This window comes from Castanea sativa, chromosome 4 (genome assembly GCF_040712315.1).
Source record: "Castanea sativa cultivar Marrone di Chiusa Pesio chromosome 4, ASM4071231v1".
Taxonomy (NCBI): Eukaryota; Viridiplantae; Streptophyta; class Magnoliopsida; order Fagales; family Fagaceae; genus Castanea; species Castanea sativa.
Genome location: NC_134016.1, coordinates 1,814,980 through 1,887,068, shown reverse-complemented (window position 1 = coordinate 1,887,068; position 72,089 = coordinate 1,814,980). Strand labels below are relative to the sequence as shown.

Here is a 72,089-nt window from a genome sequence, read left to right as displayed (position 1 = left end):
ATATATATGGACGTTATTAACAGGGGATGGCCGGCACCTATTAACAAATCAGCATTCGAGTCCCAGATATTGAGCAACCATGGAAAACCCCATTTGCATTTTGGATAACATATTGGAATGTTGCACATTACCTTTACATGTGGTACTTACTCAATGAATACTACTTGTGCATTCATTTTGAGCCACGATTCTACTCATACACTTTTCCTCATGAAAATAAATATTTTAACAAATTTTGGCATGAAATTTTGAAAAATGATGCTCATGATGATCAATGGTTCAAGTATCACAAAACAGATCACCCCCGGTTTGGTCACAAAATCAATTCAGCATGTCTAGTAGCTAAGCTGAACTCCAAAAATAATGTTCAAGCAGAAGGAATTGTCCACCCTCCAGAAGTACATTGGGTAACAAATGCCGACGGAGCTATTCACAGACATACGGATGTATCTTGGATATCCTGTCACTATTCACTCACAATGGCAGAATCCCTCAATCAAGGAATCCTTCCAGACATTGTGCCAGCAGACCCAAATGTTTGCCGACAGCAATGGCCCCATCAACACCATTGGGAAATGCCCAGTCCTTTCGACTTTGATGATCCTTATTATCATAACCATGATCCAGATGTAGACATTGATGAAGAATGGTTCCAAGGAAGAGATGATTAAAGTAAGATATGTACAAAAGATATATGCAAAAAAAAATAAAAAAATAAAAAAAAATTGTGGGACCCACTTTTGGACCCACTTTTGTCTTGGCTTTCCTTTCTCACTTGCCGTCACACCTTCAAGATAGAAACTATTGAACTCCATGATGCCTAGTCCTTTGCTCAGTCCCATAATGCCTATTGTCAGAAAAGAATCCACAGACGAATATTTTCTGAAGATTAAGAAGACAACTGGCACTGATCCCTCACAAATTTTGGACATCTGTAAAGAAAAAAAATCAACATTCACATTGTAGAATATTTTGTCTTGTTGTAAAATATTTGCCTATAAATAGACCGTTTGTATCCTTAGTTCAGCAGAATGAAAGTTTAAGAGTTTTCAGAATAGAAGTAGAGAGAAAAATTAGAGAGTTAGCCAGTTTGTATAATATTTCTCAGTCTATGTCTTCCAGTCCTATAAAAAACTTGCTCAATCTAATAATATCCCTCAGTTTGTTGTATCTTGTTCTATGTTCTATTCCATATTTTGCTGTTATTTTCTATAGTATTTTAGCAATATACGCTATTAATAAGCTTCCATGATCTTCTTACACTCCCATTATCCAGTCAGCGTGTTCGTCTTGTAGTTGTAAGTCGTCCTTATTCTCCTTCACCAATTCTACTTTCCCGTAGCTTCCTACTTCATGTTTTAAGTTTAGTTTTTGTATTTTAGTTGTCCTTTGTATCCTAGTTGTTCTTCGTCACTTTCTTCCTTTGTATTTTCCTTGGTTTTCGTCACTTTCTCTTAGTTCTTCGTCACTTTCTCCCGTAATTGGTATCAGAGCCATACAACTCATCATCCACACACATACAGTTCAAAACTGCTATGCAACACAAAACTGCTAAAGCCTTGCAACCAGTTTCACTCTCCTTTGATTAGTATACTTGAATTATTGTCCTGATTAGTATGCTCTGTGATTTACAGTTGCCACTTATTGTGGATCCTCTGTGATAATCACATCAGAACACTGGATTTGATAATCAAGTAGAACACTAAGGGGTTGTACTAAAAGTATCAAAGAATTATTTTTCCTGAGTCATCTAGTGGACGTGAGTCTAAGAGTGGCGTTTTAGTCCTGTCAGACCTTAGGAAAACAGTTCTTCATTTTAGAAACTATCATGGCTAGTTCATCATCCTCAGCAGTCACATCCTCAGCAGTCACTGATACCATTACCCCTTCTTGTGATCTTTCCCTTTGTAAATCTACTGCAAATAGATTAGACTACTTGTATGAAATATCCCATGTCCCTGAAGATAGTAAAATACCTATTAAAGATTTCCCTATTGTAAATCCCTATACTGTGTTTGATAAACCTCAATATATATATATATATATATATATATATATATATGGACGTTGTTAACAGGAGATGGCCGGTACCTGTTAACAAATTAGGCTTCGAGTCCCACCTGCATAGGAAATTGGCAAAGTTTACTTTTCAGCTATGGTTGATGTTAGATGTGTACTTTGGTTTCTCCAATAATTATAGGACAAAAATGCCCTTTTAACACACCTTTAACACATTTCCCTTCATTTCACTTTTTATTTTCCACCCAATTTCACCTTATCAATATTTTACTCTTCATCTTCTTTCACTTCAAGAATGAACTATTATTTTATTTTTTTTGTATCATTTTTTTTTTCATTTATCCTAAAATATGATATTGAATATTGATTGTTTTAATCTTGTTTTAATGTAGCACAAATGGATGACAATTTAGTTGCAAGTGAGACTCATCAACTTGTTTCAGTGAGTTACTTTGACTTAAATGAACTGCTTCAAAAATGTACTATTATTTTTTTATTTTATTTGTAATCCATATTTCATTTAAAGTATAATATGATGTTGATTTTTTTTTAAATTCTTGTTTTAATGTAGCACAAATTGATGATGATTTAATTGCAAGTGAGATTCATGGAAGTGTTTCAAGGAATTGTGTTGAGTTAAATGAGTTTCCGAATGATGGAAAAAATAATAACACATGTGGAGGGGAAATAATTGATTGGAATGGATGTCCAATAGATGAGACGGGGGTTATTGAAGAATATGAGGATATAAATTCAAAAGAAAATGAATTTTAGCCTTTTGTTGGTCAATGTTTTCTTAGTGAAGAAGAAGCTTTCATTTTCTATAAAAATTATGCAAATTGAAATTGTTTTACAATTTGAAAAAGTTGTTTGGAGAAAAAAAAAATGGAGAAATAGAAAGACATAATTTCTTTTGTCATCGGGAAGGTAGGCAACCACTAAAAATGGTGGATCCATCTAAGGAGCAATGAAATAGGAAGTCTTTAAAATGTGGATACAAACCTCATCTAACTATTGTAGTCTAACTTGTATTGCGAAAGTTAATAGACATTTTTCCGAAAGAATGGCATGTCACTATTTTTGTTGTAGATTACTATCATGAATTGTTGTCCCCTTCGAGTGTACGATATCTTCCGGCCAATTGTGTTATCATTGATAAAAATTGAATTCTCTTATTCAAAGAAGCTGGACTTTCAGTTAGAGAAATAATATGTGTCATGAAACTTAAGAAAAATGTGAAACATGGACATCTTCCATTTTTTCAACGGGATATTCGTAATCTTAATGTGAAAATGAGAAAGATGAATGCTATGAATGATGTTGTGGATCTCTTACAATTTTGTAAAGTTGCTAAAGAAAGGAATTTTAAGTTTCAATATGCATTCACAACCGATGAAGAGAAAAGGTTAGAGCATATTTTTGGGTCGCACCCTTATAGTTTTGATTTGTACCAAAAAAATGGAGATGTCTTTGTTTTTTATACTACTTACAAGGTAAATGCTTATGGTATTCCTTTTGGTATTTTTGTTGGTGTCAATAATCATGGAAAGTCGATTCTCTTTGGTTGTGCACTTCTTAAAAATGAAACAACTAGTGCTTTTCGATTGCTAATGAAGTTACTCTATTTATCTTATAAATTTGTACAACTATTTTTCCATTTTATTTAATTAGCGTTTTGTTTCTTGGGTGAAAATGGTTTGTTTGTGTTGGAATTCTTGGTGTTATTTTCTGCTTGTTTTGCGTGGAATTGAGAATGGAATTTTGGGTTTTGTATAAACTATTAGATGAGTGAGAATTGAGATTCTTCTTTTTGTTTGTATGTGAAAGAAGCAAAACCAATTAGAAATTTGTGAGTAAATGGGGATAAATACTGTTTGTTGTTTCCATAAAAGTTTACTTATTTATATTATAATAAAAAAAGGCTAATGGTGGTAGTTGTGTTTTTAATTGCTGCATGGGGTGAAGTTCACTTCAATTGAGATGCAATTATTCTTATTTATATTATTGTATTGTTTCCTCTGTTCATGAAAGTTGCAATTTATTGGGCTAATTTTTGTGTTGAAAAGTCTGAATCCCATGATTAGTAGCTAATATTAATACATATCATTTGAAATGTTTATATATTTTAATAATTTTTTTATTAGTAAAATTTTGCATATTTAATGAAGAAATAACCCCAGGCAATTTTGACAGATCAAGATCCATGGATTACAAAGGCAATATCAAAAGAATTACCACTCACAAAAACATGCATTTTGTATATGGCATATTACCGCTAAGTTTAGTGGTTGGTTTACATCTATTATTCGTAATCAATGTTCAAATTGCTACATAGAGTTCTACAAGTTATACAAGTTAGACACATGTGAAGAATTTGAGGATCAATGGACTCAAGTTATGGAAAAGTATGACATGCTTACTAACAAGCATGTAATTGGTTTATATCAAATCAAGCAATTTTTGATATCATGTTACCTTCGAGGACGTTTTTTTAGTGGAATGACAATAACCGAAAGATCAGAAAGTATAAATGTCTTTATTAAATGGTTTGTTAGTTCCTACATAAACTTGATGCAACTCATTAAACAAGTAAGTCAATAATTACCATTGATTTCTTTTGTTGTATAATGTGTTTTATTTGTTAATATTTGTAGACTTTATATGTCATATAAAATTTTTTAATTTATTTTATTTTTTACAATCTTAAGTTGATCTTGCCATTGAAGATATTGAGCAAACACAATCATATGATACAATGTTAGAGACATTTAGAGGTTCTTCTTTAAGAACATTGTCACCATTAGAAGACCAAACACACAACGTTTTGACACCTTATGCTTTCAAAAAATTTCAAAATGAGTTTGAGAAAGCAACACAATATTCAGTTCATCAAGAAAACTGTATTGAATTTGTGCTACAATATTATAAAGATGAAACTAGTCAAAAGTACAAGGTCTTATGGGATGGTGAGGTGACTAATTGTTAGGGCAAAAAAGTAATCGTAATGTTAGGTTCAAATTTGAATCAATAACAACTAACTACCTATGATTTGTTGTAAAAATATTATAAAAATATTGTTAACGTAACATTTCTCTTAATATATATTCAGCTTTTTCTATATCGAATAATTTATTATTAAATTTTATCACATTAATAATGGGTGCTAACGGCACCCAATAATAGCACCCATACTATAATATAATCCACTCACTCTTCACGTTCTCTCTCCCTCCAATACCACTCAAGTTCTCCTTTTTTATATAGATTATAGAAACAGACCTCAAAAAATAGAATAAAATAAACTCTAGAAAGTAAACATCATGTACAACTTTAAATTAACGAAAAACTAACAATTTTACTGTAAAATGGACCTCCAAAAATAGAATATAAAACAAAACTCTAGAAAGTACTGTAGTAGTGATTGATGATTATTTATTTATTTCGTGCCCAAGGTGTGGATAAGAATGTAAACATACCGCAAAAGATTCCGCATTTACTATGCTACTATCTGACGCAACATCAATTATTTTTTCCACTCAATAAATCGATCCCTGACGCATTCGCTCACATCACTAAATTTCTTTGAAAAAGTCCAAGTCCACCTAAAGCTCTACCAATTGAACCACAATTGTCTAGGTCAAAATTGTGAATAGTTAAAAAAATGATAATGAATGTGAAAATGACATATAATCATTTACAATCTAACATATAAAGCAGTCGGTAAAAGTTGCAAATTTTTTTTTTTTTATTAGAATTACACTCTTTTCTGCATTATAAGTAGTATGTGCGTTAAACAACCATTTTTATTTATTTTAAAAATATTTATATATAAAAAAATGTATAAAAATATGTATAATATTGTTTAAAAATAAAAAGCATGTTTCTAAAAACTGAAAATATGTATAATATTGTACCAAACGACCCTAAAACCTCCCAACTTTTTTTGCATCAATTATTTTTTCCATACCATCAAAGCAACCTCAGCTTTCTTGCAAACGCTTTATAAAGACACTTTTCTTGCAAGTTGCAAACACTTTATTTTTTTCCATATTATTAAAAAATAAATAAACTTCCTTGCTAACGCTTTATAAAGACAACCCAAGAGCCTTAAAACCAACCCGCATAATTTGATTGTATTGCTAATATACAGTAAGAGCTTTGTTATCAATGGCAAGTGGTGGTGGTAATAATGAGCTAGAAGTGAGCAACAAGCAAGTGATCTTCAAGGACTATGTGTCTGGTTTCCCTAAAGAATCAGACATGTACCTTAAAACCAATGGTACCATAAAGTTGAAGGTTCCAGAAGGTTCAAATGGGCTTTTAGTGAAGAATCTGTACCTGTCCTGTGATCCTTATATGCGTAATCGTATGAAGAAGTCAACCGATTCCTTGGTGCCCGGTTCGGTGAGTCAAAGCAGAGTCCCACTCTGTTTTTTTTTTTCCAAAGTTATAGCTATGATTCCTATGAATATTGATAATCTTATCTTGTTGAGTAATACCAAAGACACAAAAATCTAAAACCAATATTTTTATTGCATAAATATAATGATAGATTTGATTATCATAGATCTTTTGGCCAACTAAGAGCTTAAGGTTATATCTACTATGGTTAATGAGGGGGTATCAGATTGATCTTGTTTCAATTGTGTACTTTAATAATGAATTTGATGTTGAAATTATGCAGCCCATTGTTGGATTTGGTGTGGCAAAAGTTGTAGATTCTGGGAATCCAAAATTCAAGAAAGGTGACTTAGTTTGGGGAAGAACTGGATGGGAAGAATATAGTTTGATTACAGATTTACAGAATTTGTTTAAAATCGAACACACTGATGTGCCACTGTCCTACTATACTGGTATTCTTGGTAAGTCTATCCAAAATAGAACTTATTTTCTATTAACTCTTATATATGATGAGTTTGATTGTAGCAACTAAGTTGTAAGTGGGACAATTTTTTTAAACTGCCATTATTGGGTCACCTAGCTGATGTTATATCTTGAGATTGAGGTCATCCTGTAGTAATTAAAAACATTACAGATCACATATTGCAAGTAATTTGGCTAGGTTTTTTAGTATGCTGTGTTAACAATTGTCTTGCTTTTTGCCAAAAGCTCATTAAACATGTTCCTTATGTGTAGGTATGCCTGGTTTAACTGCTTATGGTGGTTTTTATGAGGTTTGCTCTCCTAAGAAAGGAGAGTATGTCTTCATTTCAGCAGCTTCTGGGGCAGTTGGTCAGCTTGTTGGGCAGTTTGCAAAGCTGTTAGGCTGCTATGTTGTTGGAAGTGCTGGAAGCAAAGAAAAGGTGACTTCTTGACTATGAGTGCTCAATGTTTCAATTCAATTAAAATTGATTTTTCCATTCTGTTTATAATTTGATGTGCTTGATTCAATTGGTTGTGTCCAACTAATCTGGGTTTGATCCAAATCAGTTCTACCGTTGAGATACTTCATCCTAATTCCTAAATGAGCAACTCTCTTCTCTACTGGTTACTGTATAGTTGCATTCATCTTAATACATATATAAATGTACAAAAAACTAGTGAACCATTGCAATCTAACTCGAAATTTTCCTCCCAATTTGCCATGTCCTTAGGGACCAAAAGATAACAGGAACAATTATAAACATTTGAAGAGTTAAGTATAAACTAGTGGACACTTTTGTGTAGTCATTTTTAAATCTTGCTTGAAGTGTAGATATTCTTTTTTCCTTACCTAAGATTAGTACAGAACTATTTGGTTGTTATGAATTTTTAAAAGTAAGTATTATGGTTATTAATTTGAAAATTGATTTCCTATTAATGGTTCATACGCATGCTAACAGACACTATAACAAGTATAAACATATATGTTCCCTGATATTAACGTATTTGTCCTATACCGTGTCTAAATATTTGCGAGTCACATGCCTAAGATAAAATTTCAGGTCAAAATATGCCACCCTTGTCCATTTTCACAAATCATAATAGATATTGATCACCCCTGCACACTTTGGCAACTTCAAATCTTATTTATGAGTTGGTCTGCCTGACCAGTGGGCAGCCTCACTAACCAGCATTTTTCTGTTTGCTTTTGTTTTTTTTCCTCTATCCTTTCTGCAACAAGGTTGATTTGCTGAAGAACAAATTGAAGTTCGATGAGGCATTCAACTATAAAGAAGAGTCTGACTTGGATGCAGCTTTGAAAAGGTTAGTAATAATATTTGTTCTAATCAGAATATAAAATATCATTTCAGTCTTTTACAGGGTCACTGATTTGATACTGAAGAAAACATTGGACATCCTTGTTCTCAAGGAAGAGGACATCCTTTCATATATATTTTATGCCTTGGAAAATTTTTATGGGAAAAAATGGTTATATTGTGGATTAATTTTTCTTTCAAGCCTTCATTAAAAAAGGCAAAGATAGATAAACAATACGGTAGGAGCATGATATATTAAGTTTTACTCTATTTACTAGGGAAAACATGAGTCTTTTGGACTTCTATATCATATTGCTGGTCTCAATCTAGTGTGAATGTTGTATTTATTTTTTTCAGGTACTTTCCTGAAGGTATTGATATTTACTTTGAGAATGTTGGGGGAAAAATGCTTGATGCAGTGCTACTCAACATGAGGACCCATGGTCGCATTGCTGTTTGTGGCATGATTTCACAGTACAACCTTGAGAAGCCAGAAGGTGTGTACAATTTAACGCACATGATTTACAAACGGGTTCATATGAAAGCATTTGTGGCTTTTGATTACTATCACCTTTACCCGAAGTTTCTGGATTTGGTTCTGCCTCACATTGCTGAAGGGAATATTGTATATTTGGAAGACATAGCTGAAGGCCTTGAGAGTGGTCCAGCAGCCCTTGTTGGGCTATTTTCTGGCCTCAATGTTGGTAAACAGGTAGTTTTAGTTGCTCAAGAATGATTGACTTCATGACCAAAAGCTCTAGGTCCCTTGGAGTTTACTACTGTAAATAAACCTCAAGTGTCTACTCGTTTGGTGGACGTTTCAGGTCTTGGTGTTCATGAAGAATTGAGTTTACTAAGTAGATGTAATGTCATTGATGTCAAGAATTTCAGAAATTGCAGATCTTATGATGCTACAAGCTCAAATTCACTTCAACATACTAACTTCATGCAATGCAATAATTCGGTAATCGTGGCTGTAATGAATGAGTGTCATCTAATATTTTCATGCTTGTAAAATCATTGTATCTACTCAACAATTTGGTGTTCCCCCTTACTATCTTGAAAAAATTTTCAAACAAAAGTTAAGCAACTTACAACTAAACTTGGCTAGAATTTATTAAATCAAGATTTTTCAATAAAATACTTGTTTGAAATCTGAAATCTTTCAGAATGTTAACGAATAAAGTTTGATCAACCAACCATTTACCATTCCCTATAACTGGCTGGGTTACCACTCTAAACACGTGAAGCCACCTCAATGTTTCTTTTGGAAATTCTAGAAAGTGTCAATTGAGCTACAATGCTCTTGAAACATCATGAATAATTTTTTTTTTTTAATTTTAATAATTCCATAATTATAAGGATGGGGGAGAGAATTTAAACTCTTAGCATTTGCATCAGCTCATGCAAAAAAAAAAAAAAATTCTCTATTTTATAAGAACCTACTTTTTTTATTTTATATACTTATTTTTCAAAAACACCACATATCAAATTATTTATTTTATACTAAATTTCATTAAAATATCAATTTTTCTTTATTTTTAAAAATTATTTCTCTTTTTTCACACACAATAGCCACTATATACTTTCTTCCTTCATTTTTGAGTTTTGTAAAGAAAGAAAAAAATAACTAAATACAAAATGAATGATATCAGTTAGTTATTTTAGCTAACTTGTAAATTTAAACAATTATATATAAACTGATGTAGATCATTTTTAGACAAAACTACGTAAATTACTAAATTTTACACATTTTATAGTTGAACCCACTAACTCAGTCCAATTTTTAAAACCATGACCTTTGACCAATTGCGTTCGCATATACCTAACATATGTTTTTTCTCCACCACAATAAAATAAACAATCCTGACGCATTGGCTGATCACACCACTATTATTTTCGACGATACTACTCTTGTCTAGTTATCTCATCGTTTTTTACTTTTCTTCTGTATTTAACACTCATTGATACTACTACTAGTAGGAGCTTCATTTATTCAAAAATGGCAAGTGATGGTGCTGATGAGCTACAAGCGAGCAACAAGCAAGTGATCTTAAAGAACTATGTGACTGGTTCTCCTAAAGAATCAGATATGTCTGTGAGTAGCAATGGTACCATAAACTTGAAAGTCCCAGAAGGTACTAATGGGGTTGTGGTGAAAAATCTCTACATGTCTTGCAATTCTTATGCTTGGTTTTTTAGATCTAGACTGTTCAAAGAACCGTAAAGGAAAAAATTTCAAGATTTTTTGGGTAAAGGTTAAAATAATTGGCTTTGAGCAATGAAATTTTTTCTCTTTCCTAAAAAGAAAAAAAAAATCCTATTAAAATTCTATATTACTAATTTTTTAATTTGTTTAGTCTTACATTGCAATCTAACTTATGTTAATTTTTTCTGTTTATTTTTATTCTATAATATTTATTATTTAATTTCTATGATATTAGTAAAATCTTTTATAAAACTTATATATGAATTTTAATTGACATGTGTGGTCACAAGCTATCACAAAATTCAAAAGTTTTGAAAATTAATTGACACTTCATAATATTTCTAATGAAAATGTTTAATATTCAAATGAATCAAATCTCTCCTCTTAGTTGTAACCAGTAAGTTTTCTGTACGATGCACGGATACTGTTGTAATGTTTTATGTAAATTTGTTTTTGAAAAATATTAGACATATTATAGCATATTTATTATAAAACTTTGTTAGTAATGAGTTCATCATAAAAAGTAACAATTATAAATTGCTCATATATATCTATTATAATTATTTTGTTCAAGTAATGAGCAATAATTAAAACCACTTGGAGTAATATTGTATAATAAAAGTTGATAAAAACATATTAATTCATTCTATATTATTGATTTTTATTATATGATGTAATAAAAAGCTTCATTACGAAATCTTTTTTTTTTCTTCAATCTTTGTTATTAAGATATGGTGATGCTTATTATCATCATCAGTTTTTCTATCTTTAACGTTTGAAGTTTAGTCTGTCCATATTTGTTTAATTTTTGAGCTTTCATCATTTTTTTCCTTTTGTTGCATCATTTGTGTTAATCACTAATGAATTGGCATCGAGAGATTCTTAATTGGATCTTACAAAGTTTGGACTTTGTCGCTAAGGCTGCGTTTGGTTGGGTGTAAAATATTTTTTGGGTGTAAAATATTTTTAGGTGAAAATATTTTCTGGAAATGAAAATATTTTTAGGTGTTTGGTGGCATTTTAAAAAATACTTTGGAAAATATTTTCAGGTGTTTGGTTGTAATTTTGAAAATATTATAAAAAATATATTTCTACTTGTTGCTCACATTTTCTCAACTTCCAAACAAATATATAACATCATTTCAAACAAATATATAACATATTTCTCAGCAGAGAAGCACAAAAGAAACAAAACTCAAAAAAAAAAAATCGTCGGTGCGAAGAAGGAAGAGAGAGAGGCGAGATCGAGATCGCAAAGGCGGCGCGATTCGGGAGAGAAGAAGGAAGAGAGAGGCGAGATCGAGATTGCGAAGGCGGCGCGATCCGGGAGAGAAGAAGGAAGAGAGCGATGAGATCGAGATCGCGCGATTGCGAAGGCAGCGCCGGTGCTGTGGCTCGAAGGACCGTGGGTCGTCGGACTGGTGTAAGGGAGGGGTGAACTGTGTCCGTTGCTGTCTTGCTCTGTGGAGCTCGGTCACAACTACTTGGAGAGTGTCTGTGAGGAGTGCGTGTGAGAGTGTGAGGAGTGTAAATGATTTGAAGATAAAATATTGGCTGAAACGGTTTTATGGGCCAAGAGGGGTATTTTGTGGTCAACGCAGAAAATGAAATCCGTTTGACGTAATTTTCAGTGCTTACTAAACACATAGAGGGGTGTAAAATGATTTCCTAAAACCCTTTTTAGCCAAAACAAACACAGCCTAAGATTTTTCATAGTATTTACATTTATATTAAATTTCAATGATGTTACAGTTTTTTGTAAATATTTTTATTTTTTATTTTTGTTAATTTTGGAATAGTGCAGCAAAAAGAATTAATATAGCATATTAAATTGTGTTTTTTTTTTCTTCCATATCTTTTTTTCATTTGAAGGTGCATCAAAAATCTTAGCAACTATGTAATTTTCAAAACCACCTTTCAAATTGAATTCATTCAAATGAAGTAGAGAAATCCATTTTTTCCTAATTTCTTTTTCAAATCATGTGGAATTCGTTCTCCAATATCAATATTTTTACAATAATTTAAATAAGTTGTACCTTAGTTTATTTTTCAGCAAAATATCTTGTAGATTCAATTAGGATTTTCTCGGCATCTCAATCAAATATCACAAAATTTGTTTTGATAGTTGCATCAAAAACTTCAATTTGAATCATGTATCTGAAGTAGTTTGCAATTGTATATATATAGTAGTTATAGTGAGATAAATATATTATAAATATTTGGAGGGTATGTAGTTAATATGAATGCCTCTAACTTTAGGATAGACAAATTTATTTTTGTTTCACATTTTGCATACCAAAATAATTTTGCTTCTGGTTTGACATTCCTTTCACAAAGTACGTGTAAAATGTAATACCAACCTATTGTTGTATCAATATTACTTATTATTGCAATACCCTAACAGTTTACATCTTGTAATGAACTTTGAAATTAATATGTATTATTTTTTTAATGTAAATAATATGATGTATGATTTTTTTTTTTTACGTATATGATGAGTATAAATTGAAATGATTAACAAATCTCTTTCGTATTATCTCATTCAATGCATTTTATCTTTACTATTATCTTCATAATATTTAAAGATAAATCCTCCTATGAATTTTTTTTTGCATGTATTTTTGGTATTTCTTGTATAGGATCATATTTTTTACCATTCCTATCATTGAATTTTTTTAAAGAAAATATTAAGTTAATGACATTTTGTGAGATAGTATATGATATTTATTAGACTTTTTTGTTATTATAAATTTTAGAAATATGCACTTGTCAATTATTTCAGCAGCCTCAAGTATCTTAAGATTTATATATACTTTTGTTGCACTGGTCGATGACAGGGAATTTGTCTGCATAAATTGCATAGAACATTATTAATAGACAAATGCATATTGAATTGAAATTGGGAAAAAATGAAGACATGATTTCATGAGGATGAGATTTTCTAGAAGTATCACCTATACGTGGGGGAGGTAGACGAGAGTTAGTAAGAGGGTAAAAGTTTTTGCTTTGATTTACACATGGGCAGGGTCAAACTTGGGTTATAATATGTAAGGTAAGAACTGGCTTGAGTTTTTCATAAGGTTTGGTTTACTTTTAAAAAGTAGTTTATTTTATAGTGAATTAATTTTGGTCTAATAGATCTAATTGCCAAGAACAACCTATATTTTATATAATAGTAAAAAGAAGTTACTATGATCTATTGGATAACAGTAAAAAAAATTAATAAAAAGAGGTAAAAAATGCTAAATTTATATAATAGTAAAAATAAGTTACTATGATCTATTTGGTAACGGTTAAAAAAACTTAATGAAATAAGGTAAAAAAGATTAAATGCAATATTAGAATGCCATGTGATAGGACAGTAAAAAGAAGTTACTATGATCTATTAGGTTACAGTAAAAAAAAAATAATAAAAAGAGGTAAAAAATGCTAAATTTATATAATAGTAAAAATGAGTTACTATGATTTATTGGGTAACGGTTAAGAAAACTTAATGAAAAAATGTAAAAAATGTTAAATGTAATATTAGAGTTCCACGTGGCAGGACCTCATGTACTCTCACATAAGAACTCTGCTTTAATATATATATATATATTGATTATTGAATTGATAAGAATAAAAAAGCATACTATCATTAAAGAATGAAATTAAAAAGTTAAATTTAGTTCATTGACTTTGACTTCATTTTTAGCTACATAACTTTTTACACATCATGTATAACTTTAAATGAATGAAAAACTGACATATGTTTACGATAAAATGGACCTCCAAAAATAGAATAAAATAAACTTTAGAAAGTACACATCATGTATTTTTTTTATTTATTTTTGGTTAATAGGCAGAGTATATTAAAAACAAACAGACTTACAAACTGGCCACAGAGGCCAAAGTAGTGGCTACCCACCTATAATAATACAACCCATTACAATCATAAATAAGCAGTCTATCTAATTCAGCAGAGGGGGAGGTTTCAAAAATAACAAAATCCTCCCTCATATAACAACCATTCATGGCCAGCAGATCAGCACATCTGTTCCCTTCTCTATACACATGAGCTAACCGAACCTACATGAATCTTGCTACGAGGGATCTGCAATCAAGAAGCAATGGAGAAACTTTAATATTAGTACTGTTAGAATTTTTCAACATCTCCACAATAGCCTTAGCATCAAGCTCCACTTCTAAACAGCCAATTCCCAATTGAATTGCAAGATTTAGCCCATCTCTCAAAGCCCATAATTCAGCCATAACACTTATCGTGTGTCCAATAGACCTCGAGTACCTCCTAATCCATCTCCCTTCACTGTCTCGGATCAACCCTCCACCACCAGCCTTACCTGGATTCCCCAAAGAAGCTCCATCAGTGTTGAGTTTATCCCAACCCGGAAGAGGTTTCGTCCATTTGATAGGGATAGCAATTTTTGGAGTAACTTGCTTAAACTTACTGACACAAAAATGATATTGCTTGGCTTGACTTAAGCACACCTTCTCAAGAGTTGGATTTGGAACAGAATTATCAAACACAATAGAGTTTCTATTCTTCCATAAGGACCAAACAGTATAAAGGAAAACAATTCACCAAGGAATGGATCCCTTATGCAGCGCTGAACTTAATGAATTGGTCTTTAACCAAACCTCAAGACCATCAGCAAAGGAAGTAACTTGAGTTGGAGGAACCTCCAGTTTCCGCCACACATCACGTGCAAAAACACAATCACGAAGCACATGAATAATGGACTCATCCTGGTTTCTACAAAGCGGGCACAACTTATCACAATTGACACCCCTATCTGCTAACACTTCCTTAACTGGAATGGTACCATGCAAACGCAACCAAAGAAAATTTATAATTTTTGGTAACATATCTAATTTCCAAATCCACTACCCACTAAACTGTATAGCATTCTCATCACCTTGATGTGCAAGTTTGTAAGCTGAAGTTGTAGTGAATTCTCCATTCTTGGAGAACTTCCACACCACCATATCTCTCCCACTCCCAATCATTTTAATTGGAATAGCCTTAATTTTTTCTTTGATGGAAAATGGTAAGTCAAAGGAGATAAGATCCCAATTCCAACCTTGACAACTATACAGATCTAAAACTCTCAAGTTTAGTTCTTCCTGCTTAAGAGGGCTTTCAATCATACCTCGTAGAGAGTCACCATTAATCCAATTATCCAGCCATACATCCACCCCGGCTCCATTACCAATCCCCCAAGCAATTCCGTTACGGAAGATAGGAAAGCCCAAACTTATGGCTTTCCAATTCGGAGAAAAGGGAAGTTTCTCAAGATCTCTCGACCTTACCCTTGAGTTAGCACAATATTTTTTTAATAAGACTTTTGCCCATAAGGCATCTTGCTCATGATACATCCTCCAATTCAGCTTTGATAACAATGCTATATTCTTAGCTCTAGCCTCTTGTATACCCAGTCCCCCTTCATCTTTGGATTTCACTATTTTACTCCAACCCACCATGTGCATCTTCTTCTCTCATTTGTGGACCCCCACAAAAAGTCCCGATTAATTTTATCTAGCTTTTCACAAACATGTACAGGTAACGCAGCCCCTTGCATAACATGATTTGGAATGGCTGACATAACTGACTTAATAAGCACAGCCCGCCCTGCAAAGGAAATGTATTTGGCCTTCCAACCCGCAAGCTTCTTCATAACCCTTTCCACAATAAAATTATAGGGAGTCCTAGGTACCCCACGATGTTTGATAGGAAACCCAAGATACTTCCCTATATTATTGGTCTCCCTAATGCCCAACCTGTCACTAATTTCCTCTTTCAAGTCATCACTTACATTTGGAGAAAAATAAATTCTAGATTTATCGGGACTGATCTTTTGGCCAGATTCTTTACAAAAATTCCCCAGCACATCTGAAATTGCTTCACAACCATGCACATCAGCTCTACTAAATAGGATTATGTCATCTGCAAAAAGGAGGTGAGAAACACCCACATTGTCCTTCGAAGCCTTTAGAGGTGCCTAGTCTCCTCTCGCACATTTTGCTCAATTAGATGCCCCAAATACTCCATGCAAAGAATAAAAAGGTATGGGGATAAAGGGTCCCCTTGCCTAATGCCCTAGATGGCTCAAACCGCTCTAAAGCACCGCCGTTGATCAAAATAGAGGTACTTGAGGTTGTAACACAGCTCATAATTAGCTTAGACATTTTTGGGGGAAAATGAAATGCTTGAAGGACTCTATGGATAAAACCCCACTCTAAACGATCATATGCCTTCTCCAAATCTAACTTTACTGCCATGAAGCCCATTTTTCCTTTCTTTTTATCCAAAGCATGGAACAATTCTTGGGCAATTAGGACATTATCCGTACCTTTTCTGCTAGGGACAAAGGCAGCTTGCACAGGTGATATCAAACTACTGAGCAATAGCCTAATCCGAGCCACCAAAATCTTTGACACAATCTTGTACACTGAGTTACATAAACTAATGGGCCTATAATTGTTCAGGGTTTCAGGATTTTGACATTTGGGAATCAAAGAAATCAAGGTCTCATTGAGGTAACTTGGCACACGACCTTTATCAAAGATTCCTTTCACCTCATTGTAGACAGAATTTTTTACCACCAACCAGAAACGTTGATAGAAACGTGCATGCAATCCGTCTGGCCCTAGAGCTTTAAAAGGCTTAAGGGACCATAAACCAGCACGGACCTCCTCTTCAGTTACACCTCCATCAATTCTAATTCTATCCTCTTCCTCCAAGAAGCAACAAGAGAAATTAAAAACATCCTGTTTAACTTTACTTAAAAAAGTTATACATGTATAACTTTAAATTAATGAAAAACTAAAATTTTTTTACTATAAAACGAACCTCCAAAAATTGTGGTATTTTACGTGGTTCTAGAACTGTTCCTATTTTGCACATAATAAAACTCCCAACTTTTTTTGCATCAATTATCTTTCCATACTATAAAACAACCTCAACTTTCTTGCAACACTTCAAAAAGACAAGAGAAGAGCCTTAAAATCAATACACATAATTTGATTGTATGCCTAATATACAATCAGAGCTTTGTTATCAATGGCAAGTGGTGGTGGTGATAATGAGCTAGAAGTGAGCAACAAGCAAGTGATCTTCAAGAACTATGTGTCTGGTTTCCCTAAAGAATCAGACGTGTACCTTAACACCAATGGTACCATAAAGTTGAAGGTCCCAGAAGGTTCAAATGGGCTTTTGGTGAAGAATCTGTACCTGTCCTGTGATCCTTATATGTGTAATCTTATGAAGAAGTCAATCAGTTCCACCGCCAGTTCCTTTGAGCCCGGTTCGGTGAGTAAAAGCAGAGTCCCACTTTTATTTTTTCCCCAAAATTATAGCTATGATTCTATGAATATTCACAATCTTATCCTGTCGAGTAATACCAAAAAGACACAAAAATGTTCACCATTTTTTTCCATCTGCTAACATGACTTTCACTTTTTCACATATGGGCTTATCACTGCCCATAGATTGGTCAATTATTCCACTTTATAACTGGGGACACATCCCTCTTTTCTTTTTCTTTTTTCCTTAGAAATCATTAAAATTTAAAATGCAATAACAAAAAATCAAACACATATCATGATTATAGGTTGTGATTGGTAGAAAACACTTAAAGTGGGGAAACTGATTTTTATTTGTTTAACTCTATTTTTTTTAATGTATTATCTTGTTTGTTTTGGTATAATTGATATTGTAAGTTTCCTTTTATTTTTATTTTTAAGATTTTATTTGAGCATAGAGTCCATAATCCGTATATGTAGAATTAAAAAAAAAAAAAAGGTTTATATACTAATAGAGGAGTTTCTTAAGTCTAAGAATTACATTGGATGTAACTTGAAATTAGCTCTATGTTCGGAATGAGAACACATGATTTGGTGTCAAGTGTCATAACATTGATAAAGTTTTATTCTTAATGGTTAAGTCTTTTGTCAATCAATTGCATTAACAAACCAATTAATTTATTATATATAGAGATAAAGATAATTTGTGAATTTGTGTTCAATTTGTGGTGATTGGTTACAATTCACTGTCAATTTCTAAATCCATTATTTAAATTGCATATATATATATATATATATATATAATATGATAGATTTGATTATCACAGATCTTTTGACAAACTGTAATGGTCTATTCGGATTGAGGAGGAAGAATGAAGTGAAGAGTAGATAAGAATTAGCTCAAAATTAATTTATTTTCAGCCAATTCTACTCTATTCTACTCCCCTCCCTTCCCCCTCAATCTAAATAGGCCCTAAGCTTAAAGTTATATATACTATTTTTATGAAAAATAAAAAAAACACTTCTACTATGATTTATGAAGGGGTATCAGATTGATCTTGTTTTAATTGAATACTTTAATAATGAATTTGATGTTGAAATTATGCAGCCCATTTTTGGATTTGGTGTGGCAAAAGTTGTAGATTCTGGGAATCCAAAATTCAAGAAAGGTGACTTAGTTTGGGGAAAAACTGGATGGGAAGAATATAGTTTGATTACAGATGTTCAGAATTTGCTTAAAATCGAACACACTGATGTGCCACTGTCCTACTATTCTGGTATTCTTGGTAAGTCTATCCAAAATAGAACTTATTTTCTATTAACTCTTACATATGATGAGCCTGATTGTAGCAACTAAGTTGCAAGTGGGACAATTTTTTTAAACTGCCATTATTGGATCACCTAGCTGATGTTATATCTTGAGAATGAGGTCATCCTGTAGTAATTTATACCATTACAGATCACATATTGCAAGTAATTTGGCTAGGTTTTTTGGTATGCTATGTTAACAATTGTTTTGCTTTTTGCCAAAAGCTCATTAAACATTTTCCTTATTTGTAGGTATGCCTGGTTTAACTGCTTATAGTGGTTTTTATGAGGTTTGCTCTCCTAAGAAAGGAGAGTATGTCTTCATTTCAGCAGCTTCTGGGGCAGTTGGTCAGCTTGTTGGGCAGTTTGCAAAGCTGTTAGGCTGCTATGTTGTTGGAAGTGCCGGAAGCAAAGAAAAGGTGACTTGTTGAATATAAGTGCTTAATGTTTTAATTCAATTAATATTGGTTTTTTTCTATTCAGTTTATAACTTGATGTGCTTGATTCAATTGGTTGTGTCCAACTAATCTGGGTTTGATCCGAATCAGTTCTACCGTTGAGATACTTCATCTTAATTCCTAAATGAACAACTCTCTTCTCTATTGGCTAGCGCGTAGTTGCATTCTTCTTAATACATATAATAAATGTACAAAAAACTAGTGTACCATTGCAATGTGACTAAAATTTCCCCTCCAATTTGCCATGTCCTCAGGGACAAAAAAAAAGAAGTAAAAGGAACTAATATGAACATTTGAAGTGTTATAAACTAGTGGACACTTTTTTTTAAGTCATTTCTAACACTCGTTTGAAGTGTAGAAATTCTCTGTTCTTTACCTAAGATTAGTACAGAACTATTGGGTTGTCATGCATTTTTTGAAGTAAGTATTGTGGTGGTTAATTTGAATTTTTTTTTCCTATTAATGGTTCATATGCATGCAAACAGACACTGTAACAAATATAAACATATATGTTCAACGATATTAACATATTTGTCCTATAGTGTATCAAAATATTTGAGAGTCACATGCCAAAGGAAAAATCTCAGGTCAAAATATGCCACCCTTGTCCATTTTTCCCAAATCTTAATAGATATTGATCACCTTTGCACACTTTGTCAATTTCAAATCTTATTTATGAGTTGATCTGCTTGACCAGTGTGGGCAGCCTCACTAACCAGCTTTTTTCTGTTTGCTTTTGTTTTTTTCCTTTATCCTTTCTGCAACAAGGTTGATTTGCTGAAGAACAAATTCAAGTTTGATGAGGCTTTCAACTATAAAGAAGAGCCTGACTTGGTTGCTGCTTTGAAAAGGTTAGTAATAATATATGGTGTAATCAGAATATAAAATATCATTTCAGTCTTTAACAGGGTCACCGGTTTGATGCTGAAGTAAACATTGGACATCCTTGTTCTCAAGAAAGAGGACATCCTTACATATATATTTTATGCCTTGGAAATTTTTTATGGGAAAATATGGTTATACTGTGGATTAATTTGTCTTTCAAGCCTTCATTAAAAAGGAAAAGATAGGTAAAAAATAAGGTAGGAGCATGATATATTAAGTTTTACTCTCTTTACTAGGAAAACAAAGAGTCTTTTGGACTTCTATATCATATTGCTGGTCTCGATCTAGAGAGAATGTTGTATTGTTTTTCCAGGTACTTTCCTGAAGGTATTGATATTTACTTTGAGAATGTTGGGGGAAAAATGCTTGATGCAGTGCTACTCAACATGAGGACCCATGGTCGCATTGCTGTTTGTGGCATGATCTCACAGTACAACCTTGAGAAGCTGGAAGGTGTGCACAATTTAGTGCACATGATATACAAACGGGTTCATATGAAAGCATTTGTGTTTTCTGATTACTATCATCTTTACCCGAAGTTTCTGGATTTGGTTCTGCCTCACATTGCTGAAGGGAAGATTGTATATTTGGAAGACATAGCTGAAGGCCTTGAGAGTGGTCCGGCAGCCCTTGTTGGGCTATTTTCTGGCCTCAATGTTGGTAAGCAGGTAGTTTTAGTTGCTCAAGAATGATCGACTTCCTGACCAAAAGCTCTAGGTCCCTTGGAGATTGTAAATAAACATTAAGCGTCTACACCTTTAGTGGACGTTTCAGGTCTTGTTGTTCATGAAGAATTGAGTTTACCAAGTAGATGTAATGTCATTGATGTCAAGAATTTCAGAAATAACAGATTTTATGATGCTACTGGCCCAAATTCACTTCAACATGCTAACTTCATGCAATGCAATAATTCTTTTGCGTCTTATGGAATCATGTGTTTCTATTATCACTGAAGGGTGTTTTTTTTTTTTTTTTTTTAATACAAGATAGAATTTCTACTCTAGCTTAATCTAAGTGTATATGTACGTGTGAAGCTCTCTCCTAGAGACTTGAACCCCGACCCTTACTTCCCACACTCCACAAGCATTTATACTTGTGGAGTAACTACCGCACCAAGGGTGCGCGGTGGTCATTATCATTGCCATGCTAATATTTTCATGCTTGTAAAACCATTGTACTCAAGATCTACTCAACAATTTGGTGTTCTCCCTTACTAATTATCTTGAAAATAATTTCAAACAAAACTTAAACAACTTAGAACTAAACTTGGCTAGAATTTCTTAAATCAAGAATTTTCAATAAAATACTTGTCCGAAATCTTTCACGATGTTAATGAAGCAAGTTTGAACAACCAACCATTCCCTATAACTGGCTGGGTTACAGCTTTAAACACTTCAAAGCCACCTTAATGTTTCTCTTAAAAATATTGACATCATGCATAATTTTTTATATAATAATTCCAGAATTATGAGGATGGCGCTGAAAGAATTTAAAGTTTTAAATCCTTAGCATTTGCATCAGTTTGTGTAAAAAAAATTCTCTATTTTAGTATAACAATGTACTTTTTCTATTTTATATACTTATTTTTTTTTAAAGCGACACATCAAATTATCTATTTTATAGTTCATTTCATTAAAATATCATTTTTTCTTCATTATTTTTAATTGTTTCTCTTTCTTCACACACAACAACCACCATCTACTTTCTTCTTTCATCCTTAAGATACGTATATAAAGAAAAAATAACTAAATGCAAAATGAATAGTATCGGTGTAAATTTACACAATTATTTTAGCTAACTTGTAAATTTACACAATTATATATAGACTGATGTGGATCATTTTTAGACAAAACTATGTAAATTTTACACATTTTTCTATCATATACGGACCTATGTAAATGCTTACCTCCCCTTATAATTGGAAAGCACGTAATGCCACTATGCCAGTGAGCAACTGGACTCTTGGGTTGTATAACTTTATCCGAATGACCTCATCCACCTTTTGTCCAAACATAGTACTATCTATCATGAAGCATTAGCTGATCACACCACTATTATTTTTGACAGTGCTACTCTTGTCTAGTTATCTCATCTTGTTTTCTTTTTCTTCTATATTTAACACTCATTGATGCTACTACTAGTTGGAGCTTCATTTATTAAAAAATGGCAAGTGAGGGTGATGATGAGCTAGAAGTGAGCAACAAACAAGTGATCTTAAAGATTTATGTGACTGGTTCTCCTAAAGAATCAGACATGTACGTGAGTAGCAATGGTACCTTAAGCTTGAAAGTCCCAGAAGGTACTAATGGGGTTGTGGTGAAGAATCTCTACATGTCTTGTGATCCTTACGTTCTTATCCAATTGAAGAAGCCCGACACCAACTCCTCAAAGCCTCCCATTTCGGTAATTCAATGCTAGATTTATCTTGTTTGTTTGGGTGGTAGTAGTAGTAGTAGTACAAATTATGAAAATTGTAACTTTTCTTCCTAGAGTTAGATCTGGAATAACTAACTTAACTGAACTTTGTTCCTAACCGGAAAACATGAATTGTTACATGAATCTAATTCTTCTGAATATTACCAACAATCTTGTAGCTCAATTGATACTTAACACACTTTTGAATTGTGAAATCATTTGTCAATCAAATACATTCAAAACACCATTTAATTTACAACACAAAGAGATGAAGATATGATGCAAGTCTGTTCTATAATTGTCAACCTGCATTTGATCCAATTTGTGGTAATTAGTTGCAAGTCACTGTTGATTTCCAAAATTATTATTTAAACATGATTATTATAGCTCTTTTGGCCAACTAGAACCTTAAATTTAATTACATCTACTATCTATAATGAAGGGGTTTCATATTGATCTTATTTCAGTTGTGTACTTTAATAATGACCTTCATGTTGAATCATAGAGGTACTTACTGGATTTGGCGTGGCTAAATTTTTGGATTCTAGGAATCCAAATTTCAAGAAAGGTGACTTAGTTTGGGGAATAACAGGATGGGAAGAGTATAGTTTGATTACGGATTTTCAGAAAATGTTTAAAATCCAACACACTAATGTGCCACTGTCCTACTATACTGGCATTCTTGGCAAGCCGATTTTCTTTCCCTTTTGATGTATACTTGAGAGATGAATGTACAGGTCTAGGAAACTAATTATTACGGTTATGGTAATATGTGAACCAAAGGAACAGATGGGATTTTCTTGATTGTTCTTGTTAAGTTTGGTCAAGATGATCCAATTGTCAGTAAGCAGATGTTGCATGCGACTATTGATGCACACTTCTTTCCTGGTTGATCTACCTGCATGTGATATTCTTGTAAAATCTAATTATTCAAAGTAGCCTACCCCAGATGGCTTTCAAAATTCTCTCTCACAATCATAAATCAAGAATACAAAATTTTCCAATCCTGAGTACCTTTTTATACATTTTAATAAAGTGGTTAGTTGTTTATCCAAAATAGAACTTATATACTATTGATTCTTATTGGCGAGTCTGATTGTAGAACTAAGTTGAAACCGGAAAAAATTCTTCAAATTGCAAGCATTAACTCATCTAGCTGATATTATATCTGTAGATTAAGGCCATCTCATGGTAATTTATCTAGCTTGCTGCAAAAACCTCATTAACATTTTCCTTATGTGTAGGTATGCCTGGTTTAACAGCTTATTGTGGTTTTCATGAGGTTTGCTCTCCAAAGAAAGGAGAGCATGGCTTCATTTCATCAGCTTCTGGAGCAGTTGGTCAGCTTGTTGGGCAGTTTGCAAAGTTGTTTGGTTGCTAGGTTATTGGAAGTGCTGAAGCAAAGATAAGGTGATTTGCTGAATATGAGTGCTCGATGTTTCAATTCAATTAATATTTTTTTCCATTCTGTTTATAACATGATATTCTCAGTCCAATTGGTTGATTTCTTCAATCAATCTGCGTTTGATCCAAAGCAACTCTACTGTTGATATACTTTATCTTAATACCTAAATGAGCAACTCTCTTCTCTAATGGCTAGAGCATAATTGAGTTTGTCTTGCTACATATATTTGTGTACAAAGAACTAGTGAACAATTGCTTTTTGCCTGATTTGCCATGTCCTTAGGGACCCAAAAATAGAAGTAACAAGAAATTTGAAATGTTTCGCAAGAGTTGACAGGACACTGTGGTCCTTTCTAGCACTCATTTGAAGGGTATAAATTCTATTTTCTTTACCTAAGGCTAAGATTAGCACGGAACTGTTTGGTTGTTATGCATTTTTTATATTAAGTATAAACATATATGTTAATGATATGAACATACTTTTCCTATCCGGTGTCTAAAGATTTGCCAGTAACATGCCAAAGACAAAATGTTCAGATCAAAATATGCCACCCTTTTCCATTCTTACAAATCATAACAGATATTGATCACCCTTGCATACTTTGGCAATTTTTAATCTTCTTTAGGAGTTGGTGTGCCTGACCAGAGTGGGCAGCCTCACTAACCAGCATTTTTTTTCAAAAATATTTTCTAACAAAGGTGATTTGCTGAAGAACAAATTGAATTTCGACAAGGCTTTCAACTGTAAAGAAGAGCCTGACTTGGATGCAGCTTGGAAAAGGTTAGTAGTAATATATGTTCTAATTAGAATAGAAATTTTCATTTCAGTCTTTGACAGGGTCGCTGGTTTGATACAGAAGTAAGCATTGGACATCCTTGTTCTCAAGAAATTGGACATCCCTTCATATATATTTACGCCTTAGAAACTTTACAGGAAAAAAAACATGGTTATATTGTGGAATAATTTTTCTATTTCATGCCTTCATTAAAAAAAGGGGAAAAGATGGATAAACATAACGTAGTAGCTAAGTTTTACTCTGTCTACTTGGGAAACAAAGAGTCTTTTGGACTTCTATATCATATTTGCTGGTCTTAATCTAGTGTAGATGCTGTATTGCTTTTTCAGGTACTTTCCTGAGGGTATCGATATTTACTTTGACGACGTCGGGGGAAAGATGCTTGATGCAGTGCTACTTAACATGAAGGCCCATGGTCGCATTGCTGCTTGTGGTATGATCTCACAGTGCAACCTTGACAAGCCAGAAGGTGTGCACAATTTAATGCACCTGGTTTTGAAACATGTTAACATAGAAGGATTTGTGACTTATCTTACATTCACCTCTTCCCAAAGTTTCTGGATTTGGTTCTACTTCACATTGCTGAAGGGAAGATTTTATATGTGGAACATAGTTGAAGGCCTTGAGTGTGGCCTAGCAGCATTTGTTGGGCTATTTTCTGGCCTCAATTTTGGTAAACAGGTAGTTTTAGTTGCTAAAGAATGATTTAACTTCATGAACAAAAGCTTTTGGTCCCTTGGATTCCTACTGCAAATAAACCTTAAGCATCTATACTTTTCGTGGACATGTTCAGGTTGGTGTGTTCTTGAAGAATTGAGTTTACTAAGTAGATGTATGTCATTGATGTCAATAATTTTGGATATTGCAGATCTTGTTGATGTATGTCAATAAGTAGATGTATGTCATTGATGTCAACATACTAAGTTCATCCAATATTCTCTTGCCTTTTATGGTTCTTATCAATTCAATCTCAATCATGTGTTTCTTAAATTAAAGTTTTTTTTTTTTTGAAACACATGCACACATCAGTACAGATTGTTGAGAATATTCAGTATAAGTAAAAAGCTTTTCTCTCTGATAGAGCTTTTTCCCCCTTTTTGGGTTTACCGCCCGCAACCTTTGCCCACATCCCTTTGTTTCCTCAACCCTTCGTTTGATGTACTTCTTTTAGTGTGTTAAGTGTAGCCGTCAAATCTCTTTATGGTGGCTTTATGGTTTACACTTTCCTAAACTTGGGTCATCATTGTTCCCGTCCTTCTCCACCTGTGCATGTTAGCTGCGTGTTCACTCCTAGTTTCTAGTAAACAAAAGATGACATATTCTCCTTCTAGTATCTCAAACCAAGCCATAACTGACCTTTTTTAGTTCTTTTTCTTCTTCTCTCTTGTTGTTCTTTTCCCAAAATTCTCTGTTTTCCCCCTTTTTGCTCCGTCATTCCTTTTGTTTCTTGTTTCCTTTTCCCAAACATCCTTTTCGTTCTTTGTTTTTTCTTAGTCTGCTTTGTGGTCACACCTTCACTTTTTTGCTGCGCTGCACAGCCCTTTGGTGCATGCACGGCTTCTCTGCCTCTCTGGAAGGAATGGACAGTGACATGGAAGCCAGAGAGTATGGGTGGACTGACATGGCTACTGAGGAACTAGAACCTGATCTGCATTATAGTGATATTGATGGAGTCCCTTTTGCAAGGCATGGCCCAGTAGTCTACCCGGATTCTGAAGATGTTGCTGCACAACGTGAGTTCTGGAGTCGCTGTGCTATAGGCTTTCTCTTGGACTATCAGAAATTTTCGGTGAGTTATTTACAACACATTATTAATAGTGCATGGAGAATCAGAGGACCTGTTACTGTTGTAGGGAGAGAATCCTATTTTTATGTACTTCACTTTAAGTACATGGAGGATCTAAAACACATTTGTGAAGGTCCCTGGGCAGTGGAAGGGGCTTTCTTCATCCTTGAGAAATGGAGGCCAAACCTGGTTTTAAGTAATCTTCAACTAAATCATATTTCTGTTTGGGTCCAACTGCATGGTCTTCCCTTAGAATATTAGTACCCGGATCTTGCAGAGTATCTAGGCCAATTAATGGGTATAGTAGAGAGGGTTGATTGGGAAGACAAAATATATACCTAGGAATATAAGATTTATGAGGGCTCCAGTACTTGCAGGTTTTATGCTTTGCATGGAGGAAGGTTCAAATTTCTGGATACAATGTCGTTATGAGAGGGTACATAAATTATGCAATAGATGTGGGCTTATAGGACACACTAGAAGGGCAATGCACACGGTGTATGGAGAACATTGAGAGGATGTTATACAGGCAGAGAATGAGGATTCAAGAGATTCACTAGGTTCAGTTTCGGTTTGATGTGTTGAACCCATAGTTCTCCAATGAACTTAGAGCTTTTCACAGGACTACCCAGGTTAGATTTGGACATCTTGACCCAAATACTGGACATGCAAACCCGCCAAACCTCTCTGGTGACTACCTTGATCCTAGTACCTCAAGCCCCCCACCCCCACCTCATGAACCTTCAGTTGGTAACAACTCAATCCCTCAAAGCACTAATCCCTTTCTACTCAAACACAAAATTCTGACACCTCACTCCACGCAGCCATTAACCTTCTCAATCTGAATCCCAGAACTGTACCCCCTACCCCTGCTAATTCCTTAACCTCAACTGACCCCAATCTGAGTGACTTGGACAATGCTTATAACAATGATGCATCCACCTTTGCAGAACCAAGCGCCCCTGTTACTCCTCAAACAGAACACACAACCCGTACCACAAGTTTATCTTCTACGCCCCCATGGTTGCTGCCTGAGAATTCTTCTCTGAAATGGGCTTGGATTGAGGGCCATGGACCTTTTGTTACAAATGGACATAGCCAACACCCCCACTTGGCCACTTTGAAGATTCGGAGACAGAGAGTGATACTACTGCCATTATGTTTAATCAGGACAGTTTGAATGAAGAGAGACTAGAGGTTGCACGGAATGGCCCGTGGAGGAAAGGCTGCATTCCAGAATCACCAGATTCTTTTATAGAAACCCTAGTTCAGAGAGTGGATCGCGGGAGATTTAGATTTGAATCATGTGGGCCTAGTGATGGCCCTAATCTTTTACCAAATCAAACAGAGGAAGCCCAACCTGTCATACCTCAAAATCTGAACTGTCCCTACCATGAATCTGAGCCCACACAATAGGATACATCATTGACTGTTACGCAAATAAGCAACCTGTTGGGTGGGGTTGAAACTTTGACGCTTGGGCCAGGTCCACCAAGTTCTCCAAGCCCAATAACCCCCCACTCACAAGATAACAACCCCAATTCCTATACAAATACCAATTCAGATATGGACATTACTAGCTGCACAAAATGCTCAAGGAAAAGAATCAGACTTGATATTGGGAGGTTAGAGCATCTCCAATAGCTTAGGTAAAAGCAAAATAATCTTTATAATGGAGAATGAAACCAAAAAGTAGTCCTCCAACAGCTTCTTTAAAACTCAAAAAGTTTTTTGCTAATGAACCGTTATTCTCCAAACCTGATGTGCTACTGTTCATTAGCAAAAGAATAAAACAGAATAAAAAATTAGTAAAGAAATGAGTGGGGATGGGGATATGGGGATATGTATGTTAAAATATAAATAAATAATGAATGAAGAAATAATATTTAAATGAGATAGAGAAAGAATAGAGAATTTGTGGGAAGATGTATTTGAAAAAGTAGGTAGATAAAAGATAAATCTCACTATTTATTGTCCAAACAGTACAAAAATATAAAGAAGCTGCTGGAGATGCTCTTAGTAGTTAGCACGCAACATTATATAGAGATTATGCTATTGCCACTTTCAAAGGAACAGCTCTCAAGATGAAGAAGACAATATTCAAGATATTCAAGCAAGCACCTTAGGAATTCCTATGGAAATTGAATCTAAAGATAGGCTTTGGGAAGCTGGCCTGCAATAGCTTCCCCATCAACCATGAGGATCTTGAGCTAGAACTGTAGAGGGTTGGGCAAACCCTTTGCAGTTCTACAGGGTCAAAAAAAGGCCCAAGACCATAGACCAAATATACTATTTTTGATGGAGGCAAAGTTGGAAGAAGATAAGGGTTTTGATGTGTTGAGAAGATGTGGCTTTTGGAATGGGTGGGAGGTTCCTCGTGTGGGACTTAATGGAGGGTTGCTGTTGGGATGGATGCCAGAGCACAACCTCCTAATCCAACATAGCTCCAAAAATATGATCCCTGCCAACCTTCTAGATCACAAAGATACCCCCTCTTTCCATTACTTTTTTTTATGGTCATCTTGAGTTAGCTAAAAGGAAGGATGTTTGGTTAGAATTATTGCAAATTAGGAAAATTGCTCTTCCAAACTGGTTGTGCATAGGTGATTTCGACCAAGTTTTAACTGATGAGGACAAATTTACTTTCCATAGTAATAGCATTGCTGGAGCAGATCTATTCCAACAAACTCTTAATGATTTGGAATTATGTGCTCTTAAGGCTAAGGGCCAGAATTTCACTTGGATGAATAGAAGGAAGGATGACTATTTTGTCATGGAGAGACTGCATAAAGCATTTGCCTCTGTGGAGTGGATTAATTCCTACCCACAATATGCTCTTCACAATCACCAAATCATTAGATCTGATCACGGGTCTATCTTATTAGGCTTTGAAGTACAACTACCATTTAGGAGGAGACCTTTTAGATTAGAGAGAATGTGGAGTACTTATGAGGATTGTGGTGATGTTGTAAAATCAGCATGGGATGTTAACACTACTAGCTCTAGAGCTTTCAATTTACAATATAAGATAAATAATGTAAAAAGGACCTTTAGTGAGTGGAATAGGAGAGTTTTTGGAAAGGTGGAAAGGGAGATCAAGGACAAACAGAAAATCCTACAAACTCTGAAAAACTCAGTTCAAACTTTAATGGATGTTAGGAATGAGAAAATTCTTAGGGAGGAGCAAGAAAACTTGATGGATGGGGAAGAAATCAAGTGGGCTCAAAAAGCTAGAAGCAATTGGATTATTCAAGATGATAGGAATACTAAGTATTTCCAGACTATTGTGAATCAGAGGAGAGCAAGAAACAGGATTACACTACTTAGAAGAGAGGATGGGAGTAGCACCAATAATATTGAGGAAATTAAAGATTTGTTGGTAAAGCACTTTAAGGATAGATTTTATGAACCAAACTCCAATTCCTTTTAATCCAGTGTTGAAAATCTAAGTACCTTACCTATTCCTAAATTGAGCCAACATCAAGTCCATCAATTGGATAGCCCAATTTCAAATGATGAAATAGAAATGGTTGTATTCCAATTAGGAGCTCATAAAGCCTCTGGCCTAGATGGTATTCCAGCCTTTTTCTTCCAAGATTATTGGGCAGTGATGAAGCAAGATATATTTAAATCAACCCAAGCTTTCTTTCATTCAGACTCCTTGCTCAAATCCCTAAATAAAACCTCCATTACCCTCATTCCTAAGGTGAGTGTTCCTGAGGAGGTGACTCAGTTTAGACCCATCAATCTTTGTAATGTCACTTATAAAATCATTACAAAGATTATGGTTAATAGACTAAAGGCACTTATGAATTCCCTCATCTCACCCTTCCAAAATGCCTTTATACAAGGTAGAGGCATCTCTGATAATATCTTGTTAGCTCATGAAATTATGGATGCCACGAGGAAAAAAAAAGGGTAGGAAAAAAGGGTATGGGGCTCTAAAAGTTGACATGTGCAAGGCTTATGATAGAGTGAGTTGGAACTTTCTTAGAGCTATGTTAACCTCAATGAACTTTAGCAGCATTTGGATTAACTAAATCATGGAAACCCTGCCTTCTTGACATTGTTGCATATTTGAACCAAATATTTATCATTAATAAGTACATACAGTCTCTGATATCCTAGATCCCTTGCTTTCATCAGGGCCAACAAAAAAGCTTCCTAAGCTGCTTGATGGTGTGTTTTTTCATCATTGCTTGCTCCCCCCCTGAACAAAACTGATCCATCCAAGCTCCTAGCTTCAACAGCAAATCCACTCCTTTCTGGTTCTTTTTCTTTTGTTTTTGGTAGCTGCCACCTTTATCAGAAGTTGCCAATTCTGTCTGCACTCCCTTGCTCTATTCCTGCTCCTTTGACTATGATTGTACCCCTGATACAGATTGAAAGCCTCCTTATACCTGCAAATATAAGATTGAGATGTGAGAATTACTTCAACAGGATTAGGAGTTTTCCCATTGTGAGAAACCAAGTTCCTGTGGGTCCACATTGTCCATAGGATAGTGAAGATTGATTGAAGAGAACTTTGCTTTGTCTGAGCTGGCATGTTGGTGGTAGTGATATGACTGAGAAGCCATTGTTTTACAGAAAGTTGGTTCAGATCCGAAGTTCTGATGCCAAGTGATGAGCCATACCAGACAGCCCTAGCAAAAGGGCATTGAAGAAATAGGTGAGACATTGTTTCCTCCCCTTCTTCACACATTAGGCATCTGTTGGTTGTTTGAATGCCTCTTATGATCAGGTTTGTCAACACTGGTATACTATCATGCAATAACTTCCAGATAAAGGTAATAATTTTCATAGGTAGCTTCACTTTCCACAAAGCTTTCCAAACAGATTTAGGGATATCTTCTGTGACGTGGTCTGTTCTTGTGTTTGCATTATGAATTTGTTGAATCAAAGAGTAAGCTTTGGCAACATTATATTCCCCTGAATCAGAGTACTTCCATGCTAGCATGTTTGGAACTCTATCCGTTTTAGCAACATGAATTTTGCTGATTTCTACACAAGTGTTGTGGTCAAATAACCTCCCAAGTAAATCCCAATTCCAAGTTTTTGTGCTAGGATGAATAAGATTAGCCACTGTACCTTTAAGGAGATTGTGGTCTCTCAGGCTATGGTCCGGGATGTTAAACCAATCAGGATGGTTGAGAGGGATTTGATGACCTGATCCAACTAACCATCTGCCTTTTCCCAGTTCTGCAAATTGAGGTTTTGCAATATTTTTCCAAGTCCATGAGTGATTGGGTTTAGGTATGTATCCTTGCAGGTGAGTTCTAGGGAAGTATTTTGCTTTAAAGGTTCTAGCAAGGAGTGAGTCTAGGGAGTTTTGGATCCTCCAAAATTGTTTTGCCAGCATAGCCTTATTAAAGGTGCTAAACTTCTTGAAACCAAAGCCACCATTGCTTTTTGTCTGGCAAATTTTATCCCACCGAATCAGATGTAATTTCCTAGTACCCAAATCATGCCCCCACCAAAAAGCCCTTATTGTTGCATCTAATTTGCTGCAAATAATTTCTGGTACCTTAAAGCATTGGAAGGTATAGAGAGGCATTGATTGCAAGACTGACGTTATGAGGGTGGTTCTACTTGCTTGAGACAAAATTCTTGCTTTCCAACCCTGAAGTTTAGCCTGCATCTTATCTTCTAAGTCTTGAAAGTCCATGACTCTTTTGCCTCTCAATTTGAATTCTGTTCCTAAATACTTGCTAGGCTTGAGGACACGGTTAACTTGCAGATTTTCAGCCAAGGACTGTTGAATGTTAGGAGGTATATTAGGGGTGCAGAACAAATCAGATTTTGCAAAATTAATGCCTTGACCAGATAAGGAGCAATACCACATGACAATCTCTTTTAACTTTGATAAGGATTGCTTATCATTCTCTGTAATGTATTACTGGTGTTTAATATATGTTGTCCTTATTTACCAACAAAAAAAAAGTTTAAAGTTTTTCAATGAAATACTCGTCCAAAATCTTTCATAATGTTAATGAATCAAGTTTGAACAAACAACCATTCCCTACAGAACAACAGGAACACAAAGTTGCAGAAAATCAAAACCGACGAACCACCAAGAGTTTCTAGAAATTTATGTAAAGTTTCCTTATTCATTTTATATTTAAAAATATACTTTTTTTTATTAATACAAGTGAGGTCATACACATCATGGTTGCACAATGTTGCTTAACGAAAGTATTATAAGTTGTAAGATATAATTTAGTCATAACTCATAGAGTCATAATAAGACTCATTATAAGTTTACCAAAATTGTTAACATATAAATAAATAAATAAATTGTTATCAAAATTTTCGGGATGTTTTAAATTTGTTTCATTATTTATTTTTCATATCATCCTATTTGTTGTAATGTTGTTATAGACTTTTTATTTTATAAGATAACCACCTGGGACCATCAATCATTTTTCTATTACTCAAATAGAGTTAATAATTGTTTGCTTTAAAATATATATATATATATATATATATATATATACACACACACACACACATGCACATGAGGATTGTTTTTTATCATCAGGTCAAAAACATCAATTTGTTTTTTGTGTAGGTAAGAATTGACACTTAGATCTCTTATTTGATAATAAAACACTTTACTAATTAAACTGACTGGAAGTTTGAAAGCCACTTAATCTTATTATATTTTGTGCTTTAGTTTAAATTCTTCTATGGTATTAAAAGTGAGAATTTACATATAGAACTATAGATATGATTGTAGCTCATCCAATTAACACCTCCTCATATTTTTAAAACATTTAGGGTTCAAATCTCCTAATTATAACTATCAAATTACCGTTGATGAGATTTTCAACATTAAAAAACAAGAGGTTATTGATTTTATTGATTACAATCATACGTTGGTACAATTGGTTTGTTCAACAATAGATGAGTTCTCTATTGATGAACGAAGTTTTAATCTACTAAAGTTTAAACTTGATCACATTAAACACAATGATTTCATTGGGGTTGATGAGCTCCTCAACAAAATTTTTCCTGATTATATATTTAATATTAATTTGGAAAACTTTATTGATCCCTTTTGGGAGGATTTTATTGAACAAGAATTGATAGAGGTCAACAAGAGGTGTGAACAAGTGATTTTAAGTAATTTTTGCGGAGGAGGCAATATGAAGTTTATGGGTGTGTGCATGGATTATTCTTTTTTAGTACTTGTTTCATATATCCCATTGTGGCAAAAGAGGTCAAGAATAAAAATTCGTACATCAAGATTTATTATGAGTGAGAAAAGGATTAATAAGTAGAATATTGATTCGTCTTGTCTGGCACAGAAGAATAGGATAGAGAGGATTATTCGGGGTTCCAATTGATCGTGAAAGATTGCCACAAAACTCGAGGACGAGTTTTCCCCAACCCCAAGAGAATGATGCAGATTGGTTAAGGAAGAATGAAATATTTTAATAGTTTATGTTGTTTTCTTTTTCCTAGTTAAATTAGGATTTTAATTGTTTTTCTTTTTCTAGTTAAATTGTTTTTCCTTTCTCAAGTAGAAGTAAGTTTATTATTTCTTTTCCTAAAAGGAGTATGAGAAATTCTATTCCTATAAATACTCTTTATAGAGAGGTTAATTATGGTTGTTATGTGTGTTGATTAATAAAAGCTTGTTAAAGAGGTTTTCTCTATTATTTTGCCTACTAGCCTAGTGCTCTTGTGGAACTTAGGTTTTGTGGAAGAATTGTAATAATTGTGTGTTACAGATTCTGCTTCTACACGCCCACGCTACATCATATACTATTTTACAACATTTTTTTAGTGAGAGTTTTAACCTATGACGTTGGCTCCTGATGATAACTTTTTATTATCAGACCAAGACACCAATCAATTTTTGGTGTAGGCGGAGATTGAACTCCAAATCTCTTATTCAACCATCAAAGACTTTATCAGTTGAACTAACTAGAACTCACAACTATTGATAAGTGTAAGTAATATACAATACCTCATTGTCTAGCTAGCTTTTACTTACATGTGGAAAGGATAAAAATATGATTAATAAAACTACGTAAGAATTGACATAGAATTTTAATAAAACTAAGTAAGATTTGATGTAAAATTTGTGTGCATTTGACAATCGATTAAGCATTAAAAAAAAAAAAACTAGCATTTTACTTAAATTACCTATTTATTTATAAGTCTCACACTACTTTTTGTTTAAGTTTTATTTCAAAGAATTTAAATTTTAGTTTTTTTAAAAATAATTTAACTCTTAACTTTTTTTTTTCATATTATGTGTGTGTATATATATTACCAAAAAAAAATTCAAAATGGACACTTAAAAGAAAAAGGAAAAAAAGAATTATGTAGAACAAGCGTAGGTGAATTGCCTAAAAAGATTTTTTTTTTTTTCATTGATTTTGAGAAAGGCCTTGTTTTTTTTTTTTAAATGAAAAAAAAAAAAAGTTAGAGTATAAAGTTGAAGTTGATTAAAAAGGAAAGGCCTGAAAAGAAGTTAAAGTATAAATTGGAAAAACTGAAAAGAGGTAAAGTAAAAGGTGTTGATTGAATAGTGACAAAAATGGTCAAACGATACAATAATTGTAAAGGATGAAACTTATTCAAGTGGATGGTGACTATGGCCAGTTGTTGTTGTCCTTTATTATTATTATTATTTATTTTTTTAGAAACAAAAACAGGGGGAGGGAAGATGATGGCCAAAATTTAGATAGAATTCAGGTAAGATTTTTTATTTTGCTTTTGCTTTTTTATTTTATTTGTTTACACCATTGAGTTTGGGTTTGACATGGTGAAGAGGACCAAAATTTAGACATCAGGTGAGATTTGATTTGATTTTTTCTTCTTACGTGATTGAATTTGTGTTTCACCTAAATTGATTAGAGTCAAGATGGATTGAATTAAAACTACCTTAATCAAAAGGAGTCGCTACTTTTAAACAAATATGACAGGAGTTTAGTTTAGATCAAAATTAACCCATAAGTTTTCTTTTTTCTATTAAAAATTAAAGAGAAATTAATCAAAATTTTATAAAATATTTCAAAAACCAATATTATTAGAGAATTCACTAATTTTTCCATTTAAAAATGTTTAAAGGTGAAATATTATTCCAAAGAGGGGCATTCAGAGGAGTCTTCCAACGAGTAATTTCTTTGTAAATAAGAAGAAATAAAGCAGAAAGTGACTCATGCACAGTAGAGTATTAAAGAGAATTTGAATTCGTTGGAAGACAAAGACAATTTGTAATAATGAAGGTGACATTTTTTCTATTTAAAATGTGAACATGAGAAAAAAAAGTTAAAAATTTTCAAGCATGAATGTGAACATGAGAAATTAAAGAAGACAGTAATGACTTCGGTCCTACAAGGTTCCATTTACATTAATTAAAAAAAAAAAAAAAAAAAAAAAAAAAACAGACCTAATGATAGACGTGAAGTTCCCCTCTTCTAATAATAGTAGTGTCTTCTCTGCTTTCCAAATACTTACAGCATGTATGTGACTTACTAGAGCTCCAAAGTAAATAGAAGAGGTCATGTGTTATGGTTAGCATTTTTCACTTTTGAGAAGGAAGGGCCCTTTTTGGATTGAAAATTCACTGATGAAGAATGGAGAACAATAATTTAGACCAAATGATTGGATGTAATTTTTCTTTTCAATTTTTAATATTTGTGATTAGTTTTGGAATTTGAATGTACAGGTGCATAAACATAAAAAAGTCCACTTATTTATGCCTTCTCTCTAATATGGATTTTTTTATTGACAATTTAATGTGATTTTGTCATAAAATAAATGAATTGTCTTTATTTTTCTATAGTATTAATAAAAATAATAGTACAACCACAAACTATTTAACAATATTTTTATAAACGGTTGATGTGATCAACTTCTTATTGGTTTTCATCTAGGTTTCTTATTAATACCACATTTTTATTTACTAATAATTACTCACCACATCGATAATTTGTAAATTTTTTGTGAAAAAATTTGTATATCTAGCATTACTTTATAGAAAGTAGGCTAATTGTGTGCACTATATCTGTCTAAAGGTTTTTTTAGTCAAAATTTTTCATTCATATATCGTAATCCAATGAAATTTATGCATTTGCCATATTTGGATTATGAAATTTATGCATTTGCCATATCCAAATAGTGCAGACTCCATTGAATGGTATGAGACCTAGTCCAAAAAAAATGAATAAACACACACATGCGCTGGATAATAACTTCAATACTATTTGTTGTTCATTAACTTTTTTTTCCAAAAAGAGTCTCATCCCACACTTCACTATTTTGGTTATCAAAAATACATAAATCTCATTGAACTAAGGCATAAACCTCAAATTGGAATAAATAAAAAATTTTGACATTAAAAAAAAAAGTCTTTAAGATGGTTTTTGACAGGGCCAGTCCGGTATGTAGCTACGAATTTGCATTGGTCACAAATCTCAAAAGGGTGTTTGGTTTGCCGTGACATTATACCACACCGTAATATTATATTAATATAAGATTATAAAAATGTAATCTCAATACAAGAATATAATATTACATTCTTTAGAAAAGTAATGAGATTAAGGTGGTGTGATATATTTTGTAATTTTAGATTATGGTAATGTTAGAAAAAATAAAATAAACAAAAAACCTTGGAGTATATCATTCCTATGGTTTAGCTATTTAGTAGTTTGGTTATGTTTTTATTACGGGGAATAATCATTCATTGTAAATATCTATTCTTTAAAATGAGGAATAATTATTCATCTTTAAAAAGGTTGTAATAGTTATTCCTTAATAGGTATATTAATTTCTAAAATTAATATATTTTCAAATAAACAAAATTTTCATATGTACATAACAATTATGAAAATAATAAATCATAAAAAAATAACTAATCCCTCTTTCAAATTTAAAAAATATTTTTTTAGGAAATATAATTATATCAGTAAGATATTTCCTAAAATATATTTTAAGTTTAATTTAAAATGCTTTCATTTCATTATTTTCAGAGTTTTATTATTGTGTTGTCACTAAACAAATGAATAGTAATAAGTATTGTATTACAACATTTTGTATTCTTTATAATATCTATTCCTATTCCTATATAATTACTTTTACAATCTCTCAAATATGCCCTAAATGTCACATTAAGGCATATCACAATGAACCAAATGTTTCTTAAGAGTACTGATTATCTTATACTTACGAAAAAATATTTTCTATCAAATACTTACTTTTGTACATATTTAATACACTTTTTTTTTTAAATTGTATTTTAAAAATATAATTTTAATTAAATTTGTGAACACAATTTTATCTAAAATTTATTGATTCGCATTTTGAATTGAATTTTTGTTTTCAAAGGAATGAGTAAAGCGAGTGTGTGCAAGCCTTTATCAAGATCTAACAAAATCTTTAATGATGATCTATCAAGCTCCAGCACATGGGAATGTCCCATCCCGTAAGGCTCCTTTTAGAAAAGAGACACGGACCTGATAAATGTGTGGAAAAGATGTTCCCCGCTAAACAAAAGAAGGACATTTGGAAAAGAAATTTTTGGGCATCGTAAAAATATTGATAATTTTTTTAATTTTTGAAAAAATTTTACCATAAAAGAAAAGTAAAAAAATAGTAGTTACTTTCCATCTTTTTGGATGGATAAATGGCAGTTGCTGCTAGTCTTCAACGTTACAATACTTCTCTACTTTCCAAATACTTCAAGCTAAACATCAAATTTTTTTTTTCTAATAAATTTTTTACAATGTAATATCTATAAACCTCAAGCTTTGAGATTATATTTTTCTTTTATTTATTTATTTCCTTTAATTTTTAATATTCCTCGCAAAGATGAAATTAAATAGCCAGAAATAATTATTTTGCAAATGTTTTGTTTAAAGCAAATGCCGCAAGATTATTCATGTAAGCCTCCAAATCCCTACATCTTGACCAAGTATGCATATTTCATAATGAAATGGCAAAAATATTATTCAATGTGTATGTTTTATCATTTAATTCTTTTTTCTTTCTTGTCTGTTAAGTTTGTTTCATCATTTAATCCTTTTTTCTTTCATAAGGAAATGGCATAAATATTCTTTCTTTCTTGCCAATTTTTTTTAAAAAATTTAAGCAATCAAGCAAAATTAATAAAGAATCTAAATTTTGAGGAACCAAATTGGTTTTCTTTTTTAAAATCCAAATATGCGCTAACAAGAAATAAAATTATAAAAATAAATAAAAGAAATTACAAGTTGGGATACAAAGAATAAAATAAAGGAATTAATTTTGTTATGTTTGCAAAAAAAAAAAAAACTGTTATCTTGGAATAAAAAAGAAATTAACAAAATGAGATGCTTTTTAATGTTTTTATTTCTTCTTAAACTGGAACAAAATAAAAATCAGTTTTGAGTTGAGAGTACCACTTTCTCTAATTTTGAGATTGATTTATGCTTTAAAACATTTGCGATGTTGTTTAACATTTAATGGCGACAGTAATAACGTGTAATGATCATTGATATATATGGACAAAATTAAACAACTCTTATTTTTATATAACAAGATTGAAATTGTTTAGCATATCAAAATTTTTTTTTTTGAAATTGTTTAAATTTAAACTTGGCAAAAAGATCTTAGAGCATCCACATCAGTATGTGCAATTTTTTTTTTTTATTTTACACATTTAAAACTTACTTTTTTTATTTTACATACTTATTTTTAGAAAACACCCACATCAGTTTGTCTTTTATATACATTTATTTAAATAAAATATTTATTTCTTTAACACTATGAACAATAACTATGAGAGTGAGGTAAGAAAGGAAAGGAGAAAAAGAGGATGAGGACTGAGGAGAGAGAAAAAAAAAATTTACACAGTAAACAGTAATCGTGTATATATACATGGTTAGTGTTCATTTACCAAACTATTGTGTATATTTAGACATTTTTACAAAGACTGATATGAGAATTTTTGAGTTTAAATATATAAAATTGAGCACTTTTTATATTTTAATAGACTATTTACGAACCGGTGTGGTTGCTTATAATTTTGTGCTTTGGTTCTCGTTAACGTGTAATTTTTATTTCTCATTAATTCATATTTGTCAAAACAAGATTGGAGTATTTGTTATCAATTTGATTTTTAAAAATGAGAAGTTAACGAGAAGCAAAGCACAAAACTAAGGACTTGTTTTGCCATGTTTTCTGAAAACAGTTTCTAATAAAATACTAGTGCTGGTCCTGCTTGTTCAAGCCTGGGCCCCATCTTGAAAGACACAACACAACCCATCATCTTTATTATCTTCACAGTCTATTATTACCTTTTCTCTCTCTCTCTCTTACTATTCCTGACCTCCATTATTCACTGCATCTTCCTATGACATTGACTTGCTTTAAAAGCTTGTTGCAGAAATGTCGTGCTACTACAATTGAGGTTTATTTGACCCAATAATTTTAACACATTTTAAATAATATTATACATATTTATATATATTTTTTTATCGATATGTATATCAAAAATATATAAACAATATGTCTTAAACTATTCCCCAAACATCTCCTGAGTGACTCAACTGATCATAATGCATAAACCTTAAAGATCAAAATAATTTGATTAGTGAAATGTCAGTTTTGAGCCATTATTTATATGTTAATGTCATTTTTCCAACCAAAGCAGGGACCACCTGTTTTACCCCTAGTAAGAATCAAAATATGCCTAACAAAACGAAGTTTTCAATTATTAATTTCATTTATTAACATCCACTTAAATTTCTAGCAAAAAGTGAAAAAGAAAAAGAGTTTTTTGATTCAACGTATAATTTCTCGGTTAGTTGAGTCTGGACATGTAGCAATGTCTTCAATAATTTCAAGGTTCAAATGTAACCAACAACTTGGGGACATCACTTTGGTCCTATCACATCCCAGCTACAATTTATTGACGTGATCTGGTCTGATCTGCTGCCGATTATTATTGAGCGTGTGTTTAGTAAAAATTATTTTTTTTAACTTATTTTATTATTTAGTTTATTTTTGCTATTATTTATAAGTTTCACAAAAGTTTTTGATATTGTTTATGGGTCTCACTATATTATTTTAGCTAACTTTTACCTTTATCTATAGTCCTTCCAACAAAAAATTTTCAGTTTCAATAAAATAAGCAAATTTCAAATAAACTCTTCGGGAGTGGATTAGAATTAGAAAAATTAGACTCTTAGTTCTTTTTTTCAACATTTGTTGTCCTTCTATCTAGCTCAAACCTTTAACAATCATTAATACAAAAAATAAAAAATAGAAGACTTTTTTATTTTTCAAATGAAGTTTGACAAATAAAAGAAACAATAATCTATTAATTATGATATAAATAATAATAATAATAATAATTGCATAAATAATCCCTAAAAATGAAGGAAAACTTAAAAGATAAAAAACTTTATAACAAGGGTAAAGAGGGGTGGTGTGGGGGACAAATTTATTATGAACTTTACATTTGTGATAACTCTTTCTAGGTGAGTTGGTTGGGAAAAACCGAAAAACCAAAGAATCTTATGAGGCTTTTTAAAACAAAGAAGGGCCATGGTAATTAGTTGGAACTTGGAACTCTTCTAAAATTTCCAAGATAAGAACCATATTACCTTTGAATTAATTTATATATGTGTTCTGAATTTTGTGATGATGTAAACGCATTGTGTCTGGCCGATGAGTGGTGAGTTAGTTGGGGTTAAAAGTAAAACAAAAAGGGTTGTTTGGTACAGGACCTTTAACAACAGTTTTGAGTGTATAAATACTAAAAACTGTTGTTAAAAAAAAAATGTTTAATAAGGTGTTTTAAACAAATTTTTTTATTATAAATATTTTAATCATGTATTTTTATAACACTTTTTAAATTATAATTTTTGCATCTTTTTAGTCAAAGCTGTATTTAAAGGGATCAATGATTTTAGTGCTTTGACGCATAGTAAAAAAGTAAAACAACAGTGATGCTTGCACAAGAGATTCCCTGTTGACTGAAAAATGGAGATGATTATATTTGCACAGGAATTTTATCTACTGGCTAAAGGTTTTGTAGCTGAATTGATACTTTTCTTTGTACAAAGTACTTGGAGTTTAAATGATAAGGGTTCGAGCTACAGGGTTAATAGCATATTGTAATTATTTCTCTTAAAACAAAAAAAAAGAATTCCATGTACCGACACATCGAATTAGGGGTGTGCAAAAAATTGAGGAACCGAACAAACTGATTGAAACCGACTGAACGTTGTCAAAATTTCGGTTTGGTTTCGGTGCGGTTCGGTTTCGGTTTCAGTTTCGGTGCTGGATTTTTTCACCCCGAAACCAACCGAACCGAACCGATATATATATATATATATATATTTACGTAACTTTAAAACATAACTCTTCAGTGGCTTAGTGGTATGCTCCTTAAGTCTTGGCTAGCAGATCCCTAGATCGAGCCTTCGCGTGGGCATGAGTGATTTTTTTGCTATTTAATTTTTAAAACCCTAGTACTATAGCATCATATAAATATCCCTACTTTCTTCTTCTCTCTCATTTCTTTCCAGCCGCCCCTATCCTCCCTAATTTCTTCTTCTCTTTTCTTTTCAATATCGAATCTATTTTCTCTTCAATAATTGAGATACGCAAGGAAACTTTTTAGCAAAGGTTCACAAACGCGTGTTATACATTGCCAGACCATTACTCATCCTCATCCTCTTCCTCTTCCTCTTCCTCTTTATTCTTCTCAAACTATTTCTATTTCTTGCTTTCTCTTTTTTTGATAAGCTCCTTCTCTCTTTCTCTCACTCTTCCTGACGTCCATTGACTGCATCTAGTACTACAGTAAGTGCACCCTGACATGTCTTTCATGCTATTCAATTTTATTATTATTATTATTATTTTTTTGGGTAAATTGCATGTATTGCTATATTCTTAAAATATGCAACTTATTCGCGGTTCTTTTTTAATTTGGTTTACTTTCAGTAGTAGTGGGTTTATTATCTATATTTTATTTAGTTAATGAATTTCTCATTAAAATAAAAAGAAATTCTAATTAAAAAAAAGTACTGAAGTAAGTTAAATTCTTTATTTTTAATAACAATTACGAACTTATCTCTTTTGTGATTATTTTTTTGGTTAAACGTCTCTTTTGCAATTTGTTTCATGAGGTATACGGACCATTTTTATCTAAGTCATGTCTAATGTAAAATTTTGTATAAAGATAGTTTTTATATTTTTCTAGTGTTTCGTAGCATAAGAAAAAATAATTTAAAGGAAAACTATTTTTAGTTAGCAGAAAAAGTATGTTTTATTTTTAGAAATTGTTTTACATTAAATGTTTTTAGAAAACGGATCTATTTCACAACAAGCTAAAAATGGAAAGTTTGAAAATGGTTTTTCAACTCATTTGAGATTGCTACCTACGTTGAAAAATGAGATAATTTTATAGAAAATACTTTTTAAAAAATGATTCATTTTTTAGAAAACATTATCGTCGAAATTCGAAACAAACTGGCCAAATTGAAATTAGAAAACCTCGAATCTAAACTTTCTTTTTAATATATCAACCTTGTTCAATCAAAAGCAAGACTAGTGGTGAAGCCAAATCGACGCACATATACATACACATGTATATGAGTACTTGGGTCTAATCTAAACAATAATAATAAAACATTCATATTGTATTTATTTGTTAGAGGATTTTATTTTTTTATTTTAATGGATCTGTTACGCATGAATATTTTTTTTTTTTTAATTTAAAAAAAAATTTCTACTTCTCTCATGAAAGGAATTTAGGAACTTGACTTATCCCATATAAAACTTGTGTCAATTCTGAAATTTTGGTTAATATACTCATAGAATGATCAAGTTGCAATAATTTAACAACTAATGTGAATATGTATACTTGAAACCTTATAGTCAACTTCAAAAAAAATATTAAAATATTGACCACTCTTATAATTCTTATTTGTACACAATATGTGAAAAAAGAATAAATTATTACATGAATTTGTGATTCTTTTTTTTTTTTTTTTTTTAAGTTATCGCTCACAAAAGTTAATAATAACGTTCTTTTTCTCTTCTTTGATTTTTCAAAAAAAAAAAAAAATATATATATATATATTATATATATTAATTATGATATAAATACAAAAGAATTGCATAAATAATCCATAAAAAATGTAGGAAAACTAATAATAATAATAATAAAAACTGCAAGATGGGTAAAGTAAAAGGATTCAGATCCTCTAGAGTTTCTAGGGTACTCTACCAAGTAGAGTTCATTAAATCCTAACCACTCTTTAATGATTTAATGGTCTAGATTCTGCCATGTCAGCATTTCATTAATAATCATCTTAATTGTTTTGTTTACAACATTATTTTATTATTTTAAGAATATTATTAATGAAATGCTGACATGGCAGAATCTAAACTATTAAATCATTAAAGAGTGGTTAGGATTTAATGAACTCTACTTGGTAGAGTTCCTAGGAACTCTAGAGGATCTGAATCCAAAGTAAAATAAACTCATTCCGGGTGATGATTGATGAGTTGGTTGGGGGGAAAAACCAAGAATCTCATTCCTTTAATAGAAAATTAAAAAAAAAAAAAATGAAGAAGAGAATCTCATGAGGCTTTTTGAAACAAAGCTGTATATAAAAAGGGCCTGTGATTAATCCTTCCAGTGTTTTGACCCATAGAAGTAAACATCTGTTATATATGTTTGTGCTGTAATTCCCATTTTGGTAGCAAGAGTCTTAATTTGCAGGCTGACATAGTAATTATTATTTGGAACTCTTCTAAAATTTCCAACAACATAGGAACCAAGTTTACCTTAGAATCCAAAACAGAAAGGCATGTACTGTAAAACATGTTAAGTTCAACGTCTATGGCATTTCTCTAAGTTGTCATGTGCGCATCGAATCCAAAATCGTCTTCTTTCGGAAGAGTGTTAGTCCTACTACTTGTTCTAATCATTTGAGTCTTTCGGCGAGTGATATAAAACACGTTATAATAAATTGCTATACGATTACTTTTTTTTTTCTTCATTCTATTGCTCTGAGACTTTACCTCTTCTCTTTTTCTTTGTGTCCATTTGCGGCATCTACCTGTTTGTGGACTAATAGAGTAAGTGCACTCTGACATGTCTTTCATGCTATGGATTTTATATTTTCTTGGCTAAATATTATAGTTTATTAACGCAGTAAACAAAATAAGATGAAATGTTTGATGGAAGTGTTTCAAGGATTAGATTTATTGATCGTGATATTGCTATTTGTAGAAAGGTTCCTAAAAATACACGAAGCTTATCTAGCCATTAGAGGGCTTGGCAAAAAACCTACTTGAAGGTGATTTTGATAGACATAAAATAATTATATAATATTTTTAAAGAATTAGAACAAGCTTATTTTTATAATTCTATAGATCTATTTTATTTAAATTAATTTTATTACTCTACAGATCCATTCTTACTATCAATTTTTTTTATTCTAATACTAAACTCTTTATATATCTATTGTAAGGGAAAAGAAATATGGGTCGAAAGAGAGATGGAATTTGGTTGCATGTTGAAAAACCAAATGATAAATGTTTCAAATGTACGTTTTGTGGACGTGTTTTTTGTGGGGGTGCTACAAGGATTAAATATCACTTGGCTAGATGTGTTACATAAATAATTATATAATATTTTTGAAGAAATATAACAAGCTTATTTTTATTATTCTATAGATCTATATTATTTAAATTAATTTTATTACTCTACAGATCCATTTTTACTATCATTTTTGTTATATTCTAATATTCAACTCTTTGTATATTTGTTGTAAGGGAAAAGAAATATGGTTCGAAAGAAAGATCGATTTTGGGAGTGTGTTGAAAAACAAGATAATGGTCGTCGTTTCAAATGTAAGTTTTGTGAATGTATTTTTGCTGGGGGTGCTACAAGGATTAAATATCACTTGGCTGGAGCTAAAGGTCATGATATTAATATTTGTAAAAAAGTGCCTAAAGAGGTCCAAGAGGAAGCTTCTCTAACAATTGGTGAACCTAACAAAAAACGTAAGGGTGCATCAACTTCAAACAAGGATAAGGAGAGGGAAATCAGATCAACTTCAATATCAGAGGATGACATGTTTAGCGGAGTGTTTGAAAAGGTGAGTAAAGATGTAGATATTTTATTTTTGGATTATTTTCATCATAATCTTAGCAGTGAGCTTGTGATAACATTTTCAATTATTGATTTTAATTGTTTGAATCAAGTAAAACTTTATAATAAATTTCCATATTTTTAATGATTTTTTCCTTGCAACAAGTGGGGAAGGGGAGTTTGAACTCATGTTCTCTTCCACTGGAGAAGTGTAATGTCAGTAAGCTACAAAATTCTTAGCATTATTATTATTTTATTTATATATATAATTTGATAGTTAAAACATAGGGAAGAGGGAATGAGTGTTTATTTCTGAAATTTAAGGGGGAGAGGGAGAGGGAGAGGGAGAAGGGGGGGGGGGGGTAGAAGGTGGAGAATAATGTGGAACACAAAAAATGGGACAAAAGATTTGTATTCAATACTAATCTATAGATTATCTAAAAGTTGAGGTGCAGTATTTATTATTGTTACATTTTTACTAAACCATGTTGGCGGCCAATTCATCATTTCCTTTCCATCATTTCTTCAAAAAACATGTATATAAATATTAATGTATGCAATAATACATTATACCTTTACTCAATTTCAAAACTAATTATAACTTATCAATCATGATATGACCATCACTTTACACATTCTTGAACCTGAATGTAACTTATAATAGAAAATACATGCAATACAAACATCTTAGGTGGAGATACCATTATTTATTTTTAGTTTAAACTCACCTAAAAAAAAAAGTCTCATTCCACCACTATATACATATCCATATGCTAATGTAGTATTCAAGGCTAGGTTGAAGGGTCCACCGCTCCTACGTAGAGAGCCATATGTCATTTTCATCAATGTCAAAAGATAGAGATAATAAAGCTTTTAAAAAAGTCCCCCCCCCCCCCCCCCTTCTTATTCTTTCGTATAAAATATTACATGTAAGTGGTTTTTCTAATATTTTTTTTATGGTGTACATGGTACCGAATTTAATTTGAATAAAACTTTCAACAGGCACATAGAATCACAAGTGCATGCATAATAATTCAGTTAAAAATATTAATGTGATAACAAATCCGATTGATATTACTTCAACAACAAACCACTTTCATCATATTGGAATACATTACTTATCACAGATAATGGTTTTGCATTGCTTTATTATTATAATTATTATTAATTTTTTGAGTTTTGTTTACTAATTTAGATTCGGCATTTGGTCCATTTTAGTCCAATTTGATCTATTATAGTCTAGTTTGGTCCAATTCATTCTAGTTCAGTCCATAATGATCCTGTTCAATCCATTTCGGTGTACTTACTTAAAAATAGGAAAAAAAAAAAAGGTTTGGGTTGGGAGTACTATACTGCTATCAATTATTTGAGTAATATTCATTGTAACTATATGATCAATTTTGATTATCATGACAATCTTCTTAAGAGAATAAAAAATTTGAATAATATATTTGAAACTTACAAATTTTAGTTATACAAAAAGAAATTAGGAAAAAATAATGCATTATAACAATAGTTAGAAAAATATGGACAACTTAAAAAAATAATATCAATCAAACACACCATAAATGATAAAATTATATATTTGTAAAAATAGAGAAAAATAAATTACTTTTAGAATTTGTTTAATTTTTAGGGAGAACAAATTATCTACCAAAAAAATTTAGATAATAATTTATATATTATACCGTATTTAAAAATAGTTAAATATTTCCATGTATTGCGTGTGTTTGCGACTAATTATTATAAAACTCCAAAAAAAAAAAACTATTAATTATTGTATAAAAATTAAGAAGGTAAAAATCGTAATACAAGTTTATATATTTCCAATATATAAATATATCTGGACCCACCTTGTTTATTTTGAATAGAATTGTACTCTACACTCTTATTACTTATCAAAAAAAAAAGAATTGTACTCTACACTCTACAAACATTTTCATACTATTGTCTCTTATGCAGAGTAAGGCAGAATACATAGCTGAAATTTTACTTGGTGTTATTGTGGAGGGACTTCTAGCCAAGTTGAGATCAATTTTTATAGAGCAACACATTAGTTTTGAGTTGGGTTTCAAGGAAGGGCTAACAGACCTTTTTAGCGGGCTAATAGACCTTTTTAGCTTGTTAGCCAAAATTCAACTTGTGTTAAATGGTGTTGAGAAAAGACAAGCAAGTGATGAGTTTCTGAGGAGTTGGTTAGAAGAACTTAGACGTGTTGCTTATGACATTGATGACGTGCTAGACGAGTTTGGCTATAACATTCTTCAGCAAAAGGTACTAAACTACTCTTCACCCTCTAATGGCATTATCAATATGGCAAACGAAATTAAGATTATCTGCAAATCATTAAATAGACTTAAAGGTGACATTGCTAGTTATGAATTTCGAGCAGAGTTTGAGAATTCGATTCCTGAGATTAGTTTTAACGTGGAGATAGACTCCTTCCTCGATGATTCAAAAGTTAATCAAAATGTTGGAAATAACATTGTTGAAGCAACCTATTGTGATAGAGTGACAGAAATCATGGAGACTTTTACTCAATATGAATTAACAGAATATGAATGTTGGTTCATATTCAAGAAAAGAGCATCTGCAAATGAAAGACTTTTATCTCTAGATTTGGAGAAAATTGGAAAGGAGATTGTTAAAAAATGTAAAAGGATTCCATGGGCCGCGGAGTTTTTAGGGAGAATAATGTACTTTATACATGATAGAGGTGAATGGCTATCGATTCAAAATAATAAAAATTGGGATTTACTGGACGATAGAAATAATGGAGAGTTTCACATATTAAAGTTAGGTTATGATCATCTTCGAACACCATCTTTGAAACGATGTTTTGCATACTGCGCAATTTTCCCTAAAGATTATGACATGAAAAAGGACGAAGTAATTCAGTATTGGATGGCTGAAGGGTTCCTTGGACCATCTAAAGAAGATAATATGGTGATGGAGGATATTGGTAACATGTATTTCAATATTTTGTTGGCCACTTCCTTTTTCCAAAATGCTACAAAGGATGCCTATGGTGAGATTATTAGTTGCAAAATGCATGATTTGGTGCATGATTTTGCCATCTCAATTTCAAAATCTGAAACTATGATTTTGGAGGGAGATTCTGTGGATAATGTTAGTAAAGTACAACCTTTACTTGTCCGATTTGATGGCAAAACAACACCAAGAACTTCATTTAGTAGAGATAGTTTCATAAAAATGCGCACATTAATTTCAAAAAATCTAGACTTTGATGACATGTTATCAAATTTTAAATGCTTACGTGCTTTAAAATTATCTGGGCATAGTATAATAAGGTTGCCAAATTCAATTGAGCAGTTGATACATTTGAGGCTTCTTCACATCTTAGACACTGCAATTGAGGAATTACCAGTATCCATTACCAAACTCTACAATTTGCAAACTTTAAGAATTGAAGAATGTCCTAAACTCATGAAGTTTCCGGAAGACCTAAGCAATTTGATTAACTTGAGACATATTAGTATTTATATTTCTGATCGGTTAAGGATATTTTCCGAACATTTTCTACTCAAAAATATGTCATGTTTGACTTCCCTTCAAACATTGAAATTTTTTAGATTGGGTCAAGATGAAGGTTATAGGATTAAAGAAATAGGACCCTTAAAGAATCTTAGAGAGATAGACATATACAATTTAGAGAAGGTGACAAATGAGGAAGAAGCCAAAACTGCAAAATTAAAAGAAAAGGAAATATTAAAGTTGGGATTATACTGGCAAGATGTTTTTCCAATCTCAGTGGACCGGTATGATAAAGATGAAAAGGTATTGGAAGGTCTCCATCCTCACCCAAATTTGAAAAGCTTAACAATCGAAGGGTATAGAGGAAAGAAATTCCCATCTTGGGTTAATGATTTGTCACTATTTCACAATCTGATTCATATCAAATTGAATTGGTGTATAGAATGTGAAGAAGTTCCCACTCTGGGGCAATTACCCTGTCTTAGGGTTCTTGCAATAGAACATATGTCCAAGGTAAGAAATATAGGATGTAAGTTTTACAGTTACAGTGATGGGAGTTTAAGAAATACTACTACATTATTTCCAGCATTGAGAATACTCAAATTGGAGTCTATGGAAAGCCTAGAAGAGTGGAAGGATGCAAAGGAGTTGACAAGCGCAGGTGAGGTGTTGACGGTGTTTCCTTCCCTTGAGGAGTTAACCTTACTTGGGTGTTCACATCTGAGGTATTTGCCAGGTGTCCCGTCAGTTATTCGACACTTGGAGATAATACGGTGTGGCATTGATGAACTACCCAGTGGGCTACAATTCTGTACATGTCTTCAATATTTGAAGATTAGGCAATGTCCGAATTTGAAATCAATTCCAGAATCACTGCACACCTGCGTTTCCCTTCAGAAGTTTGTAATACAATTTTGTTCTCACCTGAGTTCTTTGCCAGGTGTCCCGTCAGTTATTCAACACTTGGAGATAATAGGGTGTGGCATTGATGAACTACCCAGTGGGCTACAATTCTGTACATCTCTTCAATATTTGGAGATTGGGCACTGTTCGAATCTGAAATCAATTCCAGAATCACTGCACACCAGCGTTTCCCTTCAGAAGTTTGTAATACAATATTGTCGTCGCCTGAGTTCTTTGCCAGGTGTCCCGTCAGTTATTCAACACTTGGAGATAATGGTGTGTGGCATTGATGAACTACCCAGTGGGCTACAATTCTGTACATCTCTTCAATATTTGAAGATTGAGGACTGTCCGAATCTGAAATCAATTCCAGATTTAGGAGAACCATTTCATTCTCTTATTAATTTAAAAATTAGCAACTGTGCTGATCCAAGACTGAAGCTTTTGCGACAAGGCCGCTTAAAGACTTTGGTAATTGGTGGGTTTATTAAAGAGTTGGATGCTTTCCCGATTCTGCGTTATCCTTCCATTCGATACTCGCACGCGTCCCTCAAAAAGCTAATATTGCTTGGGAGGCCTACACTCAACTCTCTCCCGAACGAAATTCAACTCTTCACTGCCCTTGAAGAGCTGCAGATAGGGAACTTTAACGGAATGGAAGCTTTGCCTGATTGGTTCAGCTATCATCTTTCTTCTCTTCAAAAGCTGGTTCTTTATCACTGCAAAAAGCTGATGTATCTTCCCATTCTACACCTCACCAATTTAAAAGATCTGCGCATTTTTCATTGCCGCAATTTAGAGAAAAGATATGCAGAAGGGAGCGGCGCTGAGTGGCTCCAGATTGCCCATGTTCCAAACATCAGAATCGATGAAAAACGCATCCAAGGGAACAATTCTGAGGACTCTGACAGCTTTCACGACTATGATGAAGTACTTGACGTCATTGACGACTCTGAAGATGATTAGTAAGTGTACTTATATCTGGACTAGAAGTATATTCCATTTCCTACTGGCCCCCAATTTATTTATGTCATTTTTTTTAAACGGGCTATTCTTAAATTTCACATCAATCACATACATGCTCATTCTTTTTCTCAGCGTTTCTTGTAACCTTCACTTATTGGTGTCAAATTGATTATGTCCATTGATGAAAACATACTCGTTCTTTTCAATTTCATGAGCTGGAATTCTAATATAATACACGGAGCAGTTCTTGTTTTCAGGGCTTTGTGAAAGTTGGAAATAGATTTTGTTAATTTGGGCTACAGGGTCATAATTCCTATGTTTATTTGAGTAAATTTATTGTGGGAAAGTGGAGTTGGGTTGCATAAGAATGAGATTAGACATTGGGTGATAGAAGGTCTTGCGGATTTTTGTTTTCATGTTTAGGTTGGTAGGTCAGTTTTTCTGGACCATGAAGTTATGTGATCTCCAGTTCTACTAGTAGAAGCAAAGCTTAAATTTCTTATAAAGTTTTAGGCAGCACTGAAGGTGTTGATGGTTCTATTCTAATATAATTATATATCGGTTTTAGCTTTTGAAGGTTTCTAACACATTTTAATTTTTTTTGGCTAAATCATGAAGCTCGTAAGAGAGATTACACCTCGGAAATAACCAACTTGATGACAACTGATGCCAAGGTACTTCAAGTCTGCTTTCACTTTACCATTTCAGATACGTGCATATAACTTACTTCTTAATTAATTGGTGCTTTGCGAGATCCAATTCAGTTAATATATATTTGTACAGTGACTGGGTTCTGTACCCATTGCGCCTATCTGCATAAACAAAATTGTTAAGTCTATGTAAAGGTGTGCATGTCAACTCCATATATGTGTTCATATGTCACCAAGACAATGTATAGAGTTAGATTGAGTAGTCAGATCACAGAATTATGGTTTGACACTCTTTGACATGAAAGTCATTTTGTGCATCAGGTATTATTACAGCTTAACCTAAACAAATGTCCTTTGCTTTCACTCTTGTAATTGCTAACATGTATATATTAAACTAATTGCTAGGAGCGTGGTATGTTAAAAAACTAACAACATGGGGGCACTAGGGACAGCATATCTATTGTGTTCAGCCAGAGGAAAAATTAATTTAGTTATGGAGTTTTAATCTAGCCGCAAGCTAATGGAAGCTTATAAGATTTGGTAAGTTTTCTCAAATCATCTCTATGTTTGAATAATTAGAGTACTAATTCAATCTGATAAGTATATCATTCATGCCAAAAGAGTTTAACAATTTTCAGATTTTAATGGTCAAAAGTTTAAAATAATCTCTACTGTTTTGTGTGGTGGGTGAAGATGACACACCATTAGCACCAGCTGCAGTGGTTGAAGTTGCATGCTGCCTTTTCTACGATTTTCATGGCCTTTTACTGGTTGATTTACACGTGGGTATCACCTGTGAGGTTTCTCTGTTAATTATTCAGAATCTATAAGCAAATAATTAAAGATAACAATGAATTATAAAAAAAAGAAATAAATAAAAAATTGAGAGGAGAGAATGAGAGAGTGAATACAATATTTGCAACACTTTGAAACCTTGAGTAAAAGACTATGAAGCCTTTTCTTTAGTCCATTAACCCTCATAAAATTAGATTCAATTAAGGTTTTCCATCTATTTTGGTGTTTTCTTCCTGTAAGCTTTACGTTATTTTGATACCCAATAGGTGACCATTCTGATTGATCTACATCATGCAATTTTTTGGAGGATAGATCCCACGCACTTGCATATATGGTGATGGACCAGTATCTATAAACTGACCCCTTTGTTGAAACATCCTGACAACTTCCATAGCAATTTAGAAAAGGCAAGATGCAATAAATGTTAATATCTCACTGAAGTGCCTGGTTATGCATAACTTTGCTAGTTTCTTAATTATTTTATATTTATTTTATTTTAACAAATGGTAAGTTGTGATTCTTGTGAATGAGGTGGATGTTATTGGTTATTAAGGATGCTAACCAAAAATTGATCACATAGATTCAGGTTCTACTTGGTTTAATATTTATTTTTTGAAACTATAGACAATTAATGACCACTTAAGTCCTGTGATGAAACCTTTGGTTCCATTCATCACAGATGAAGCCTTTTGTCAATCGTAGTTAGTCCCCACAAGAGAGAAAAGGAGCTTTGGAGATCGAGGACTCTATTTGGATCTTCCATGATTGTTTTGAGCATACTTTTGAAATAGGCAATCATACTTCTAGTTGACTCCTATTTCTTCATTCCTCTATTCTGTTTTCCCAAGACTCTTTACTTCATGACATAATTGTATTGATGTCATGTGTAGGCAAATGCAATTGAGACAATATGCCTATTGTTTCCAGCTGGCGGAACAATTGATTATAATTGCAAGCTGATGAACAGAGGAGGAATGTATGTACTTAATATTGAGAGAGCAATCTTCGAGGACAAGGAGGAAGCTGGGGTTGGGCTGATAATCAGAGTTGCACAGGACTACTTATAGCTGTGATGAGTAAGAGAAGTTTGTTTATGAATCCAACGAAATCGAGGTGATTGTTGCTGACTGCTGATAGAGTGCTGAGTTTTGCAAACTATCAAATATATGAAGGTGCATATGATCTGTTTGCGTCTGGGAAAATAATCAACTCGATTCAACTGATGCCAAGGTACATGTGATCTTTTTTCCTTTACCATTTGGGATTTGTATATATAATTTACTTTGAGCTGTATTTATATATAGTCAGTGTGTTCTGTAGCCAACGTGCATATCTGCATAAACAAAACTTTTAGTCCATGTAAAGTTGTGCATGTCACCAAAACAATGTATAGATTGAGTACAACTGGATTGATGAATTGTAGTTTTACAATTTTTTATATGAAAGCCATTCTGTGTGTCTAGTATTGTTATTGCTTAGCTTGAATAGTGTGAAATGTCCTTTGCTTTGACACTTTTAGTTGCTGACATGGATATGACAAACAATTGCTAGGACCCTAGGGTGTTAAAAAGCTAACAAAACTAACAAAACATGGATTCTCATTGTTGAGAGAATTAAAAGACTATTCAATTAGTTAAATATGTTGCCTTGATATGCAGGCACTGGGTACAGCATATCTATTGTGTTTAGCTGGAGGAAAAATTTATTCATGGAGCTTTAACACTGCCAAGAAAATGGAAGAGAAGAATATCTGTCACTACCCCAAATTAAAGGAAAGATGTGCAAAGGGGAGCGGTGCAGAGTGGGTGGTCTGGGATTTCATTTTTTGTTAATTTTATCAAAGAAGAAGCAGTTTGAAGATCATATACATTATTAAGATGGATGACCAGTAAGTTCTCTCACCTCATCCTCCTTTCTTTTCTAATACTCTCCTTAACAACAACATAAGAGTGTTTTTTTTAATTCCTCCCAATTCCTTCATTTCTCCTTTAATCAATAAAAAAGTTGCCATTAAGTGCAGACACTAGGGACAGCATATCTATTGTATTCAGCTGGAGGAAAAATTTATTTAATTATGGACTTTTAATCTAGCCACAAGCTATAGGAAGTTTATGAGAATTGGTAAGTTTCCGTAATCTTCACTTGTCTTCAAATATATGAAGTACTAATTCAATCCAATAAGTATACCGTTTATGCCAATTATCCCCCCTTCCCTTTCACTTTTCCTTACAATAGCATCTATTTCATCTTGGTATTCTGATGATATTCTAATACTTGTAGTATTCATGTGTTGATGTCATTGTATCAATGTTGTAAGTGACAGGTAGCACTTGATATTTCTTCTAATGTAAAAGCCACCAGAATTCCTTATTTATTAGAGGATTTTTTTTTCCAATGTCAAGGATACTTCACACACCACCCATTTTGGAGCCTAATCTTCTTTTGGTTGTCAGAGCTGTTTGGCCAGCTTTGACACCTATATGTGCTCAGTTGGAGGCATTAAATTTTGACAATGTTGGAGCCTCTGCATATGTTCTGTGGTAACTTTTCGTCTTTGTAAGAACTGAAGATCTGGAACAAAAATTGCTACTACCTACCAACAATGCAGGAGGTGCCCTTGCTTTCTATGGAAAGCTAAATGGAAAATTCCCGGAGTGGTTGGCAAAGCTGGATGCTTTGTTTCTTACTGTTTGCTAGAGTTCCATTGGTAGAAGATTGGTCATATTCCAAGAATCACAATGGGGAAATTTAAATTGGTTCCAATGCAATTGACTTAGTGAAATTTGTAAGTTCTCTCATTAATATCTTCTCTTTTGATTTCTCTCTTCCAACAAAACCTATTGTCAATCCTAATTTTTTGTTTTTTCTACTTTAAATTTGTATACAAGTTTCTAAATTTGTTGTTCATATAGTATTTCCAGATTTGGTCATCCATCTGTAAACATGAAATCTCTACACCTTCATTTTCCAATTAGCAATATCACTTCAATTTTATTTCAAACTTGTTTACAATGTAGTGCAACAAATTTGTTTGGGTAGTGAATGTAGGCCCTCATTTATATATATATATATATATATATATATATATATATATATATATATATATATATATATATTTCTTTCTTTCTTTCTTTTTTTCAATCAATTTCTTTATTTTTTATTTTTGGTTAGTTCTTATTAAAAAAAGAAGGTTAGTTTTACATATAAATTTCTGGTGTACTTCTTACTATTGCATTTTCCCTTATAAAGTTTTGACTTGTCAGTTTTCTAATAATTAAGGCGCTTTATTTGTACAAATTTCAAGTCATTTCTATAGTATCACTTTGACCCTTACTTTGTTAATGTCATAATTATTTTTGAATTTTTTTTTTCAAACTTTAGAATAATTGATTGCATCAATTATTTATTTTACCCCAATCAGAGTTGTGCATGAACTTAAAAGTCCCATATATTGTACCCCATAAGGAAGCATCTTGAGACTCAATTCAAATTGAACCAGACCCTGATTGCATTTTTGTTTTTCTGAGATCAATTTATGACCATGGATACGACATAGTACCAGTAATTAGAATACTTGAAGATTGCACTAAAAATATATTGATTTTATTGTCTTGAGTTCTCTCTCTCTCCTAAAAAAATTCTGGTCGTAGGTCGTATTGAACTATATCATATACTTGTTTTTAAGTTTTTACCAGTATGCATAGTTGACAACACTTCTGACAAAGCATTAGGTGAGGCCAAGGATTTTCTTGTACATAGGCCATAGTTTCATCCATTCTTTATATAACTAGCAATAATATTTTCCATAATATACAAATGCTTGATAATTCTTCTGCCTTTCAAATCATATGTTATTTGTTACGGTTTCCTAACATAAGGCTTTCATGCAAATGACTTCAACAGCTTTTGGGATTATGAGGTAGAGATCTATGGATAGTCTTTTTACTTGTTGGTTGTCATTAAATTCATTTATACACATCTCTATTAGAAAATTTAAAAGTACCATATTTAGTTAAGGTTTTCCACTACTGTGTGGTTTTCTTCTTGTAACCTTGACATGATGGTCTTACCCAACAGGTGACCATTCTGGTTGCTCTAGATCATGCAAATAGTTGTAGGATTGTTCTTGATCCCTTAGATATAAGATAACGGGCCTTTTCCCTATAAACACTAAATTTCTGCTCTTTAATAGTTTTAATACATTTTGGTTGAGAATTTGGTTTTGTACTACCTATCAAAAAAGTTACTATTTTTAGTACTAATATAAGTAGTTCAAGCTACCACAGTGTTGATACATTCTGATGACTTCCATAGCGATTTAGAAAAGGAAAAATGCATCATAAGCTCCAATATTGTTGTTTCTTGATCCTTTTTACACGGCAGATTAGTAAGTAAGTTGCCCCTGAAACTGGATAAATGCATGACTCTGATAGTTTCTTAATTTTTTTGGATGTGAACAAATGGGTGAGCTGTGATTCTTGTGAATGAGTTGGATGTCATTGGTTGTTGAGGATGCTTGCCAAAAACAGATCACATAAGTTCTACTTTTTTTTTATGGTTGATCACATAAGTTCTACTCTGACATGCGTAAAGCTTTTTGAGTCATTAGACAATTGATGACGAGCCATGTCTTGCTATGACCTCTCATAATCTTTGCTGCCGTAAATTGCAGCTGAAACTTTTTGTCAATTGTCCTTAATCCCTTGCAAGAGATAAAAGTAGACTTTGGAGATTGAGGAGTCTTTTCGGATCTTTTCCAAATTGTTTTGGACATTCTTTTCCCCCTACTTATAATTATACTGTTGTCATCTTTACGCACTTGAGACAATTTGTCAAAGTGTGTACATGCACAGATATATAAATGATAGCAGATATTATCTAGCAAGTAGAAGTTGTAATTGGAGCTTTGAATATTTGTTCACTGTGATGCACTTGAACCTCTTCATCACACTTGAATTTCTCACGAACAACACACAATTAAAATCTCTCACATGGGAGAAATTCTTTTGTAATTTAATGGAAAGTGAAAGAATCATTCTCATAGTCACTATCATGTTGATAGTGAAAAATAGACTGTTATAAATGTGGATGGACTAATCTTATATCTCCTCTTCATCTACTTGAACACACTACACTAACGTATTTGAAAATCACATAACCAAATAGGGAGAATATTTTCCGCAGTAAACTATACATTCAGGATAAGCTGCAATATCTGCTTATGGTGTGAGTAGCTCATTACATCACTAAATTAAAATATCAGTAATCTTTCCTTGTGTCAATTAGAGGTCATGTAGTTTAGCACAAACTGGACAAAGATTGCTCATTTTCCAGTTATTAAGATGAATATTTGATACATCCTGCTCTAAGGTCAAATAATTTAAAACTGGTATGTTCTCTCAAACCTCCTTCTGTTTGCTGTTTCACTTTGAAGTTGTCTAACTGCTCATGATTTGTTCTCTGCTATGCTTTCTCTTTTTTGCTTTAAATATATTGCCATATTCTTTGGTTGATGATCTCGGAAGAGTTTTATGTCAAACCTATAATCCATATATGTGTTCATATATCACCAAAACAGTCAGATCAATGAATTGTAGTTTGACACTATTTAATATGAAAGTCATTTCTGTGCGTATATTAGTTATTATACTCCATATATGTGTTATTATACTTAGCTTGACACTTTTAGTTGCTGATGTGGATATAACGAACTAGGAGCCTGGGACGTTAAAAAGCTAACAAAACTAACAACACATGGATTCTCATTATTCAAAGAACTAAAAATTTATTAATCAGTTAAATATGTTACCTCAATATGCAGGCACTGGCATATCTAATGTGTTCAGCTGGAGGAAACATTTATTCATGGAGCTTTTAACCAACCCCGAATCCAACCGAAGAGCTAAATATCTTGTCATTGCTCCAAATTAATTGAAAGATGTGCAAAGGGGTGTGGTGCAGAGTGGTCTAGGATTTCCCACATTCCAGATATCTATTTTAATGAATGTATTAAACAAGAAGCTGTCTGAAGATCATGTACATTATTAAGATGGATGACCAGTAAGTTTCAGACAATTAATATCTCTAACATGGTAGAAGTTCTTTTGTAATATAAAAGGAAATGGAAAATAATCAGTCTTCTTTTTGGTCAATCATATGTCAATGGTGAAAATTAGGCTATTATATATGTGGATGGACTCTACTCTTAACATATTTGACAATGTCTTAGACAGTAAGTGAAAAGCCACCTATTGTTCTTACATGAGCTGTACATTTGCAAGAAGCTGCAATATGTGCTTATGGTGTAACTAGCTCATTGCAATATCTGCTTATGATGTAAGTGGCTCATTGCATTACTAAATTACAAATACCTGTGATCTTTAGATTGTCCCAATTAGAGGTCATGTAGTTTAGCACAAAAGGTTCTAAGATTGCCCATGTTCCTGTGATTAAGAAAAACCTTTGATACATTCTACATTCCTATTCTAAGCTCAAAGTCATTTATAATTTCTATGTTCTCTTCTGTTTGCTGTGAAGTTGACACACTGTTCGTGATTTGTTCTCTCTCTCTCTCTCTCTCTCTCTATATATATATATATATACACACATTACCATATTCTTGGGTTAACAATGTCCAAATAGTTTTATGTCAAACCATTAATTCATATTTATGTAACACATATTTATTGCATAATTTTTGTGTATCTTCAATTTTTAGCTATATTTCATTGTGGTTATTCCATGATGGTTGGATTTCTTTTAGCACATCAAATATTTTTCAGAAATTAAGAATTTTTTTTAAAAAAAGTAATTCATTTGAATTATCACCCCCCTTATTTTTTCATATTCTTTATTAATATTTAACTATGATTTCTGTAAGCCATAGTTAGCAACACTTGACAATTCTTTTGATGTAATTGCCACCTGTAATTTCTTTTTTATTAGCGAATACTTTTCCCGTGTCAAGGATGCTTCACGATTATCTGGGGCTGGGGTAACCTTTTATCTCTTCAAGAACTGAAGTTCAGGAGCAGGAGTGCTACTACCTACCAGCAAAGCAAGTGGCCCACTTAGTTTCCATGGAAAGCTAAATGAAGAACTGAAGCTTGAATTGCTTCCAAATTTCCAATCTAATTGTTTCATTGAAATTTGTGAGTTGTCACATTCTCTTCTTCATTTCATTTGTTTTCTTTCTTCCATCAAAACCTAATATGATTCCTTTTGATTCTTTTTTCTTCTTTCAATTTCATATATTATTATTATTATTATTATTATTAAATTTGTTGTTTTTATACTATTTATAGATTTTCGTCATCCTTCATATCCCAATTAGTACTCATGCACTTCAGCACAAAGTGGTCCTTGATACGCCCTATTCCCAATATCCAGATAAATATATGATTCCTAGTCTAAGCTCAAAATAATATTAAATCCATATTTCTTCTCAAAGGTCCTTTTTTCTAACATTTCATTTTGGAATAAACTAGTTCATTTTACAATTAATTTACCATATTTCTTATCCATTTATTAAAGTGATTTCCCTTCAATTTTTGTGTCAAACTTGTATATCTATGTTCTGCAACATATTTTGTTGCATAGCATATGTAAACCTTCAAATTTTTGTTTCAAACAAACCCCTCAAATTTTTTGGATTTATTTTACCTAGGAAATTTTGGTCTACCTGTTACTATTGCATTGTCTTCACTATAATGTTTTGACTTATTAGTTTTCTAATACTAATGGCTGTTATAGAATATTAAGAAATAGCATTTTGTATATGCTTTGGTCATAATCTGATTTCATTTTAGAAATGAAAAAGCTAGAACCATATGCTTTCTTAGTCTCTCTATATATCGACCATCTAGCTATCACATCTGCTGCATATGTTCATTTGAGGACTCAATATGCCTCCTAATTGCAGCCAGGAAACAACTATAAAGTTCATATATATGCTTATGTGCACAAATGCATGTATTCTAGAACCATGCAAGAATCCCATAAGCCAATTCTTGAGCATCATTCATCTCTCTTACCTTTCTCTTTGTTATAGGAGATAAAGGAGCAACAAAACCAATATATATGAAGGCATAAGTACACTTTGAAAATGGCTCTACTTGACCGCATGCAAAGAAATGGTGACAATACCAAAAGACCTATCAGCCCCTCTTTGAAGCTTCTCCAAGGTAATTCCAACCATGCCATCGTGGTTTAAGCATCCTACATAAAATTGTGTCTTGGTCTTGGTGGTAGAGAGGTTTCTGGTACATACTTAGACCGTCACTTTTAAACCCTATATAGCATTTTTAGCTTGGTATATTTGTTAAAGGCTTCATTTAATCTTGAATGAAATTTCCATGACTTGAACACACTTTTATAAGGTTCAAAGTGGTTGCCTACCTCCTCATCTCCTATATTTGGAATGGATCTTGACCCAGAAGGAATATGTTCATCATTACAAGAAATGAGTTCCCACCAAATTGAAGAAGGCCAAGAATTTGAGACATACTCTCAGCGTTAGCACCAAACCTTCTTGGGTTGTCAGGTTGGATGACAATGAAGATGAAGAAGATCCTGAATTCTATGGAAGCCCAGGTTATATTTTTTACACCCTTACTTTGTGCAACACATTTATTCCCTTGTTTTTTCTTTCTTTATTATTTTACTGCTTTTGTGAGGTAAAATGGAAACACTCCAACATGGTTCCTAATTCTTAATGCTCCTTATCATTTGATTTTCAGCATTTGAATGAAGGTTGGCTCCTGAGGGGTACAAGGAATCCACTAGACATAATCCAAGAGCAATACATAAGAATTTTGGGAAGCATGTTTTGGAAAACACTGTCAATCTTACTACTAAAAATAAAAACAGATGCCTACAAGTCTTAGAAGGACATTAACTGAAATTGTAACTGAAAATTTGGCATTAGCTCTCTGTTGCTATTGAAAGAGGAAAGCAAGATAATAAGGGTGAGCAAATATGGATAAGGTTGTTTTAGTGAAGGAGTATCTAATGCATAAACTCGAGCCTAGGGAAGATGTGTTTTCTCCAGTGATATCCAAGGCAGTGAGTCCAAAGAGAGCTTCTGTCAGGAGGGACTATTTGTTGGAGATCCACACTACAATCCTTAGTAGCCATGTCTACTACGGAAGCTGAGTACATGGCGGTAGCTGAAGCTGCAAAGGAAGCACTGTGGTTGACAGGGCTAGTCAAAGAGCTTGGTTTGAACCAAGGAGGAGTACAGTTGCATTGTGACAGTCAAAGTGCCATTTACTTGGCAAAGCATCAGGTTTATCATGCTAGAACAAAGAATATTGATGTGAGATCCCACAAGATAAGTGAGTTGACTGCTACAAGTGAAATTATTCTTGAGAAGATTGACACTTCAGAGAATGCAGCTGATATGTTGACGAAGCCGGTACCTACAAGCAAGTTCAAGCACTGCTTGGACTTGATTAGTGTTTGTGGCTTGTGATAGCCTGTAGGGGCTAAGGTGGAGGCGATTGAAGAGTTTATTTGTGAAGCTTGATACAATTCAAAGCCAAGGTGGAGATTTGTTAGAATGGCTTGAATTGTCAAATTTGGTGGCTTGACATTAGTCAACAAATCATTAAATGCATTAGCCAACAAACCATCAGGAAGTATTTCATGCGTGAAGAAATGCAGGAAGTTGCATTTAATGTTGCAATGACTCATGGCCGAATATATTGACTTCTATGATAGAAGTCTTGCATTGTTCCCTTCTGTTGGAACACTTGACATGCCATGCTTCACCTTTATGGCCGAAATGTATGACTCATTGGCATTCATGAATTATCAAGGAACCTGAGCAAACCAATTTGTGCTAGCCGAAATGTGTGACTCCATTGGCAATAAATGCTAGCCATTTTTGTTGACTTGATAAGTTTCATGATGGTGATATTTTGGCTGAAGTGTAGCTATAAATAGAGGTGGAGCAAATGAGTTCAGAGAGCATGTAAGCTACGGATTGTAGGAAGTTAGTGTCTTGCAAATTTGTCTAAATACAATAGGGTGTTCTTTATCTATTTGTGAGAGATTTGGGGTTTGGGTTGTGTGAGAGTGTCTTCAAGTTGTTGTAATCTTCACAGTTATAGTAAAATTTATTCTATCGCCTCCCGTGGACGTAGGCATATTGCCGAACCACGTAAATTCTTTGTGTCATATTTTCTTCTTTCTTTCTTTAACCTTGTGTAAACAAATTATTTTACCAATTTTCACAACATTTTTCATAAAAAAAAAGCTTATTTTTATAATTCTATAGATCCATTTCTTTTAAATTATTTTTTATTATTCTATAGATCCAATTTTACTATCAATTTTCGTGTTCTAATATTATATTCTTTATCTATTTATTGTAAGGCAAAAGAAATATGGTTCGAAAGAAAGATCGATTTTGGGAGTATGTTAAAGAACTAAATGGTCGTTTCAAATGTAAGTTTTGTGAATGTAATTTTGCTGGGGTGCTATAAGGATTAAAACACACATAGTTGGAGTTACAGGTCACGATATTGATATTTGTAAAAAAGTACCTAGCCTAACAAAAAACTTAAAGGTGCATCGACTTCAAGCAAGGCTGAGGAGAGGAAAATTGGCTCAACTTCAATATCGAAGGATGACACATTAAGTGGACTCTTTAAAAGGGTGAGTGATGTTTGTAATCAATGATGTAAATTTTTTATTGTTAGATTATATTTTACCACAATTTTGGTTGAGATAACTAATTCAATTAGTGATTTTAAATGTTTGAATCAAGTAAAACATATTAAATTTCATTAATGAATTTTTTTGTTATAAGAAGATTGGTGGGGAGGGAGGGGTGTCAAAAAGTCATACACTTTGACAAAACTTAGACATGTGACAAGCGGTGATTAGATTACTTTTCTCTAAGTTCTAATGGTGGACTTATATGTAAGTGATATAATTTAATCACACATTGACAAATGTGTAAGTTGTGTTAAAGTGTGTGAGCAATTGTGTGTCCCTAGAAGAATATTAAATAGTCTAGTCAATTTTATAATCTCTGTACAACCATTTTTTTGACTGCTAATTTTTTACAATTTAATAGTTACAATATGGGTGAGGAGATTTGAACATTAAATATCTCAATTAGAAACATAGTAGATGTCAACCAGTTGATCAACAAGATTCTTGGCACTAAGTCTCTAGCTACTAATTATTGTATGAAAAATTTAGAAGGGAAGTTTTGTCATAATAGTTTTTATCTAGCTCCACTTATATACTTTTATATCTAGACCTACCTATATATGGTTGTTTATTTCCTCCCCCCCCCCCTCTTTTTGGAGTCATATGGTTGTTTATTTATAATATAATTGCACTCTACAATGTACCGTCTACAAATCTTTCAATTATATTTTCTCTTATGCAGAGTAAGGAAGAATACAGAGCTGAAATTATACTAAATGTTGTTGTGGAGGGACTTTTAGCCAAGTTGAGATCAAATGTTATAGAGCACCATATTAGTTTAGAGCGGGGTTTCAAGGAGGGGCTAATAGACCTTCTTATCTTGTTAACCCAGATTCACCTCGTGTTAAATGATGTTGAGAAAAGAAAAGTAAGTGATGAGTTTTTAAGGAGCTGGTCAACAAAGCTTAGAGATGTAGCTTATGACATTGATGATGCGCTGGATGAGGTTGGCTATAAAAGTCTTCAGCAGAAGGTACTAAGCTCCTATTTACTCTCCAATAGCATTGTATCTTCCCTCAATATGGCAGAAAATACTAAGACCATCAATGAATCATTAAATATACTTTAAGATGACATTGCTAGTTATGATCTTCGAGCGGAGTTTGTGAATTCGATCCCTGAGATTAGCTTTAACATGGAGATAGACTCCTTCCTTGATGATTCAAAAGTTAATCAAAATGTTGGAAATAACATTGTTGAAGCAACCTATTATGATAGTGTGACAGAAACTATGGAGACTCTTCCCTAATTTGAATTAACAGAATATGATTGTTGGTCCATATTCAAGAAAAGAGCATTTGCAAATGAAAGAATTTTTTAACTCTAGATCTGGAGAAAATTGGAAAGGAGATTGTTAAAAAATGTAAAAGGGTTCCATGGGCTGCAAGATTTTTAGGGGGAATAATGTACTTTATACATGATAAAGGTGAATGGCTATCGATTCAAAATAATAAAAATTGGGATTTATTGAACGATGATAATAATGGAGTGTTTCACATATTAAAGTTAGGCTATGATCATCTTCGAACACCATCTTTGAAACGATGTTTCGCATTCTGTGCAATTTTCCCTAAAGATTATGACATGAAAAAGGATGAAGTAATTCAGCATTGGATGGCTGAAAGGTTCCTTGGACCATCTAAAGAAGCTAATATGATGATGGAGGATATTGGTAACATGTATTTCAATATTTTGTTGGCCACTTCCTTTTTCCAAAATGCTACAAAGGATGCCTATGGTGAGATTATTAGTTGCAAAATGCATGATTTTGCCATCTCAATTTCAAAATCTGAAACTATGATTTTGGAGGGAGATTCTGTGGATAATGTTAGTAAAGTACAACCTTTATTTGTCCGACTTGATGGCAAAACAACATCAGGAACTTCATTTAGTGGAGATGGTTTCATAAAAATGCGCACATTGATTTCAGAAAATCTAACTTTCATGACATGTTATCAAATTTTAAATGCTTACGTGTTTTAAAATTATTCGGGCATAGTGTAATAGAGTTGCCAAATTCAATTGAGCAGTTAATACATTTGAGGCTTCTTCACGTCTCACATACTAAAATTGAGGAATTACCAAAATCCATTACCAAACTCTACAATCTGCAAACTTTAAGAATTGAAGAATGCCCTAAACTCATGAAGCTTCCGGAAGACCTAAGCAATTTGATTAACTTGAGACATATTAATATTATTTGTTTGATGGGGTTATCGTACATGTATAGATTACACAAAAATATGAGGCGATTGACTTGCCTTCAAACATTGCCATTTTTTGGTGTGGGTCGAGAGGAAGGTTATCGGATAAAAGAATTGGGACCATTGAAGAATCTCAGAGGAGAAATAGGCATTTACAATCTAGGGTACGTGGAAGATGGGGAAGAAGCCAAAAGTGCAAAATTAAAAGAAAAGAAAATATTCAAGTTGGGATTATACTGGGAATATTCAATGGCAGTTGATAGGTATGATAAAGATGAAAAGGTGTTGGAAGGCCTCCAGCCTCACCCAAATTTGAAAAGCTTGAGAATCGAATTCTATGGAGGAAAGAAATTTCCATCATGGGTTGGTTTCCTGCTATATCACAATTTGATTCAGATCTATTTGAATCGGTGCACGGAATGTGAAGAAGTTCCCACTTTGGGGCATTTACCTAGTCTTAAGGTTCTTGAAATATTTGGACTGTGGAAGGTAAGAAGTATAGGAAGTGAGTTTTACAGTTACAATGAAGGGAGTCACAGATATACTACTGCATTATTCCCGGCATTGAGAATACTCAAATTGCTTTTTATGAGTAGCTTAGAAGAGTGGAAGGGTGCAAAGGAGTTGACAAGTGCAGGTGAGGTGTTGTTGGTGTTTCCTTGCCTTGAGGAGTTGATTATTAGAGGGTGTAATAAACTGAGAGATATGCCAGACTCAGTGCACACCTGCATTTCCCTTCAGAAGTTGGTAGTACAGGATTGTCCTAAGCTGAGGTCATTCCAAGGTGTCCCGTCCATAACAACACTACCTAGTGGGGTACAGTGTCATACATCGCCTGTTGAATATATGGAGAATGGGGATTGTCTGCCTTCTACTTCCTCCATTCACCCCTCCCTCCAAAAGCTCAAATTGTATGGGTCTGTCCTATTCCTGGACCAAATTCAATACTTCATTGCCCTTAAAATTCTGTGGATACAAGAATTTGGTGAAATGGTAGCTTTACCAGAGTGGTTGGGCAACCATTCCTCTCTTCAAGAGCTGTATATTGTGGATTGCAAGAACTTGGTGCATCTACCCACCAAGGAAACCATGCGACGCTTCACCAAATTGAAAACGGTGATGATATATGGTTGCCCCAAATTTAACAATCAGATTGACCACAATCCATTTATTCAATTTCCCTATTCGTAAGTTTACTCATACCTTATATCCTCTTCTGTTTGTAATGGGTGAGAGTATTAGTACTTAATTGGACACCACTAAGAAAATGTATAAATGCTACAATTTTGGTTAATGATTCTTGAAATAAATAGTAGATATTAATATTACCAACCACTCTGTTAATACTTGAAAATTTCAATTTATGAAATTACTATTTGCAGTCATTTGTCTTGGTGCTATTCAAATTTTGGTTTTTGCAAATCATCACAAGACTTAAAAAGTTGCTAAAAGCATAGTTTACTTGTACAATTTAGGTCAACCACATTCCAGTTGTTGAAATAGCTGACTCTGTTACCAATTTGTCTTTGCTGCGATTCAGTTTCTGTTTGCTAAGCTATTTTCTTTCTGCAATTTATTCAAAAATGAAATTTTCTGGAGATTGGGAAATTTGGAATATTGGATTTATCAATTTTTTCAAATTTAAAATTTTCTTTCTCTTTGCATTTCTTGTAACCTTCATATTTTGATACAGTAAGAGTTCATGGATCAATTCTTTTGCTTAGGGCTGTCTAAAACTTGATAGTAGATTTGGGCTAGGTCATAATTGCTCTGTTTATGAGGGTCAGTTTATTGTGGAGAAAGAGTTTAGTTGCATAAGAATGAGAAATTGGGTGGGTGAGGGTCATGCTGATTTTCTTTTCACGTGGGTGGGTGAGTGTTAGTTTTACTGTTCACTGTTAATGAAATTATGTGATCCCCAGTTCTAGTAGTGCAAGCAAATTTTAACTTAAAAAATTTCGGACAGCACTGAAGGTGTTAACGGTTCTAATATATCTATATATGGTTTTTACCTTTTGAAGGTACCCACATTGCAAAGATTTTGAAGACTAACTCAGGAAGTTGGCAGAAAGTTTGCTTCTGGGAAAATAATTAAGTTGATGACAACTCTTGCAAAGGCACTTTAGGTTTGCTTTCTCTTACCATTTGGGATATTGATACATTATTTACTTCATAAATGGTGATTTACAAAACCAAATTCAGTTTATAGATATTTGTAGTGTCACAATATCTGTAGCCAATGTGCATATCTACAATGTATAGAGTTATGTTGAGTGCAGTCAAATCACTGAATTTTGGTTTGATACTCTTTGACATGAGAGTCATCCTATGCTTTTGGTGTTATTATAGCTCAGCGGCCTCAGCCTGAATAGTGTGAAATGCCCTTTGCTGTGACTCTTTTAGTTGCTAACATGGATATAACAAAGTAATTGCTAGTCATTTATTTGCTATTAGTCAGAAAAATTACAAATGCCTTTGTTTTTTTTTTTTTTTTTAATTTTTATAAGTAAAATTACAAATGCCTTTGTGTCACTGTCACCATTAATAACAGTAAATTCTGTCAATCATTTGGGTAATTTGATTTGGAATTTACTTTTTTTTTTTTCTTTTTTTAATAGTAGAAACTGAGGTTAATGAATTATAAATATTCACAAATGGGCTTCTGTTAACAACTCAAACTGTTCTTTCTATAACATAACTTCTAACATATTTACCACAATAATCTTAAATCAAAGAGTAATAAAGTAATAAATGTAAAATTTTCATGGCAACAAAATACACTTGCAAATTTTTTCCTTAGCTTTCCTAGTCTTTTTGTACTTAGGAAACTTAGATTCAAACTGAATTGTCAAACTGAATGCTTTTTCATTATAAGGGCCAGTACTCTTAATCAGATTTTGATGCTCAAACTTGTAACAATTATCTGTGCTACTTTTTGCGTGTGGTGGGTGAAGATGACACACCATTAGCAGCAGCTCAAGTGATTGAAATTGCATGTTGGGTTTTCTATGGTTTTCTATGGCTTTTGCTATCAGACTTAGGCCTGGGTCACTGTAGTTTCACTCCTTGTATCACCTGCGAGGATTCTTTGTAAATTATCCAGAATCCAAAAGCAAATAACTAAAGATAACAACAAACTTAAAAATAAAAATAAAAAATGAAAGAAGAATGAATGATATAGTGAATTACATATTTGCCACACTTTGACACCTTGAATAAATGACTATGAAACCTCCTTATTAAGTCCATTAGTCCTCATAAAATTTATAAGAAATAAAAGAAAAAACAAAAGTTTTGTATTACTGAGTAAAGAAAGGGAGATCAGTTTTTCTAGCATAATTGTTCCAAGACTAAATACTTTGCTCTACTTCAATACTTTCTGCAAAATGAACCTCAAATTACTCTCAGGTTCCCATCCTTTTTTTGCCAAATTAATAACACCTGGATCCGCATTACTAATAGACCTAAAATATTATTCAATTAGTTAAATATGTTGCCTTGATTTGCAGGCACTAGGGACAGCAATTCTCTTGTGTTCAGCTGGATGAAAAATTAAATATTATGATGTTTTAATCCCCTCCCAGGCCAACAGATGTTTTAGTTGGTAAGTTTTCTCAATTTTCTAATGTTTTATAGTATATAAAGCATTGATCAAATCCAATAAGTGTATTATTCATTTCAATTGTCCCCTCCTTCCTTTGTTCCAACAACATTTTCTAACCTGTTACTTAGCAATAGAAAAAAAAATGATAATCCGTTATATTTTTAGGAAATTATTTTTGCATGATTGGTGTTGGTAGTAGCTTCTTAGTCAACTGAGGAAAGCCTTCTAGGAAATTATTTATATGTGATTTGTGTTAGTAGTAGCTTCTGCTCATTTTCCAACGTTTGAGACCATTTCATTATTATTTATATGTGAAGGTATACTTGGCATGCCATCACCAACCTCATTTTTTTCACTGTTTTTGCTATTTTAAATTAATAATGTGTTGCCACTACTTTTTCGTGAATCTAATTATGTCTTTTGTTCTTTATATAACCATTCAATCATTGCCAATCAATATTGCATACATTAAGCTTATCCATTTTGGAAATTTGAAAATCTAACTAAGTAAATGGAGAGATTTAGATTTCAAGATCATGTAAAAGTACCTTACGTATAAAAAGTGTAGGATTTTTTCAAGTTAAGGGGGGAAATGATTAATCTTTTTCTTGATTGTGGTGTGATATTTGCTTTTGAAATTTTTTCTGCTTACTGTTTTTCCCATTTTCATATTTCGAATGTTTTAGTGGATTGTTTGGACTAGTGATTTACCTTAGTAGAATGAATTCGCCAAATCATTTGGATATTAATACCTGGAAACTTGCATCTAAAATGATGAACTCCTGAGTCTTTTATGCTTGTGGGGTATGTGAGCTGCTGCATTGTTTTCATATGAGATGGTTATTCAGAATCATTATGCATAGTATAACACTTTGTTTATTGTTGTTAAAATTCTGTTCAGCAGTTAAAATTACTTTATCTGTTACTGATGGCCCTAATCTTCTGCTCTTGATGAAGACTGACGATTTTCTTCAAAAGCTGCATACTGTAGTTATGATTGCAAAAACCTGATCCATCTGCTCCCACACATTGCCTCACCCATTTTGGAGTTCCAAGAGTGTCCATTACCAATAGATAGCTGGATCATTCAACTGGTAGCAACTGAATTTTATGTGATGTCATAGAAAGCCAATAGTATGTCCGTGTAAAACAGACTTCCTACTTTTTCTGTTCTCCAAATCTTACTTTTTATAAAATATATATATATATATATATATATATATATATATATATATTATAGCATCAAATACCAATTCTTCGACTTATTCACAAAATTTGGGCATGATGTGTCTGTAGGGTTATTTGTTACTTGTTTCTTTTAATTGGGAGAGTTTTGAAGTACTTCAACTAATGCACCGATAAGTTCAAGTACTTCAACTCTCTTGCTTGTGAAGGCTTATCCCCCCTTCCACTGACATAACATAATGCTTGAGAATTGTATTGTTTTCCATATTTAATTCTAAAATTCCAAGACCTGCACAATTATAAGGTGAATTTGTAATTTTACTTATCAAAAAAATTAAAAAAAGGTGAGTTTGTAATTAGTTTAGACATCATTGCATCTTTTCTATCTTGATATTCTTATATATGTATTTTTTAAGCGTTGATGTCATTGCATCATTGGATAATATATCAAAATTTCTAATCCACAGGTCACGCATGGCAATTCTTAAGGTATAAGAGCTAGCCACTTCTAGTTTCCGAATCAGAGGAGTTTGATGGAATGGAAGCTTTTCCTGAATGTTTAGGACCTTTCAACTGTTCAACTATAGAATCTTCACAATTGCAATATCTAAATGTATCTTCCCACAGCACACGAGCCATGCAATGCCTCACCTTATTAGAAGAACTTATTTGTAATTGCCCCTAATTAAAGGAAAAATGTGCAAAGGGGAGCTCTGTAGAGTGGTCCAAGATTTGCCATAATCCAAATTTCTGCATCAATGAATGCATTAAACAAGCAGTTTGAAGATCATGTACATTGTTAAGACAGATGTCCAGTAAGTTTTCTCCTAGCTCATCCTCTCTTCTTCTCTTATAGCTTACTTTATAGTTCATATCGACCTAGGAATATTTTTGTAATTGCTCCCATTTTTTCTCTCTCTTCAGTTACCCTAAATCTTTTTGTTTTTGTTTTTGGTTATTTTCTATTTAATGAGTTCAATATGTTGCCTTAATGTGCAGATACTAGGGACAGCGTATCTATTGTGTTCAGCTGGAGAAAAATTAATTACATTATGGATTTTTAATATACTCCAAGCTAGAGGAAGTTTGTAAGAGTTTGTAAGTTTACTCAGATCTTCTTCTCTCGTCTAATATATGATTTATAAATTCAATCCAATAAGTATGTCATTCGTGGTAATTATCCTCTCTTCCCTCTCACTTTTTCACTTTTCCTACAAATCCTTTGAACCTGTTACTTATTATATTTACCATCTTGATATTCTGATAGATGTAGTTTTCAAGTGTTGATGTCATTGTATCAAAATTTGTAACCCACAGGTAGCACTTGACAATTTGGCATATAAGAGCTAAAAGTAATTTCTGATGCATCAGAGAATTCTTTTCAAATCCCAAGGATACCTCACATACCACCATCCTGGAGCCTAACCTTCTTTTGGTGATCTAAGTTGTTGGGCCAACTTTGGCACCTATATGTCCTTTGTTGGAGGCATTAAATTTGTGATGATGTTGGAGCCTTTCCAGAGGTGTTGGGGAAACTTTTCATCTCTTCAAAAACTGAAGTTCAGTTACAAGAACTGATACTACCTACCAACAAAGCAAGAAGTGAGATCCCTTTCCATGTAATGTTGAATGAAAGTTTGCTAGAGTGATTGAGGTAAGAGATCTTATAGCGATGTGAATCCTAGGAGTTCTGTACAG

General features: G+C 32.8%; 3 protein-coding genes and 2 pseudogenes across 3 annotated transcripts; all 5 read left to right on the top strand.

The window, feature by feature from the left end:
• Window positions 1-5,954: 5,954 nt before the first annotated feature.
• Window positions 5,955-9,132, top strand: LOC142631099 (2-alkenal reductase (NADP(+)-dependent)-like). The gene is made up of 5 exons (XM_075805178.1): window positions 5,955-6,423; window positions 6,704-6,881; window positions 7,156-7,322; window positions 8,123-8,205; window positions 8,556-9,132. Exons 1-5 carry the CDS (start codon window positions 6,187-6,189, stop codon window positions 8,932-8,934), a joined length of 1,044 nt encoding a protein of 347 aa, XP_075661293.1. The 5' UTR covers window positions 5,955-6,186; the 3' UTR covers window positions 8,935-9,132.
• Window positions 9,133-17,339: 8,207 nt separating this feature from the next.
• On the top strand, window positions 17,340-21,231 carry LOC142631098 (2-alkenal reductase (NADP(+)-dependent)-like). Its single transcript, XM_075805177.1, has 5 exons — window positions 17,340-17,713; window positions 18,815-18,992; window positions 19,267-19,433; window positions 20,241-20,323; window positions 20,671-21,231. Exons 1-5 carry the CDS (start codon window positions 17,465-17,467, stop codon window positions 21,047-21,049), a joined length of 1,056 nt encoding a protein of 351 aa, XP_075661292.1. The 5' UTR covers window positions 17,340-17,464; the 3' UTR covers window positions 21,050-21,231.
• A 1,275-nt stretch (window positions 21,232-22,506) lies between these two features.
• LOC142630359 (2-alkenal reductase (NADP(+)-dependent)-like) lies at window positions 22,507-25,678 on the top strand (annotated as a pseudogene).
• Window positions 25,679-45,548: 19,870 nt separating this feature from the next.
• Window positions 45,549-62,843, top strand: LOC142631709 (uncharacterized). Its single transcript, XM_075805993.1, has 12 exons — window positions 45,549-45,874; window positions 47,830-51,230; window positions 51,850-51,905; window positions 52,287-52,421; window positions 53,567-53,906; window positions 54,335-54,797; window positions 55,000-55,461; window positions 58,498-58,736; window positions 59,622-59,827; window positions 60,727-60,859; window positions 61,055-61,268; window positions 61,415-62,843. Exons 1-3 carry the CDS (start codon window positions 45,560-45,562, stop codon window positions 51,854-51,856), a joined length of 3,723 nt encoding a protein of 1,240 aa, XP_075662108.1. The 5' UTR covers window positions 45,549-45,559; the 3' UTR covers window positions 51,857-51,905; window positions 52,287-52,421; window positions 53,567-53,906; window positions 54,335-54,797; window positions 55,000-55,461; window positions 58,498-58,736; window positions 59,622-59,827; window positions 60,727-60,859; window positions 61,055-61,268; window positions 61,415-62,843.
• On the top strand, window positions 61,810-67,713 carry LOC142631435 (putative disease resistance protein RGA3; annotated as a pseudogene).
• The last annotated feature ends 4,376 nt before the right edge of the window (window positions 67,714-72,089 follow it).

Bases quoted from the DNA above. Each gene is read 5' to 3' on its own strand.
- LOC142631099 (XM_075805178.1), top strand. From the start codon at position 6,187: ATGGCAAGTGGTGGTGGTAATAATGAGCTAGAAGTGAGCAACAAGCAA. The intron at 6,424-6,703 runs GTGAGTCAAAGC...GAAATTATGCAG, and splicing joins ATTCCTTGGTGCCCGGTTCG to CCCATTGTTGGATTTGGTGT. The intron at 7,323-8,122 runs GTGACTTCTTGA...TTCTGCAACAAG, and splicing joins GTGCTGGAAGCAAAGAAAAG to GTTGATTTGCTGAAGAACAA.
- LOC142631098 (XM_075805177.1), top strand. From the start codon at position 17,465: ATGGCAAGTGGTGGTGGTGATAATGAGCTAGAAGTGAGCAACAAGCAA. The intron at 19,434-20,240 runs GTGACTTGTTGA...TTCTGCAACAAG, and splicing joins GTGCCGGAAGCAAAGAAAAG to GTTGATTTGCTGAAGAACAA. The intron at 20,324-20,670 runs GTTAGTAATAAT...TTGTTTTTCCAG, and splicing joins TTGGTTGCTGCTTTGAAAAG to GTACTTTCCTGAAGGTATTG.
- LOC142631709 (XM_075805993.1), top strand. From the start codon at position 45,560: ATGGTTCGAAAGAAAGATCGATTTTGGGAGTGTGTTGAAAAACAAGAT. The intron at 45,875-47,829 runs GTGAGTAAAGAT...TCTCTTATGCAG, and splicing joins TTAGCGGAGTGTTTGAAAAG to AGTAAGGCAGAATACATAGC.